Below are 72,089 nucleotides of genomic sequence, written 5' to 3' on the forward strand. Positions count from 1 at the left end.
CCTCGAATTAAAAATGAAAAATAAGCCCAACTGATTTTCAACCCAATTTTGCACTCTCTTTTATTATTATTTTATTTTATTTTTTATTTTAAAACAAAACCTAAGTAAATCAAATTAAAATTAAATAAACACTTAATACAATTATTTGCACACACATATTAAAATATTTAAAACAGGTAAAATCAAACAAAACAAAAATCACGGACGAAGACGCATATTTATGATTTTCTATTTAACAACCGGATTGCGGTTCAAATTACGCATGACACGTACATTTTGTATTTTATTTTAATAAAATGGGCAAAAATCATAAATAATTAACAAAACGCCACGTAAAATCCGAAAATTGTACAGCATGACCATTTGTTATTATTTTTCATTTCTTTTTTGGAGCGATTGTCGCGTAAGACAAAAATCAATTGCTCACAACAATAACTCAGTATAATTACACCAATGGGGTTTGGGGAGGATAGTGTGTACGCAGACCTTACCCTTACCCTGGGGTAGAGAGGCTATTTCTGATAGACCCTCGACATCCCTCCCTCCAAGAACTCCTCACCTTACTCTTGGGGTGACTCGAACTCACAATATAAAGATAGAATTATTATACCGGAAATAGACTTGCAAAAGCTAAAGTCTTGGAGGAACTGTTGGTATGACACAAGGTTACCAGAACCAAAGGCGCATATAACAATATCCTATACTTTCATATCAATTATCAAAAAGATCCAAAATTGAAACTGCTATTGTGAAACACTACATTCATGTGCTCCAATAATCTGCTCAAGTATTGGAAGAGATTCCAGGAGGCAGCTGTTGCTGCTAGTAAGGAAGAAAGAAATCATAGCCTTCGATGAGATTTGAAACCGAGACCTCATGGTTCTCACCTACTTTATTGACCATTAGGCCACACCCTTGAGTGACAATTTATCAAGCGATTCTCTTGCTTAACAATTGTTATATGAAATGGTAATGTATACCATAAACTTTGTATTAGAATATTTTATGCTTCTTTGAGTCACTCCCACCTTGAAACTTATCAAGTGATTCTCTTTCTTAACAATACATATATGAAATGGGTAATGACTAATGTGTACCATAAACGTTTTTTTTTTTAGAATAATAAGAGTTTGTACTTCATTGAGTCATTCCCTAGCTACTTGAAATTTATCAAGTGATTCTCGTAACTTAAATGCAAATCCGACCAATTCTAAACTTAAAATAAGGAGTAAATGTATCACATGAACTACTTCTCTTATATGAGCAAGTGATGTTAGTAAGACACCACAAGAACCAACATTATAATTTCTAGATAAATAAGGAACCAAAAGCATAATTATCCAAGGTTGATATGCAGTTCAAGATACAAATATAGGATACTCCACAATAGTCACTAAAACAGGCAAGGTAGCAATGAAGAGTGAGGGGGGGGGGGGCGGTCATCTCAACCAGGGGCGGAGCTAGAGTGTTGCTAGCGGGTTCGACCGAACCCAGTAGCTTTGGTTCAAACCTTGTATTTGTCTTAAAAAATCCATTGAATATGTATAAATTATTAATTTAGAACCCAATAACTTAAAACGATTAGAATTCTAAACCCATAGGCTTGAAATCCTAGCTCTGCCTCTGATCTCAACCATGTAGCATTGGCGTGACTTGTTTTTCTGAACATCGTTCGTATATTATTTCCAGTTCAGGAGATGCCCGAGGAAATTGCATCAACTTCATCGAGTAGCACTGGCGTGGCTTGTTATTATCTGATTAGTATAGAGTTTGATCGACTAACTTAATTAAGAGTGCACAATGTGTATGCATTTGATTAAAGCAAAGTTGAATCGACAATATAGAGTTTCTAAGAAACTTCAACTTCTATCACTAATACTTGCAAAGTCTCTATACCTTTGGAGCAACGAATTCATTAAAGTTGAGGTGTTGTAAATACTTTTGGAATTTAGACAAGCTACCTAATTTATTCTTCAATTTATTATACTTTGTTTACTAACCGTTGTATTATTTTAATATTTCTTCTCTTAATTTTTTTCAATTAAAAAAGCAGGTAAATGCCAATTATTTCGAGAATAGTGGATCAAGAAGAAGAATAAGAGACTTAAATTTTATTTTTGGGATATTCTAGGTCATCAGGGTTAATTTTTAAAATTTGCTGATAAATTTGGCTGAATAATAAAATGGAGGTTAGATGTAGACAATATTCGGAGGCATAGAGTTAAAGTTGGACCTTTAAAAAAAAATCATTCTGCAGCGAACTCCTCAAATATTCATATTGATTAAAGGTATCAAATTGTATATTTTCCTTCTTTTTTTAAAAAGAAAAAGAAAAAGAAAAAACATCTCGCGGCTTATCTCTCCCTGCCTCTTTTGATAACTTGCCCCCAGCCCCTTCCTTTCTTATGGTAAATTGAGATTATTGTAACTAGATATGTACTTTTAACGACTAGTAAGGCTGCCTACATATTACTCTCCTTATACCTTGTTGGTGAAATTTACTTGCCTTGTTGTTGTTGTTGTATTTGTCGCATCTCCTTTTTGCCCGCGCCGCCCGCAAAGGGACGCGGAAGGGAGTTTTTTCCAATTAAAGGACAATCGAAACGAGATTTATTTATTTATTTTAGAGTCGCCACTTGGGAGATTTATGGTGTCCCAAGTCACCGGTTTTAATCCCGAATCGAGGAAAAGAATGACTCTGTATTACAGTCCGCAAACCAGAAATCCGGATAAGAAATTCTGTTAATCCGGGAGAAGGTGTTAGGCATTCCCGAGTTCCGTGGTTCTAGCACGGTCGCTCAACTGTCATATTCGGCTTGATTATCTGATTTAATACATGTTGAACCTATGTGCGAATTTTAACTTTTAACCGCTTTTATCATTATTATTATTTTTATCGAGAATTGCAATATCATGAAAATACATCTCGAACCACGTCACATCAATGCACCCGTGGTTGTTGGCACATTTCAACTCTGTTGAGATTTGGATTTGGGTCACATAAATGTGCACCCGAGTTTAAGAAGATAACATTATTAAATACGCTTCTAAAGCGACTAGCGTATCATTATTTTGGGTAGGGCCGTGAAATTTGCTAAATGACCCGTCTCGGAATCTAAGTATTTAATACATACATTTATCGAGGGCCCCGCCATTTATGTGTTCATCCAGCGAGGCTCATCTCATTTATTTTAAAAGGACAATCCTAAAGTGACTACATTTTTATTAAGTTTGTCTCTAAAAGAAAATCTCCAAATTAATTACATGTTTAAAAAAAAGGACGTGACTTATTAGTTATTAGACTAAGACAAAATGCAAATGAAAAATTGTAATCGAGCTTGTACAAAGGGAGGTTATTTCGTTCCTTATTCTATTAGTTAATAACACTAAAGTTGAGATTATGAATAGAACACGAGATTGACACCCGGTAATATCAAAACAAACCAACTATTCTTTGATTAATTTAAACTAACATTATTAGATGACTTGAACTATTGGAATTGACTATGTGTAATACAAAGCCATTTTTTACTCTTTTTACGACTTGTCGAAGCAATGTGTCAATGCTTAAAAAAACCGACATTAAGCTAACATCAATCACTAACATTCGAGAATATTAGTTACTAACATTATTCACATGTTTGTAGAAATAGATTCAACAGTCCAGTTTATGCATTCCGCAGGCATTTGCATGATATTAATGAATGAGATATCCTAATATACAAATCAGTAGAAAAGCTAGATCAAACTTAAAGCTTCAAATCTTCATGTATATTCATGCTTATGTTTTCGGCTTACAAATGACCAAGGTTACAGCTGTGTACCAGATTCGAGGCCCGGGAAAATTTGAAGAGAACCAAGCAAGCTCGATAGAAAAACCCCAAAAGTTTGTAAAAGACTAAAAAGCAACAACCCACATCACCACAAACAGACTCAACCATGAGTGTATTAAACCCGGAACTAAACTCGTTTCTCACTTTGTTTTTGCTTTCTCTTTTTAAACCCTCTGACACTCTCTTAAAATTTTCAGGATGTCTTCCTCTCTCTTAATGTTCAGAAAAATCCTCTTTTTTTTTCAATATTTTCGGAATCCCCTCCTTTTCTCAATCCAGCCTCTTTTATTTGTGTCCAGCTCCTCTATTTATAGTCAAACTCTTCTTATTTAAATTAAATAACACTATCTTCCACCCATCCCCCTTTTTAATCCCACTACCTAATGTTTTGTCCCCAACTACATTAAACAAATATATTAGTTCTCACTAACACATATCTTTTCTTTATTTAATTCCATTATTCTCCACTACCGCATGCTTTGTCCCCCACTATATTAAACAATGTATTAATTCCCCACCATTATGTCTTGTCCCCCTACTACGTATTATTTTAATATTATTGAATACTTAGTGGACAGAACACTCCTATTAAATAATTGTTCAAATTTTCAATTCCAAGAATACCCCTCTGAAATTACTGAAATTATCATTTTACCCCTGAAAATACTGCAATTGCCCATTCTACCCCCATCAGCTATAACCAATTCACCTAATCAATCCTAACCAAAATATAGCAGCTATAATCAATTCCTAATCAAATTTCATCAACAAATAATCAACTTCTGCATAATAAACTTGCCCAATTAAATAACATTCATGAATTACTAACAGAGTCAGATTCATATCAACAAACTTAACAGGACAAACAAGTAGATTTAAATCACTAAACTCAACATCAGTTGAACTCAAACTAAATCGAACAACATCATAACAAAGATGAATGATTCAAACTAAATCAAAAACTAAAGACCAACACATAAACACTCACATTAAATCACTTGATGAAAAACTAACAAACTTCAAACAAACAATGAACCCGAATTAAATCTAACACATTCCTATATTAAAACTAAACAAGAACAATGAATAAAAACAAACTGAAGAAATAATCAAGAAATGATAAACAACGAACAAGAAAAGAATCAAACATATACTGATTTCAAATTTGAGAATATCAAACAAAATACGGGCAGAAATGAAACTTAAACCAACTAACCGTAAATGAACAACGACGAACTCGAACGGCAATGGAAAAACTCGAACCAAAACTGCCAACAACCTAACGGATCTTGACTTCAACGACAACCCACCTTCTCTTTTAACCTCGACGAACTCAGAACGACAAATGACGACCTCGACGGATGGAACCTGAAGAACAACGAGATAGTAGGTTGTTTGGACACCCCACTGTGTGTGTGTGTGTGTGTGTTGTGGTGGTTCATCGTTCATGGCTGGAGATCGCAGACTAGGCAGCAGTCATGGTGGTCGTGGGGCTGCCGGACGTGAGGGGGGTTTGACTTGGGTGGTCGACTGAAGAAGGAAGCAGCTGTGGTTGTTTGGACGTGAAGCAGATGCAAAATGGAAGCCATGGGACGTGAGGCGTTTGGGTTTGCTGGAGGTCGACGAGACAGTGGCTATGACGAAGAAGAAGAAGCAGCAGCGATGGTGGTTTGGACATGAAGCAGATGCTCGACGAGCAGAAACGCAGCAGCATTGCTGCTCGTTATCGGCGGACGCTAGAGATGGTCGTAACTCGACTGACGGAAAAGAAGAAACAGCAGCCATGGCTGCGTGTGTGTGTTGACGGAGACGAAAGCGAGCAGCTATGGGAGCTAGAGTCTCGAGTGTGGTCGACGACAAGGCTGGTGGTGGTGAGGAGACTGCTACAGGTGGTCGGCGATGAGGAGGCAGCCATGGCTGCTAGGGCTTGTAGGGGTTTGGTTTTAGAGAAGAAGAAGAGGGAGGGGGCGGGTAGGTTCTTTAGGTTTTTGGGTTTGTTTTTTTGTGAAATGAAAGATAGGGAGATAGGGGTGTTGGGTCTTTTGGGTTATGGATTGGGTCGACCCGGTTTGAAATGGGCCGGGTCGTAGGGGAAGGTTGGGTATCTTTGGGCCTGTGATTTAAAATTGAAGAAAAGGCCCAATCCGATCTCTTCTATTTTTGTTCTTTTCTATTTATTCAATTTCCTAAATAATAAAGCTAAAATGCTAAGATTAAATTACAAAAAACCACAAAATTATCTAAAAATATTAATTAACTCCTAATAACAATTATCGCACATTTAAATAGCAATTAACGATAAAATCACATAATTTGGCCGTTAAATGCTAAAAATGCACCATACATTATTTTTTATGATTTTTTCATTTTGTAAAACAAAATTCAGTTAAATATTAAATGCAAACGCAACATATTTTTATATTTTTATTAATTTAAACAAATAAACATGCACAAACAAAAATACAAATAATTATCTAAAAATGCCATAAAATTCAAAAATTGCACACAAAAGAAAATTGTTTTATTTTGAATTTTTTGGGAGTAATTCTCATACAGGGCAAAAATCACGTGCTCACAGTATTATATGTACTTTTACGAGTTAACTATACGTTTCAATGAATTGAAATTGTGATATTATATATACTATACTCATTCTTTATATAGAGGGTTCCTTGCGCCGATGCTCTATCAGAAACAGTCTCTCTAAAAGGTTGAATTTACATAGACCCCACTGTGTGATTACACTGGGTTTCTTCTTCTTCTTCTTCTTCTTCTTCTTCTTCTTCTTCTTCTTCTTCTTCTTCTTCTTGTATTCTTTACATTCAGGTGTAAAAAAAAACTCTTTAGCACTAGCTAATTAAAGTTATATTGCTAGATTTGCTTACTAACAAGTTATATAAACTATATATATATATATATATATATATATATATATATATATATATATATATATATATATATATATATATATATATATACTGCATGCACTTAATTTTAATGGGATTGTCATAGTTTTAAAACATTGATAAAGGTATTTGACGTTTTATGTGGTCCAAAGTTCTCGTAGTTGCAATTATTGGGCTATGTTATACGGACTCTCCAAAACAGTTGTCGTACTTGTGTCGGATTCTTCAAAAATGAACTACGTATTTTTGAAGGATGTGATATGCACCCATCGACATTTTCGGAGAGTCCGAGCAACATAGATTGTTGGATCTTTTTTGAAGCTTAACATCTTCATGGCCTTGGCAGAATAGTTTGTATATATAATACTGATAAATGTTTGGTTGTCCAACCCAAGTTAAACTGAGAATTGGTCCAACACTTATTCTAGCTATATGCATAGCAAGAGCTTTGCTCTGACATACATTGAATCTATGTTGCCCATGTTGAATTTGGCAAATCCCACATCGGTAGTTTAGCCATTTGGTAGGGAATTTTTCCCTATAAAAGGAGGCCTAATGTTTAGGATTTAGACACACCTCTTATTTGTCTTCTTATCTTCTTAAGACATTTGTATCTTCTCTCTTTAGTATTATTTCACTTGTATTTTTGGAGTGGAATAAAATATTGATTGTGTCCGAGAAAGTAGGCAAATTTGGCCAAACCTCGTAAATTCTGGTGTTCTTTTATTGTTGTCTTATTATCTTATTTATCATTTGGTGGCTGTCATAATTTTTGGTATAGTAGTTGTGATTCATTCACACTATATACATTTGGCTTCCGCAATAATTGGTATCAGAGCTAAGGTACTGTCTAAGTATGCTCTGTGGTTGCAACATAGTCTGATCTTCCACATCAGAAAAGATTTATCTTGGTACTGTGTCAAGGTTCTATCTTAGTATGCTCTGTGGTTGCAGCTTAGTCTGATCTTCCACACCAGAAAGAAAATAATCTTGATTTGTGTCGTCAGCTATTAAATAATATTCCTGTCAAAATGGGAAGCAATAAACAAGAAGAATCTACATCAAGTGTCAATAATACGTCATCGTTGGCATCCTCGCTTATGATAAGAATTGTGTCAAATGCGAAATTGCGGTAGAAATTTTTGACGGATCAGAACATTTTGGGATGTGACAAGGCGAGATTCTAGATGTCCTTTTTCAACAAGGGCTGGATCTTGCCATTGAAGAAAAGAAACTAGATGTTATTAGAGAAGAAGATTGGAAAATTATCAACCGTGTTGCTTGAGGTACCATTCGATCCTACCTAGCTAGAGAGCAAAAATATCCATACACAAAGGAAACTTCTGCAAGTAAATTATGGAAAGCACTGGAGGATAAAATTTTGAATAGTCAAAATAAATTGTACATGAAAAAAAGACTGTTTCGCTTCACCTATGTTCCTGGTACCACGATGAATGAACATATCACCAGTTTCAATAAGTTGGTCACAGATTTGCAAAATATGGATGCAACTTTTGATGATGGTGACTTGGCCTTGATGTTGTTGGGGTCACTTCCTGATGAGTACGAGCACCTTGAAACTACTCTACTCCATGGGAATGACGAAATTTCTCTCAGAGAAGTTTGTTCGGCTTTGTACAGCTATGAACAAAGAAAGGGAGAAAAACAAAAGGGCGGAGAAGGAGAAGCACTGGTTGTGAGGGGTCGTCCTCAAAATCAAATGAGGACAAAGAAGGGAAGATCCAAGTCAAGATCTAGACCCAGCAAAGATGAATGTGCCTTTTGTCGAGAAAAGGGACATTGGAAGAAAGACTGTCTGAAGTTGAAGAATAAGGCCAAACATAACAATGGAAAGGCCATTATGGATTCAAATGTAGCTGATTGTGATGATTCAGACTTCTCATTAGTTACAACAGAACCATCAACATCATCAGACATATGGTTGATGGACTCGACTTGTAGCTATCATATGTGTCCCAACAGGGACTGGTTCGTGGATTTTCAAGAAGGAGAATATGGAGTCATCCACACAGCGGATAACAACTCTCTTACCTCATATGGCATTGGTTCAATACGATTAAGGAACCATGATGGAATGATCATAACATTAGTAGATGTTCGATATGTACCGGATTTGAAGAAGAATCTCATCTCTGTGGGAGCCCTAGAATCAAAAAGGGTTCAAAATCATTGTAGAAAATGGAGTGATGAGAGTATGCTCTGGTGCACTAGTGGTAATGAAGGCCAATCGGAAGAATAATAACATGTACCGTTATCGCGGTAGCATAGTTATTGGGACAGCGACAATAACATCCAGTGACGAAAAAGAGGCAGAAGCAACCAGGCTATGGCACATGCGCTTGGGACATGCTGGAGGAAAATCCTTAAAAACTCTATCAGATTAAGGATTGTTAAAAGGAGTAAAGGCTTTCAACTTAGAGTTTTGCGAGCATTGTGTCAAAGGAAAATAGACAAGGGTTAAATTTGGTACAACGATCCATAATACTAAAGGCATTTTGGATTATGTACACTCTGATGTTTAGGGTCCTTCCAAAACACCTTCATTGGGTGGGAAGCACTATTTTGTAACCTTTGTTGATAACTTTTATTCCCGAAGAGTGTGGGTGTATACAATGAAGAGCAAAGATTAAGTATTGGGAATTTTTCTCAAATGGAAGACGATGGTGGAGAATCAAACAGGCAGGAGGATCAAGTGTATTCGCATGGACAATGGAGGTGAATACAAAAATGATCATTTCAATAAGGTCTTTGAAAAATATGGCATCGTCCGACACTTCACTGTCAGACATACACAACAACAGAATGGAGTGGCAGAACGTATGAACCGGACCTTGCTGGAGAAGGTACGGTGTATGTTGTCCAATGCTGGCTCGGGCAAATTTTTTTGGCCTGAGGCAGTTACATATGCATGCCACCTCATTAATCGTCTACCATCTGCTGCTATTGATGGCAAGACACCATTTGAAAAATGGTATGGAAAGCCTGTTGTAGATTATAACTCTTTGCACGTATTTGGTTCAACTGCATATTATCATGTGACAAGTCAAAATTGGATCCAAGGGCAAAGAAGGCTATTTTTATGGGGATTACTTCTAGAGTCAAAGGATATCGCTTATGGTGTCCTATGACAAAGAAAGTAATATTCAGCAGGGATGTTACCTTTGATGAATCTGCTATGATAAATAAGGTAACAGAAGATACCAAACAAAATGATGGTGCTTCTAAGCAGGTGGAGTTTGAGGGAAAATTTATTTTTCCTATACAAGAAGCAGAGGAGGAAACAAATGAAGATTATCCTCTGGAAGAAGAGCCAGTAGAGAGGGAGATTCCAACTCAGGAACCTCAACAACAACTTGAATCAATTGCAAATAGCAGGCCAAAAAGGACAATAACAAAACCCGTTCGTCTTATAGAGACGGTTGCTTGTGCCGCCTCAATTGTAGCTGATGATGTTCCTACCACTTATAAAGACTCAGTCCAAAGTTCAGAAGAAGATAAGTGGAGGATTTCCATGAATGATGAAATACAGTCCCTTCATCAGAATCATACATGGAGATTGGCTAATCTCCCGAAGGAAAAGAAAGCAATTGGGTGCAAATGAGTATTTGCAAAGAAAGAAGGATTTCCTAACCAAGAAGATGTTCGCTACAAAGCAAGATTGGTAGCCAAAAGATATGCTCAAAAGGAGGGAATTGATTACAATGAAGTGTTTTCTCCAGTTGTAAAACATTCCTCCATTAGAATTATGTTGGCTTTGGTAGCACAGTTGGATTTAGAACTAGTTCAGATGGATGTAAAAACTGTGTTGTTACATGGAAACTTGGAGGAGGAAATCTACATGACTCAGCCAGAAGGATTCAAAGTTGCTAGAAAAGAAAATATGATGTGCAAACTTGAAAAATCATTGTACAGATTGAAACAATCTTCTAGACAATGGTACAAGCGATTTGACGAGTTTATGTTGCGGCAAGGGTACAAGAGAAGCAAATATGATCATTGTGTGTATTTGCACAAGCTTAAAGATGGTTCCTTTGTATATCTTCTCCTATATGTTGATGATATGTTGATAGCTTCCAAGAATTTGGAAGAAATTGATAAGTTGAAGATTCAACTGAAGAAGGAGTTCGAGATGAAGGATCTGGGTGAGGCAAAGAAAATTCTTGGCATGGAGATAATAAGAGATAGACGTTCAAAGAAACTCTGTTTATCTCAGAAAGAATATTTGAAAAGAGTACTACAATGTTTTGGCATAGATGAAAAGACTAAGCCAGTTAGTACTCCACTTGCTCCCCATTTTAAGCTAAGTACTACTATATCGCCAAAAGATGAAGCTGAACGAGAGTATATGTCAAAGGTACCATACGCAAATGTTGTTGGTAGCTTGATGTATGCAATGGTCTGTACGAGATCTGACATTTCACAAGTTGTTGGAGTTATTAGCAGATATATGCATAATCCAGGAAAGGAGCATTGGCAAGCTATGAAGTGGATTCTACGGTATATTCATAATACTGTAGATGTTGGGTTAGTTTTTGAGCAGGAATGCAATCAGTCTGTAATTGGATATTGTGACTCGGATTTTGCGGGTGATCTGGACAAACGAAGATCAACTACTGGTTATGTGTTTACTTTTGCAAAGGCACCGGTTAGTTGGAAGTCTACTTTGCAGTCAACAGTTGCTTTGCCTACAATAGAGGCAGAGTACATGGCTATTACAGAGGCTGTGAAAGAGGCAATTTGGCTTCAAGGGTTGCTAAAAGAGCTTGGTGTTGAACAAAAAAGTATCACAATTTTTTGTGATAGTCAAAGTGCTATTCAATTAGCGAAGAACCAAGTTTATCATGCAAGGACGAAACACATTGATGTTCGATATCATTTCATATGAGAAATCATAGAAGAAGGTGGAGTCATGGTGAAGAAAATTCATACTACAGAGAATCCTGCTGATATGCTAATAAAAGTGGTGACTGCGGTCAAGTTTCAACATTGTTTGGATTTGATCAACATTGTTGAACACTGAAGATTTAAGATGAAGACACAACCAAAATTTGTTATTGAGAGAAAATTGAAGATGTGGAATTTTGCCAAGGTGGAGATTTGTTGAATTTGGCAAATCCCACATCGGTGGTTTAGCCATTTGGTAGGGAATTTTTCCCTATAAAAGGAGACCTAATGTTTAGGATTTAGACACACCTCTCATTTGCCTTCTTATCTTCTTAAGACATTTGTATCTTCTCTCTTTAGTATTATTTCACTTGTATTTTTGGAGTGGAATAAAATATTGGTTGTGTCCGAGGAAGTAGGCAAAATTGGCCGAACCTCGTAAATTTTGGTGTTCTTTTATTGTTGTCTTATTATCTTATTTATCATTTGGTGGCTATCATAATTTTTGGTACAGTAGTTGTGACTCATTCACACTATATACATTTGGCTTCCGCAACAGCTCAGACTCTCCAAAAATATTATCGTATGCGTGTCGGATCCTCTAAAAATAGTATATTTTTTGAGGATCCGATACGGGTACGACATCCCGATCCCGTGCAACATCGCATTGAATACCCATGGTTTTATTGTGATAGACATGAGGTGACATGGGTTTCGATTGATGTCAAGCGTCTTAAAGTATGACACTACTTTCTTGACTATAATCTAGAATTACGTTATATGCAGCATGTTTTAAGTTCCCATTCAAATTATCAGAAGTCAGAACGGCGATGACGGATATCCGACAGAGACTTACAGTTGGAGGGGACAAACTCAATTGGCTTACAGATCTTCCTATTAATGTCATACACCAGATTCAGGATCACATGTCTATTGAGGATGCTGCAAAAATGAGTGTTTTGCATAGAGCATTGAGATATGTTTGGGCCTCAAACCCGAAACTCGTGTTTGATGCACAGTTTTGCACAAAGAGAACACCATCAGACATCATTAGTACAATTCTGTTCCAACACCATGGAGCCATTAAGACGTACGTTCCTCATGGATATATCGATCATACATTCTTAATTCCCAACACTTAGTTGTCGATGGATGGATGCTATTTTTGTCAAGGAATGGTCTCGTGAATCTCACTCTTCAGAATCAAAACAATGGCAATGCTCCTTATAAATTGCCTTCATATGTGTATGGTGTGAGACTAGAACGTTTTTGTTATGATACAATCATGTGAGAGTCACGTGGGTAGTTAGTTAGTTGAGAAGGTTGTTAGTTGTTGTATGTAAATTAGGGTAGTTAGTTAGTTGAGAAGGTTGTTAGTTGTTGTATGTATTAAGGGTACTTTAGTCTTTTCTTCTTGTATATATATATATCGGCGGCTGTATATGAGAGTGCAGAGCTTAGACTTGCACATTCGCTCATTTCTTTTCAATAACAGAAACCGTTTCTAGAACTTTCCTCCAATAACGAGCTCGAGGAATTCTTACAATTTGACAGTTTTGTCCTGTCAAACTGCATTTTCAGGCCACCATGCGGTTTTAGGGGTTTCCACATGCTCAAATGGATTCAACTTAAGCGAGTTGCCTTCGAATTAGACGTTGCAAATTCTTCCCTCTGGATGCCAAACCTTGAGATACTGCATTTTGAGCAGTGCAGTGATCTTCGTTTCTTCAATACATATTCCCCAATTTTTTTTTATTTATATAGCTGGGGCACTGTCACCCTTAAATTGGGTCCTTTCATGGACTGCCAGAAACTGAAAATATTTGCAATTGAATCACAACAAGTTTCACTGAACAGACAAGATAAAGCAATAAAATTGACAAATCTCCTCAGCAACTGGCCTAACCTCACTTATCTTTTCTTGGGCATATGCTTTCTCAAGGTAAGTAGCAAAAACGGATATATTTGCATATATTTGTAATGTTTTACCTTATCCTGATGTAGTTTTTGGTTGTGTAGTCTTTTGCTTCTGGTACTGGAGCAGAGAGTCTTCCCACGCGCCTCACCAGATTGAGATGTCTCTAGTTATCTGATTATGATTTTGGCAGTGAAGATCAAACATGTGCCCTTCTATGTAGTGGCGCGGAGTCAGAATTTTCGTTAAGGGGTGTCAAAATATATAAAAGTAAACATATCAGGAAATTAAGGCGAGTCAATACATAGTATATATACATATAATTTATTTTTTTATCTACCTACTGTAACGACCCGACCGGTCGTTTTAATAATTAACGCCTTGATCCCCTATTAACTGTTTTCCCCGTGTTTGTTTATGCTATTTTGATTTCCCGGGATGTTTGGTTTTGAGTTTCGAAGAGTTTTGGGACACTTAGTCCCTAAAGGAGAGCTTAAGTTTTAGAATTTGGATCCTACTCGTACCAGTGTGAAGAAAGCCTCAGAATGGAATTCCGTCGGTTCCGTTAGCTCTGTTGGGTGATTTTGGGCTTAGGGGCGTGTTCGGATTGTGTTTTGGAGGTCCGTAGCTTATTTAGGCTTGAAATGTCGAAAGTTGAATTTTCGAAGTTTCCGATTCGATAGTGCGATTTTGATATCGGGTTCGGAATGAAATTTTGAAAGTTGGAGTAGCTTTGTGGTGTTGAATGTGACATGCTTGCAAAATTTCAGGTCATTCGGACAAGGTTTGATTGACTTTTTGATCGAAAGTGTAATTTGAGAGTTTTTGGAGTTCTTAGGCTTGAATCCGATATTAAATTGGTGTTTTGATATTTGTTTTAAGCGTTCCGAAAGTTGGAACAAGTTTGAATGATGTTTTAGGATTGGTTGACATGTTTGGTTGAGGTCACGGGGTCTCGGGTATGTTTCGGATGCTCAACGGGTCATTTTTGGGACTTAAAAATTGCAGAAAAATTGCAATATGTCAATTCTGGTTTCCTTCTTCGCGTTCGCGAGTGGAGTCTCGCGTTCGAGAAGAAGAGCTGGGGCTGGTGGAGGTTTAACGCTTCGCGTTCGCGAAGTTGTTCCCGCGTTCGCGTGGCTGTGAGGTCTTATACCTACGCGTCCACAAAGATGGTCCCGCGTTCGAGTAGGAGGGGGAAGATGGTCACCGCGTTCGCGACAGGTACATCGCGTTCGCGATGAAGGAAAACTGGACCAAGCGAAGTTGTGCTTCGCGAACATGAGGATCCTTCCGCATTCGCGAAGAAGGATTTATCTGGGTAGAATATAAAATTTCAAAGTCGAGGGTTTAGCCATTTTTATCAAAACTAGAGCTTGGGAGCTCGGATTTGAGCGAGATTTCGAGGGATTTTCAGAGATTTCGATTGGGTAATGATTCCTAACTCATTTTCACTTATAACCCATTAATTTAAATGTGAATTCATCATCTAATTTCGGATTTGGGGTGAGAAATTAGGGGAAAATTTGGAAAAGTTCTTAGACTTAATTTTTGAGTTTTGATTGGGGATTTGACATTGGATTTGGATAATTTTGATATTGTTAGACTCGTAAGTGAATGAGAGTTCATAATCCGTAACTTTTACCCGATTCCGAGGCGTGAGCCCGGGGGCATTTTGGTCATTTTACCTAATTTCGCGTATTAGCTTAGAATTTATTTGTGGAATTAGTTACTTGAAGTTATATTTACATTATGCAATTGAATTGAATAGATTTGAGCCATTTAGAGTCGAGTACTCGTGGCAAGAACGTGGTTTCAGGTTGATTGAGTCGGTTCGAGGTAAGTGGCTTGCCTAACCTTGTGTGGGAGAACCTCCCTTAGGATTTGGTATTGTTGATATTTGAAATGCCTTGTACGTGAGGTGACGAGTGCATATTTGTGCTAATTATTGAAAATCCTATTTTCATTAAGTACCTTTAATTGTGTTTCCTTTCCTGTTTATACTACTTGCATTTTAAACATGTTGTTAGCTTAGGGAAGCATGCCTAATTGACTTTATTATTTTACTTGCTCAAACTGCCTTATTTAGATTATGTGTAGCATGCTAGGCTAGAAATACCTGTTTTACCTTGGTATGAAATTGAGTTTAATTGAGTATTCTTCGTGTTGCTGCTGTGTATTTACTTTGGGACTACGGGACGATATCCCGGGAGATCCCCTGCACATATATTGATTTGGACTGTGGTGCGGGATACCGAGAGATCCCCAACACGTATATTGAGGATACTAGGAGATCCTTGGGATACCAAGAGATCCCCAGCATATATATTGAGGATACTAAGAGATCCTCGGGATACTGAGAGATCCCCAACACACATATTGATGATACTAAGAGATCCTCGGGATATTGAGAGATCCCAGGTTGTTATCTCTCTGCTGAGCGCTGTCACACCTCCTTTTTCCGCCCTCGCGAGGGTACAAGGAGTTTTTTCCAATTAAAGGACAATCGAAACGGGATTTGTTTATTTATTTCAGAGTCGCCACTTGGGAGATTTAGGGTGTCCCAAGTCACCAATTTAATCCCGAATCGAGGAAGAGAATTAATCTGTATTACAGTCTGCGAACCAGAAATCCGGATAAGGAATTCTGTTAACCCGGGAAAAGGTGTTAGGCATTCCCGAGTTCCATGGTTCTAGCACGGTCGCTCAACTGTTATATTCGGCTTGATTATCTGATATAATACATATTATAAACTTATGTGCAAATTTTATCCCTTAGCCGTTTTTATTATTATATTTCAAAAGAATGTGAACATCGTTTAAAAAAACATGTCTTTGGATTGCGTCACATGAAATGCACCCGCAATCCAGAACACATTTTTATTCAATGTTTTGGGATTTGGATTTGGGTCGCATGAAATGCACACCCGAGTTTAAGAAGGTAAGATTATTAAAATGCGCGCCTAAAGCAATTAGCGTATTATTATTTCTGGGTAAGGCCGTGGAATTTTGCTAAACGGCTCATCCCGAAGTCTAAGTAATTTTAATTAAACATTTATCGAGGGCCCCGTAATTTGTGCGTTTTATTGGGCGAGGCTCATCTCATTTATTTTAAAAGGATAATCCTAGAGTGCCTACATTTTTTCTATTAAAATTGTCTCTATAAAATGAAAGAGAAAAAGTCTTAATTTATTTACATGCTTGAGTTGTTATAGTTGGGTTTCGAATATGATTCATAAATTCTGAAAATGATGCAAGCAGGGCAGTCCGTTGCCAATGCGGGCCCAGGCCCAACGTGTATGGCATAAAACTAGAGCTGGGTCGTCTTATTCACATGTTACTACCTAGTTACATTATACTAGGCATGTTCTCAGTTTGTCAAATTAAAAAAAAACTTAGCAATCTAATTTTAATCCTAAATCATTTACATGCTGAATTAACCAATATTATTTAACTAAACAATATTCCTACAAATTCCGAAATGGTCTATTCGTTTAATTTTTAACTAGACGGAGTTACTACACCATTTATTTATTTTTAGGCAATATATATAGATAGTTCATCCGTTAAGCTATCGTCAGATGTTCCACTGTATATATTAAATAGCTACATGATTCTGATTTTTGTAAGCTAAATAATTTATATATACAAATAAAATTCAGAATATAATTAAAATAAATTTAGAACTTCAACTCTTCATTTTCGTATTTATGCTTCCTATTTCAGTTTACAATAATCAGCGTGTCAGTTGTGTACCTGATATTGGAAGCAAAAGAAAAGGGAGATCAGCAGAAATTCAGTGGCATACAACAACAGCAACCCCAGCAACCAGTAACAACCAACAACGAGAAACTTAGTGACAGATTTTAAAATCAAGACAAAAATCCAGAAACACCAACAACAATCAACGGACAGAAGCAAAGGGAATCTTTTCAGATTTTGAAAGACTAGTTAGTGTTTAACCCTTAATTTCTGAATCCGTATATCAGAATATTTGGATTGTATATCAGGTGTATACTATTCTTCTTTTGAATTTCCAGAATGTTTTTCTTTTTATTTTCTGAAGTCTTAATATTTTCGGAATTTTTTTTCTCTCTTAAAATTTATTGTCTTTCTTCTGTATTCTGTCCCCCCTCTAAAATCTGATCAAGTTTCCTCATTTTATTTCCCATCCCAAACCCTTTAATCAATTAATAAAACAACCACTTTCTCCTACCAAACCCACTACTAGTTAAAAAATACAATTATTATTTATTTAAACAAACTTTTCTTGAGCCCCGCAATCCTACTATGTCTTGTCCCCCATGCCTACATTATTTTAATATTATTAACAAATTATTTAATTTTAATGGACAGAGCACTCAAAATAAACAATTGTTCAGAATTTTAATTCCAAAAATACCCCTTTGACCTTACTGAAATTACCAATTTACCCCTGAACGTACTGCAAATTACCAAACTACCCCCATCAGCTATAACCAATTCACCTAATCAATTCCAACCAAAATACAGCAAATACAACCAATTTCTAAACAATTTTCAACAACAAATTCAAACTAAATGATGAACAACAAAGAAACAAAAAATTATTTTGATTGAACAATATTTTTTAACAACAAACAAACCTACTTTCAGATTCAACAACAACAACAACAAACAAGTATATTCAGATTTCTAAATTCAATAATCATTTGAACTTAAAATTAAATCTAACAACATTACAACCAACAATTTCTATATTAAAACTAAACAAGATCATGAAACAAACTGAAGAAATAATCAAAAATGATAAACAACAAAGAAGAAGATCAAACTTATACTAATTTCGGATTCAAGAACAATCAAACAAAGTATGGACATAAATGAAAAGATTCAACAACAATAACAAGCAAGTTTTATTCAAATTCGAATTAAACTCGAATTAGGCTTAAACAAAATAAATAAACATATTCAAATCACTAAACTTCAAATAATCAATTGATCTTTTAAAATTAATTCCAACAAAATTATAACAAAGATACATTGATTTAAAAAAAAATAAAAACCAAAACATAACTTCACATTAAATCACTGAATTAAAAACGAACTTCAAATAAAAATGAACACGAATTAAATCTATATTAAACAACAAACAACGAATTCAAGCGATTTAAACTAAATCTAACAATATTAAAATTAAACTAACAATTCCTTTTTACAAAAATAAATAAAATTAACATGAAATAAACTGAAAAACAATTAATTAAATTTCCATTTGAATCTAAAAATTAAATCAACAAAACACATGAACAAACTAAAAAATTAATTCAACGATAAAACATGAACAAAACAAGAATCGAACATTTATCGATTTTAGATCCGAGAATATCAAAACAAAAATACGGGCAAAATGAAACTCAAACCTACTAACCGGATCGAAGCGACGACGAAGAAGATAGTTTGGCGTCGTTTGAAGAGGACACAACGACAATGATGAAAACAAGAACGCAGCAGCAACGACGAAGCTGGAAGAAGCAGAAGATGAAGTTGTGGTCGTTCATGGCTGGTTTGATGGCGATGAAGAAAATGAAGATTGAAACAATGGGGTTATGGGTGATGATGGTCGTGACGATGACGGAGCTGGAGGTCGACTGGGCAGTGTCGACGATGAGTCGTTCGACTGAAGGAGACGACGACGAAGTATCAGAAGGAGCAGCAAACGCAGCAGTAGCGTAGCAACATCATTGACGGGCAGCAGCAGACGCAGCAGTGGCGGAGCAGCAGCAGCAGACGCAGCAGCGGCGGAGCAGCAGCAGCAGGCAACAGTGATGGATGTCGTTGGTTGTTTGGATGATTTCGACGTGAGTATGGCTGGTTGCTGCTGGGTTGTCGTGAGGACGATGAAGCCACGAGAGGAGGGGGCAGCCATGGCAGCTGTAGTTATCGTGGTCGATAAGTTGAGTCGAGGAAGAAGAAGACGCAGCGAGGGGTGGCTGTTTGGATGTGCAGGAGCAGGAGTTCATGCTGTGCATGTGTGTGTGTGTTGAAGGAGAAGAGGTGGGGGAGAAGGGAAGCCATGGTTGGAGCTCGGAGGTTTTGAGAAGATGAAGAGAAAGAGAGGGGGTGGGTAGTGTAGGTTTAGTTTTAGGGTTTTTTGGAGTGGAAAATGAAAAATGGGAAGATGGGGATGGGTTTTTGGGGTTATGGACCGGGTTGACCCGGTTTGAAATGGACCGGGTCTTAGGGAAGGTTGGGTATTTTTTTGGGCCTGTGGCTTGAATTTGAAGAAGAGCCCAATTCCGATTCTCTTTATATTTTTTGCTCTATTTTCTTCTACTTTCTAATTAATAAAACTAAAATTCTAAATTAAGTTATAAACTAAATTAAATTATCAAAAATACTAAATAATTCCAAATAACTATTATCGCATATTTAAATAGCAATTAACGATAAAATCGCACAATTTAGATGTTAAATGCTAAAATGCAACGTACATTATTATTTTTTTTTTTATGATTTTCTCATTTTTGTAAAACAAACTTAAATAAATACTAAACGAAAATGTGACATATTTTATTTTTTTATATTTAATCTAACAAATAAACATGCATAGAAAAAATGCAAATAATTACACAGAAATGCCACGAAGAACACAAAAATTGCACACAAAAGAAAATTATTTTATTTTGAATTTTTGGGAGTAATTCTCTCATAGGGCAAAATCACGTGCTTACAAGCGGTATTCCTTTTGTGATTATTTTGTCTTCGTTATAGTTGTTGTTATTCTTATTATCCTGTGTTACTTCTAATTATTAGCATTTAATTATAGTGTCGTATTCTATACTGCTTTATCTCGTTTTTCAGCTATAATTAGTAGGGCCCTGACCTTCCTCATCACTACTCGACCAAGGTTAGGCTTGGTACTTACTTAGTACCGCTGTGGTGTACTCATGCCCTTTCTGCGCATGTTTTTCATGTGCAGATCCGGGTACTTCGACTCAGTCCCACTACCTTTGAGGCGAGGCGATCCTCCAGAGACTTCAAGGTATATCTGTCGCGTTCGCAGACCGAGGAGTCCCTTTTCATTCTCTCTTATAATTTTAGCCCTTCTATATTTATCTTGATTTAGACATTCTGGAGTTAGAGTACAATGTAGTATTCAGAGTTTGTGATTTCATGAGATTCCGGGTTTTGGGAATTGTTCAGTTTTTGAGATCTTGTATTGGTATATGCCGAGTGGCATCTTAAATACTTCTATATTTGTTTATCTTCAGTTTTATTAGTTTTTCTGTATTTTGGTTCGTTTTCCGCAATTGTTAGGCTCACCTAGTCGTAGAGACTAGGTGTCGTCACGACAGTTCATAGAGGGAGAACATGGGTCGTGACAAGTTGGTATCAGAGCTCTAGGTTCATAGGAGTCATGAATCATAAGCCGATTTATTAGAGTCTCGCAGATCGGTACGGAGACGTATGTACTTATCTACGAGATGCTATGTAACTGTTAGGTAAATTTCCACTTCATTTGATTTCCTTGTCGTGCGAGATTTTTGATATCACAATTCTAAACTTTTGTCTTCTATTCTCTCACAGATGGTGAGGACACGTGCTACCAGAGATGATCAGGCACCCGCTCCTCCTACTGGAGCCGTCAGAGGCCGGGTCCAGGGTAGAGGCCGAGGACACGCACGTGGTGCAGCCAGAGCACCCGTGCGAGCTGCCACCGAGGGGCCACCAGCAGTTTCAATAGGAGTCCAGACACCTGATACACCTACTGCTGCTACTACTCCTGCTCTCCAGGAGACTCTTGCACAGTTCATGAGCATGTACACCACTCTGGCTCAGGCAGGGTTGCTTCCCCTTGCTGCAGCCACATCTCAGACCAAAGGAGGAGTACAGACTCCCGCCGGCAGCACCCCTGAGCAGCGAGTGCATGTTGATCAGGTCCCAAAGATTATTCATGTACAGCCTGCAGCCCCAGATTAGCCCGAGGACAGGGCAACGACTTCCGAGGATGAGCAACTGAGGCTTGAGAGGTTCAAAAAGTACAAGCCTCCTATATTCAGTGGTCTAGCATCAGATGATGCTCTAGGATTTCTAGATGAGTGCTACCGTATCTTCCGTACCATGGGTATATCAGGATCGAGTGGGGTTTCTTTCACTACCTTCCAGCTTCGAGGAGCCGCCTATTAGTAGTGGCATACCTATGAGTTAGACAACCTGGATGAGGCAGCTTCCCTGACTTGGACTCAGTTTTCAGATATGTTCTTGAGAGAGTATGTTCCTCAGAGCCTCAAGGATGCATGGTGCGCAAAGTTTGAGCATTTGCGCTAGGGTACTATGACTGTCTCGGAGTATGCTGTTTGTTACACTAGCTTGGATAGACATGCCCCAGCCTTGGTTTCTGCTGTTGGCAGCCCAACTGATGACTCATCATGGAAACACACAAATTCTTACATTACACAGCTCGTACATTGAACCAGCAATAACTCAATTACGTAACACAAATAAGAAAAATCAAAGTGGAAGAATTTTCTAACAAGTGTAACATGTGCAACAACAAAAATATAGTTTTCATAAAATTGTTCCATAGAGAAAAAAGCAGAACCCGAAATAAACACTAGGAAATGGTATCTCATATAACATCCGCTGCGGCGTGTAGCCCGCTCCCAAATACTCATCAAGCCAAGATGCTCGGGTCCACTGATCATATGAATACTGATATCAAGCACAACATTTTTGCTCAAGTATAACTGTGGGAACAATGAATATAAGTAATAAAATAGGAGAGAAGCAAGCACATATAAGGTGCAATGAGCAAATCAACATCACGAGGGCTATCTCACCTGTATCTCCATAAGGCCTGAACAGAATTATAACATGCGGGGGAAATAATCATACAACCTCACTGCCTAACACAACATAGAAGAGTAGCACATAACATAGACTAGGGGCGCAAATAGTATTCACTCTGCCTGATAACATAACCATGATGACAATCCACAGGAGCACACAAACTCGACCTAATAAATATTACATATTCTCGCTGACCTTCCAAATAGGCCCAAACCAAATCCGGATCCTTCCCAAGTAGGTAAATATTCTTCGAAAAATCAACAGCAACCTATCGATAATACATGCCATTAATTACCCCATTCTCAACATTTCTTCACAATCCACTAACAAGAAATAGCCCACATACGGGGACACCTAGTCCCAAAACCTCAGGAATACTAAAGATTCCATACCCTGACTCAACTATGCAGATCAAATGGCTGATACATCACTCACCTTCCATCATCCTGTCTAAGCACCCATATAAGATTCCGACCGCGCAACAAAACATGAACCTCAAAAGCCTCAGAACCGAGTAATCACCATGCTACCAGCCATGCACTGCAAACCAAAACTTAAGGCTCTTTCCAAAAATGCACACTCTTCACATATGGTGGCTAACAATGCCACCCTCTATTAATTCCAATCACTGATCCAGGAGAAACCGCAATTTACCGCATATTCCTTACGCTCATAGAAGACAGCCAACTCAAGCCGTTGACAAAACCACCGAGAACCCCTCCGAGATCTGCCCGCACGCAGTTAAGACATCAGGACCGTACCTCCCCAACTCGACCAAGTCACACCAACAGCCCAATCCCAAAGTGCTGCCTCAAATGCCAGAAGAAAATTCCTATTTCAAGGACCAATCACTTTATCGCTATGCTGACCCAACACCACAGAGCTGACTCATTTCTTCGGATAGTCGATATGCAATAATCCCAATCAAAGTCCCAAATACAGATAATCCCAACACGAACCACGTAGTCAGAAGCTCATAAACCACTGCATTTCCTCTGAAGCACCCCGTCATGCCGCAACCACGGCACCTACGCTGAATAGACATTCTATGAATCTGAAGTTGTTCCTCCGACTTACCTTGATGCTGAAATGTAGATCCATTATTGGCGTAGAAATATTGCAAGCTCCAATATCATCTCATGCAAAATCTCGATCCTTGGACAAATGCAAAATCCGGGAATTCACCAATATTACATATATACATGCCTCCAGCCCAAACTGATATAAGTCTGACTCTGCAATTTGAATGCCGCTATTGGACTCCTCCACTTGGCACAAAGCCATGGGAAACAACGTTTGATAATCCACAAAACTACTCTTCACAGCTCGTACAACACAAATCACACAGTACTCCAATACCGCCAACTACTCCCAATCAATACCCACCTCGTGGCTTTGCCAAAAACTATGACGACTAGTCAACCAATTAAACCTTCCCAGCTCGCACTCATCAACCAGATGTCGGAAACCGTTGTGCCTCCATACGAACAACAGAATTGTCTCTCAATACCTCTAGGTCTTCAGTTTGAACAACATGTTGAGACAATGTCTGAGCATCCCTGACTCCTTCGTAGTCCGTTGGTAGCATCACGAACCACCGACGTATGGCGAACGCTAAGAGCATAATATTATACACGAGTGGATGTAAAGGAACATAAGTTATATACTTCGAGCTGAATCAATATCGCACGATAAGGAATGAAACAAAAAGGAATTTCCTAACAGTTTTGTAGCCTCTCGAAGATAAGTACAGACGTCTCTGTACCGATCCGCAAGACTCTACTAAACCTGCTTGTGACTCATAGCAGCCATGAACCTGGAGCTCTGATACCAACTTATCACGATCCAAAAATCCTTCCGAATGAGTCATGATAGCACCTAGTCTCTAAACTATGTAAGCCTAACATAAACTGAAATAACATTGATGCTTACTAACTTTAAAGTAACCAACTCTGAATAAATCAAAATTTCCAAAACCGGTGGTACAAGTCACAAGCCTATCTAAGAGTAATTTCACAAAATAATACATCACTGCCCCGAAACAACGGAGCAAATAGAAGTAAATACAAATGAAGGTGACTTCGAGACCTGCGAACGTTGTAGCAGGTTTACCTTTAGTCTCCACCGCGATAACCCGCACAACTACTATCAATCCACCTGGATCTGTACACAAAAATATACAGAAGTGTAGTATGAGCACACCACAGTGGTGCCCAGTAAGTATCAAGATTAACCTCGGTGGGGTAGTGACGAGGAAGAGTCAAGACACCTACTGGTCAAATGAAATGAACAAGATATGATAATAAAACATCAAGATAAAGATAACGAAGCAATATCAACTGCGGAGAGAAAATCCAAGTACAAACAGTATAAACAATAAGGGAGAACACGAATAGCAACGAACGAAAACCAAATAAACCAAGCAATTCAAAACTGACGTAATAAAGATGGAGACAAGTAAGAATGTATCCAATTAAAGAAAACAATGTCAACTCAATCAATCACATCATGTTTAATACATCATCCCGATCATTTCAATCCTCGATTTCTCATATCATAATCTCAACTTTCGAACTTTCAGCACATATGGCACCTCGTGCCCACATATTTTCCATCTCACTCTTAACAACAAAATTCACATGATATACAATACAAAATGTCCTTACAAATGCACTTAAGATGTTCAAGAAGTCATATTTACATAATATAAATTAAATTTCAATTTCTAAATAAGTTTGAAAAATCGGCGAAAAAAGATGAAGTTATTTTTAGAAATCATTCGAGTAAGAAACCTCTATGGGGCCGATTATGATTTTTATCACTTTCACTATATATATATATATATATATATATATATATATATATATATATATATATATATATATATATATATATTTCATTAAACCTCTATGGGGAAGGTTAGAAAGATATTTTTCAAAGGATATTTCTGAGGATGAAAGTTTAACGAAGTGATTTGATTTGTATCCTGTCTTTGGAGACATGCGGTATCCTCTGTGGTGCCATGATGTGGTATATGTGATTTCTTACTGCTCAGACTTTATTTACTTTTATTACTTACTGGGTTGGAGTACTCATATTACTCCATGCACCTTGTGTGCAGATTCAGGTATTTCTGAGCTTGGTGGCAGTTTCATCGGAGTTAGCAAGATAGTTGCCTGGCGATCGCGGCTCTGTTTTCTCCCTCTTTATTCTTTCTTATATATAAATTGTGACTTTTTCCCGACCATATTGGTCTTGATGCGGTTAGACAGTTGTAATAAATGCTCATGACTAGTGACACTCCAATGTCAGGCTTGTATGTCATTTTCGCACTGTTCATTCAGACTTATATTATGAAATATTTGTGTAATTAAAGGCTTAAAAATGACTCTTAATGATTAAAGGGTTAAAAAGGGTGTTGTGTCGGCTGGCCTTGTATTCACAAAAGACGTCATCACGATCAGGTCTGGGTTTTGGGTCGTGACACACAAGTTCAAATTCCAAGTGTAACCATCTAGTATTTTTTTATTAATACCCTTAGTAGAAATTTCTCACTCCTCCGCTGTTAACATAACTTGGGAGCCAATCAGAAGAAGCAGCCAGCTTTTTCTGGATCTTGTTTTTGATTTTTTGGATTCTATGAGACTAGAGATGTAGGTTAGCCTAGTGCACAAACTATTCTTCATTCTAACCAGGTTCGAGACCCGTGACCTATAAGTCAACACAGAGACAATTTTACCGTTGCTCAAAGGCTCCCTTCAAATATGAAACTAGAGATGTAAGTTGACAAAATGTAGTTACAGTATGGCACTTTTTGCAGTACCTTGTTACTAGTTTAAGGAAATTTATGTTTATAAAAGAAAATTAAAACTTAGAGATGCAGCGAACAAGGCAGTGGAATGATAAACCAGACTATATGCCACTGCTTGCTGTTATGTTCAGCTTGTGGATTCAAATTCCACCCACTCGTAACTACCAAACAACCAAAGAGTAGCAGATAGTTGCCCACAAAATATATTGTGACATTACTGAAGTAGGAAGATGAAAATCTAATTCTATTACTGAAATGATAACATGATAGTAAAAAAATTGAAAGCTAAGAGCTGATATTAAGGTTTTCAAGCATCTTTGAAGAAGTCTTCACATGAAGTGCCGAAGAGATAACCTTTTCCAGAAGAAACTCAAAAGAGGAAAGATAAGTCCTCGAAAGCTGCTGTTACGAGCACTATTTTGGATGAATAGTCCAATCTTTAACCGGAATCAAACTTTCAGCATACTGATAAGCACAAACATGATTAAAACGTAAAGTATCACCTATTTCACCAGGCAACTCGCGGACTACTTTAGCAGTTTTAAGCACTAAGTTGTAGGCGACCACCTTTCCGGGAATAGTTAGCAGAAGGACTGAATCTTCTTCACTCTCTCCTCGAATCACAGACAAAATGGAAAATGCATATTGTGCGCCATATGATGTCTGCTTAACTATCTCAGGAAATGCTGAAATTAACCGAGCAAGATGAACACGATACTTTACTGACCACTTCCAGGTATCTTTGTCTAACTCAAGCACATTAAATTTCTTAGCATATAGGCTTTGAACCTGAATAAGATGCAAATGGCCACCCCATTCCCCAAAATACCTAATCTTTTCGCTACAATATCCCTGAGGTCTTGGTGGCATATTTTTCACAACGACTTCCTCTGATTTAGCATCAAAGTAAACGGAGGAGTATTCACCAATCCAGTGAATTCCACCATTCCAAAAGACTCCACTATCAAAGCGCATACCATAAGGTGGAGAGAAACGACAACAAGATCTCCATGACTTATTACCTGGCACATACACACTCACTTCATAATCTGAAGTGCCAAAAAAGTGACCCTTAAAAGTAGTACCCAAATGCTTAATACACAAAGCTTTGTAATAGGATGGTTCTGAAGGATCAAATATCAAACTATATCCATAAACCACTTCATAATACATGACATAGGGGTCGGCAATTTATGATACTCATTCTTTGCAGGATTGTAAACGATACCAAGTTTGAGTTCAGATACTTCACTTTTGGTGGAGATCACACACATCAACAAGCCATTGCAAGACTGTGTAACCTTGATCCCATCTCCTATTTGCAGCCACTTCAAGGAATTGAAGAGGAGTTAGGCTAGTTACATTATCTGTGAGTGGAAGGGATTCAACTTTTTGGAGATTGGTTAGGCAATTGTAAAAGTAGATCCCAGATGGGGTTGGAGCACTAGAAAACGCAAGAGTACGACAATGACTAACCCTAAATTGCATACTGCTAATGATTGAGAACCAAAGTTTGCATACTAGACTGAACTTGATGAGAGATCTTGCAGGCAAACGGAGTAGAATCTCAGATAAAAGGTCAGCATTTCCAGAGATGACATCCACCGCTGCAGTAACAACAAGTCTTTTGTCTATGTGGCTCTCCTCCATTGTCAGTCTAGGAACAAAACAATGAATCAGTTTTCAAACTCGAACAGACCTGATAGATACAGGCATGGCAAACAACTAGCAAATATGATATGCTATTCTAGACTGAATAAGACTTGAATTTAAAATTTACTTGCAGCCTAAAGCTGTAGCTCAAACGATCATCACCTATAATACTAATACGCAGTACGAACCTGAACAAGCCAAATGTTGGGAAGCGTATCAAGCTAATAGAAAGAAAAAAATATTTAAGAGAGAAAAGCAATAAATTGCACAAGACAAGACAAAGACAAGATTTACGTGGTTCGACAATTTTTGTCTACTCCACGGCCATACAAAGAATAGCTCTTTATTAATTGAAGAGAGAAAGAAGAAATTTTGGGATGATCTACAAATGAAAATGTAGACCCCTATTTATAGGCATTTGAATACCCTGCCGAGATAAGCGCTTACATCATAAGAATGCCGATGTAAGTGCTTACATCATAAGAATGCCGATGTAAGCGCTTACATCACAAGAATGTCGATGTAAGCGCTTACATCATATTTTCATCTCTTTTTGATTTTTCTTTCTTTTGTTTTGTCTACTTTCACATACAACAATAGGTTTGGTCCTATCAATCTCCTCCTCAAACCTATGTTACATCAAGAAGAAAATAATAAAAAGATTTGCTATTCTCTGGTGGCGCCTTCACGCTATCAGTCTTGAAGGCCAACTGAGGCAGTGCACAGCCTCAGTTTGTCAACACCGACAACTTTGGTCAACATGTCTGACGGGTTCTTTGATCCTGGTATCTTCTGTAGGGAAAAAGTTCCTTCATTTATCAACTCTCGGATATGATGATACCTCAACTGGATATGCTTCGATCTTGCATGAAACACTGGATTCTTGGCAAGATGAATTGCACTCTGACCATCGCTGAAAAGCTCACAATTGTCCTGCTCTTTACCTAGCTCTTTAAGAAAATTCTTGAGCCAAATCATCTCTTTTCCAGCTTCTGAGATTGCCATGTACTCTGCTTCAGTGGTAGATAGAGCAACACTTTTCTAAAGTTTGGACATCCAACTAACAGCAGTACCACCCAAGGTGAACACGTAGCCCTTGGTACTTTTTCGACTATCCAGATCGCCGCCTAAATTTGCATCAGCAAAACCTTGTAAGATAATATTGCTCTTTTTAAAACAAAGTGTCATACCTGAGGTGCCTTTGAGATATCGCAATATCCATTTTACACCTTCCCAATGCTCCTTTCCTGGATCTGACATGTATCTACTGACAACTCCAACAGCATGGGCTATGTCAGGTCTAGTGCAAACCATAGCATACATCAAACTTCCTACTGCTGAAGCATACGGAACTTTGGATATGTATTTCCTTTCTTCGTCTGTCTTAAGTGATTGGTCCTTTGACAGATTTAGATAGCTTCCGAGTGGAGTGCTTCTGGTCTTTGCATCATGAAGACTGAACCTGCTTAGTACCTTCTGTATGTACTTTTCTTGAGACAATTTTAAGGTTCCTTCCGACCTGTTTCTGCTAATCCTCATCCCAAGCATTTGCTTAGCTGGTCCTAAGTCTTTAATTTCAAACTCCCCTGCCAGTTGTTGTTTCACCAAATTGATCTCATTTATGCTAGATCCTGCAACCAGCATATCATCAACGTACAACAATAAAATAATATAGGATTCATCAAGATTTTTTATATAACAACAATGGTCCATCTCACATCGTATGAAACCATTTTTATGCATGAATCCATCAAATTTCTTGTTCCATTGTCGGGGAGCTTATTTCAAACCATACAAACTCTTCTTCAACTTACACACAAGGTTTTCTTTACCAAAAACTTGAAAACCTTCAGGTTGCTTCATGTAGATGTCTTCTTCAAGGTCACCATGCAAGAAAGCAGTTTTAACATCTAGCTGCTCCAAATGCAAATTTTCTGCAGCTACTGTTGGTAGCACCAACCTGATAGTAGTTAATTTGACTACAAGAGAGAAGATCTCGGTGTAGTCAATTCCTTCCTTCTGCTGAAAGCCTTTTACTACTAATCGTGCTTTGTATCTCTTCTTACCATCATGCTCTTCCTTGACTCTGTACACCCACTTGTTCTGCAATGCCTTCTTTCCTTTTGGTAACTCCGTAAGTATCCATGTTTTATTCTTTTGAAGAGAATTCATCTCTTCTTTCATGGCTAGCTTCCACTTATCAGAGTCTATCACCTACATTGCTTCAACAAAATGATCTGGTTCTCCAGCATCAGTAAGAAGTAAATAGTGAAGAGAGAGAGAGTTAACCTATCTGGAGCATTAGTGACTCTTTTAGATCTCCTCAATGTAGGTTCATGAGAAACAGAAACCGAATTTGATTCAGGTCCTGATTCCAGACTTGGTTCTGCATTTGATTCTATCTTTGGTTCCGGTTCTGATCCGGGTTCGGCTTCTAGTTCTTCTTCAAATTCGGCTTTTGGTTCTTCATCTTCAATTTCAGAATCAGTTGTAATCCCTCTAGCCATTTCATTTTCTGAGATTTCTTCTAACTCAACTGTTTCAGACATTGTCTGTTTGCTGGTGCTGGTTGGTTCTACTTCAAGCTTGTCCTTGTACATCACATTTTCATTAAATGTGACATTCCTGTGTCTTAGAATCTTTCTATTCTGATCATCCCAAAACCGATAACCAAAATTATCATCACCATAGCCAATAAAGAAACATTTCTTTGCTTTAGGATCAAGCTTATCTCTATAATTAGAGTTTACATGCACATAAGCAACACAACCAAAAAATTTCAGATGTGAGAGAGTTACCTTCTTTCCTGTCCATACCTCTTCGGGAATTTCAAAATTCAGCGGTACAGAGGGTCCCCTATTTATGAGGTAAGTTGTCGTGTTAACAGCCTCAGCCCAAAAATACTTCGGCAATCCAGAATGTATTCTCATACTTTTGGCTCGTTCATTCAGGGTTCTGTTCATCCTCTCAGCAACACCATTTTGTTCCGGTATTCCAGGAACTGTCTTGATCATTCTGATCCCATTCTCCAAGCAAAATGCTTTGAACTCTTGGCTATCATACTCTCCACCATTGTCAGACTTAAGATATTTTAACTTTAGAGTTGTCTGATTTTCAGCTTCAGCTTTCCATCTTTTAAAGGTAATAAACACATCAGATTTATTTTTTCAGAAAATAAACCCATACCTTTCTTGTGGAGTCATCAATGAAGGTGACATAATAGCGTGAGCCTCCTAGAGAAGTTACAGGAGCTAGTCCCCACACATCTGTATGCACTAGTTCCAGCTTCTCTTTCTTTGGCATCCTTCCCACCTTTGAGAAACTAACTCTCTTTTGTTTCCCGTAAATGCAATCTTCGCACAGACCTAATTCAACATGTTTTAGGTTTGGCAACTTTTCTTTGGATGCCAAAAACTTCATTCCCTTCTCACTCATATGTCCGAGCCTCCGGTGCCACAATGTTGTATCACGACCATGATCAACTGTTGCTATAGTATCTCTTTCTATTGCAGTTGCATACAGTGTTCCCCTTTTGAAGCCTCGTGCCATAACCAAATTCCCTTTGGTTATCTTCCACGATCCGTTGCCGAATGTTGTTGTATATCCTTTATCGTCAATCTGACCCATAGATATCAGATTTTTCTTGAGGCCAGGAACATGTCGTACATTTTGCAATTTCCATAGCGTGCCTTGTGAAGTCTTTATATGAACTTCACCTTTTCCGGCAATGTCGAGAGGTTCGCCGTCTGCTAGATAAACTTTCCCAAATTTTCCAGCAATATAATTATGCAATAATTCTTTGCATGATGTAGAGTGAAAGGATGCACCTGAGTCCAAAATCCAAGATTCGACTGGACTGTCTGCACAACAAATTAGTGCATCACCGACTTGTTCAGCAATTACATTTGCTGAATTTTCTTCCTTCTTCTTCTTTGGTTCTCTACATTGACTACTGTAGTGACCCTTTTTATCGCAATTCCAACAAGTAATGTCCTTGCGATTTTTGGATTATCCTCTTCTCCTTGACTTTGATCTGCCACGACCATAACTCTGTCCTCTTTGGTTAATTCTCCCTCTGCTATCGGTACTAAAAGTAGATCCTGGGGAATCACTTGATTCTCTTCGACGAATATATTCGTTTAGAACCAAGTCTCTAATATCATTCAATTTGAGTTTGGTACTTCCTGATGAACTGCTAACTGCAGTTACTGTTGCAGACCAACTCTCCGGTAGAGATGATAGTAGAATCAACGCCCTGATTTCATCATCAATTGTTATATTAACAGAACTCAACTGAGTTAATATTGTATTAAACTCATTGATATGTTCCGTGACTGATCCACCTTCTGTCATTTTTAAGTTGAACAATCGACGCATCAAATAGACTTTATTTGAAGTAGATGATTTCTCATACATATTTGATAACGCCTTCATCAGGCCTGTAATGGTCTTCTCGTTAATGATGTTAAACGCCACATTTCGTGTTAGCGTCAAACAAATCACACCAAGAGCTTGGCGATCTAATAGATCCCAATCCGTTTTGGACATAGTCTCCGGTTTCACCTCGGTCAGAGGTAAGTGTAATTTTTTCTGGTACAAATAGTCCTCTATTTGCATTTTCCAGAATCCAAAATCTTTGTCATTGAACTTGTCAATCTTAACCTTCCCTTCTTCCGATGTCATTTTTCACAAAAACAATTTATGTGAATAGTTCTTGTGAATAGTAACGATGATCAATAATGCCGCACTATTCTTGTGAATAGTACCTGCACCAATACTGTACTTTTCTACCAGAATTACACTGTCTATGCTCTGATGCCAGTTGTTGGGAAGCGTATCAAGCTAATAGAAAGAAAAGAATATTTAAGAGAGAAAAGCAATAAATTGCACAAGACAAGACAAGACAAGATTTACATGGTTCGACAATTTTTGCCTACTCAACGGCCACACAAAGAATAACTCTTTATTAATTGAAGAGAGAAAGAAGAAGTTTTGTGATGATCTACAAATGAAAATGTAAACCCTTATTTATAGGCATTTGAATACTCTGCCGAGGTAAGCGCTTACATCATAAAAATGTCGAGGTAAGCGCTTACATCACAAGAATGTCGATGTAAGCGCTTACATCACAAGAATGTCGATGTAAGCGCTTACATCATATTTTCATCTCTTTTTTATTTTTCTTTCTTTTGTTTTGTCTACTTTCACATACAACAATAGGTTTGGTCCTATCAAAATTAGAGCATATTTTGCAGATGCTAGCAATCACGCATTTTGGATGTGTCTGGTATCTCAAACAATAGCATTTGCTTACCTTGGATTGTTGAAATCATTTTCTTCTTCCACCAAAAGGGGAAATATGACCTAATTCACTTCTGAGTTACTTATAGGCAAAAGTCAATTTCATTTACAAGCATCTCAACTTCTCTTGCTTTAGCCAACATTTCCACAACATTGTTAATCTTTAAGATAAATAAAAAAATCATAAAGACCCTATGATCAGTACTCTATCACAAGGGCAGAAGTAAGGATAACACCAAAAATACAAGAATACAACAATAAAAACATATATATATATATATATATATATATATATATATATATATATATATCGGTCTATACAGATAGGACCCCTTAAATAATTTATTTGGGCTCCCTAAAAAAAATATATGGAGACCTTGTAGCTTTGGTTGAGTGTATGGCTAAACTCTCTCTATGAGTTTGGAGACCTCGGACGAAAATTGCCAGCTGCATCTTTAATGTTTTTGTTTCACTTTATTGATTCCAGCCATAATTTATACTTCATAATCAATTGGTTTACTTTTTAGAATTCAATTTTAGTTTGATACTTAGAAGTCAACTTATTTTTTTTATTCGTTTTCAAGCCTCTCCCTTAAAACAAAAAGGGCCAACGTGTAGCCCCTCTCTCCACTAGTTGAAAAATATGAACTCTTCTCCTTCCTTCCAACGATCACTTTTGACAAAGCAGCAACATATGTCAACTTTGACAACAGCGACTAGGAGTTTGTATTTTGATGATAAGTTATCATAATCGTTAAGTTTGCAAGAAATTGCACGTTGAACTTTGTCACTACTAATTGGCATATATAAAGATATTAGTGCACACGTCCTACTCAAATTATGGGTCCACCTCTACTCTATCATGCCTTGTACAATTAACATATGTCACCTATTTTTGTACTTAAACAACAACGGCAACTAGGCTTCGGATCCAAACAAGTTGGATCAGTCTTACAGATCTTCATTGACCACATTACTCCATTTAAATAAAATATTTTTCAGGGAATACATAAATTCTTGGAAAATTATATCACCTACACCTTTATGTCAAATAATGAAGGAACATTTTTTTTTATATAGAAAGACATCCTTTTTGGTGCCTTTGATGAAGCAAATAAGGGAAAATAGGATAAACCTAGAAAGATTTAACACTATAATGTTACACAGTACAAGGAAAATAAATTTTTTAAAAAAACATTCTTACCGTTTGAGAAGAAACAGAAAAAGGCCAGCAAATGCAACAAGAATTCTCCAAATTCAATCCATTGATAACAACAAGAATTGGGGATTCTATGCTTGTAGTGGTAGTTTTTTTGCTTTTTTTACCGAATAAAAGGGAAACCAACGGCGAAATGGGAATATGGGGCCGTGAAAGAGTAAATATGTGGAAAATAAATTAAGGGTTTATGTTTACTTTCAATTAAAATTTCTTGACTTGAGTTTTACGAAAAAGGCGCGAAAATTTTCACTCTTCGCGGTCATTATAAATACATATTTTTATTTATATATAGAAAATACACTACAATAAAAAGAAACAAATAATGCATAACTTGTGTAGTATTTTCTTTTCTAAAGTTCTTGTCCTCCTCTAGATAAATGAACAATAAGTTGCATTGTTCGTGTAGGCTATACCAATTTTTATACTTTAAAAAAAAACAATGTCAAATACTGATATGTTATTTTAATTATTATTGCAAATCATTATTTTATGAAGTTCATTAACTATTATATATGTGTGTTTAGTTGAATTTGAATTACTTTATAGAGCTCTTAAGTTATATGTACAGTACTACTAATGTAAAATGTATGCACAATCATACCACTTACAAGATACTTACTAATTGCTTGTAATAACTTTACTTAAATAACCTAAAAAATGTTAAATAACGTGTTATTTCCTCCGTCCCAAATTATCTTATGGTGTTTGCCTGGGCACGAAATTAAGAAAGAAATAAAAATAATTATAACTTATGATATAAAATAAGATATAAATATTTGTATGGCTACACATCATCTTATAAGGGTAGTATAAGCATTTTAAAAATTAAATTGTTAGTATTAATTATAAAAAAGTATTAGTTTTTTGTGTTTACAAATGCTATGACTTATTTTCGATCATAAATTTTAAAATTCCTTACTCTCCATCCAAATTTATGTGACACTCTTCTATTTTTAGTAGTACCAACTAACTTTAAAATATTTATTTTACTCTTAATGAGGTGCTGAATATTGTGGTCCGTTTGATAAATATTGCAGAGAACAAAGAATTCGTCACCAAAAAACTTCACTCAAAACACCTCAATTGAATGATTTGGTAGAGAGGATGAACATAACTCGAGTAGAGAGAGTTAGATACTTGCTTTCAGAGATTAAATTTCCAAGTACTTTTTGGGCGAAAACACTTAATGTTGTTGCTTATATTATTAATTTGTCTCTTATTATTGCCTTGGATAATGATGTTCCAAATAAGGTTTGGTTTGCCAAAGATATTTCTTATGATTACTTGAGAGTTTTTGGATTGTAAACTTTATGTGCATGTTCCTAAAGATGAAATCAAATAAAGACGGGGAAACATCAAAGGTTATGGTAGAGTAGTAAGTACTCATCCATTTTGACTAAAGATCGCAAGTTCAAGCACTGATTATGGAGTTGCTTTTAGTAAGGAATATTTTACTTCATAAAGTGAAACTATCCGGCGTGAATTAAAGTTAGTCGTGCCCAAAGTAGGGCAAGGGAGAGCCAAAAAAAAAAATGGCAAAAGATTGGTAAATCCTCTTTGTTTAAAAGAAAAAAAAATCCTCTTTGTTTACTCACTCTCTTTTACTAGATGATAAAAGACTTGTTCGTGGAAAGGCGAATGTAGACAACTTTTTCTTCTTGTTAGAGAGGCTGCATTTTTACAGAATTCCTTGTACAAAATAAAACTTATATAAGCACACATTCCTGGTCATAATTAACACGAGATGCATGAATTTCATCAAAAAATTAAGAAGAACAAATACAAAAAATGCAAGAAAATTAACATTAAATATCTTTTTTTTTCAAGAGTATTAACAATGGAACCCCACAACAGCATGTTAGTTGTCTTTAATCCACATGCACCGTTTCTTTCGTCAACTCAACAATAATTTTGATTTTTTTTTCCGTTTTTGGTTTGTTTTAAGACTGAAATCCAGCCTCCAATCTTGTCAGAAACATAGGATTCTTATCCTGTATTTATCCAATGTTCGCATGTTAATAGTATAAATCTACTAGTATATAGTACTTTTTTGAAGTGGTAGGTCATAAAAAAGGCAACAAACAGCAAAATATTTCTAAAATTGTAGACTTATTACTTATTTGTTTAACTTACCAGTTACTACTAGCTCTTCTATTATTTACTTTATAACTACGAAATCAGCGAAGTATACCTGAAGATCATTTTTATTTAACTATGTGATCAACTCGTCTAATTGTTACGAGATTACACCACTTTTATTTATCTGATTAGATCATTTTTTTTAATTGGACAAACATGTGAATTCTTTTTGATGACGGGTGCCAATGATGAGATTTTAATTCCTGATAACATATTAATCTATGTGACAAGATGTTATTAGTTAACGTCTAGAAAGTCTCCATCCAATAATTTTCTGTGTGCGTCGTCACATCTTTTAGAGATTGTAATTCTATGAGGAAGAAAAATAGATAAAAATAAATGAAGTACTTAACTTTTCTTTTTAATAATTATTCAACTATTGAGTTCAATTTTATTATTATTATTTTCTTAACCCTTTACTTATTCTTCGTTTACTGTCCAAAGTATCGGCTGTTACAAAGTTTTTTGGCATATTCACTGATCACTCGAGAAAATTATATGAATAGAGTTTAAGTTATATACATAATTAATTAGCGAAAAGAATATAATTCTTCACACTTTTTACAGGATCACCTAAAAAATATTTACTCGTAACATAAATTGACTATAACTTATTAGTATTACTAAGAAAACCAAAATTGTGAAACCAAAATATAAATCTACATATTCATATTTTGGTAAGATCATAGGCTCCCACCTCCCGTTTTTTGGTCTTTTTGTGGGGTGTTTTGACTTCTATTCATCAAAATGATGCGCAAATATTTATAGGACTTTTTACTTTCTTCTTCACTACTGTTTTGGTTTCAAATAATTATTGTTTTAATAAATTGAGTTTGTTTAAAATGATATTTCAAAAAGTAAGAATTATCACACACCAAAAGAGGTGTTTAAATCAAGCCAATAAATCTAAAACATTATATTTTATAAGTATATTATAATTGGCTGAAATATATTTTACTATGATTTTTTTATTCTTAAACACATTTTGATGAGTCTTGGATTGTTTAGTTATGTGTAAACACTCGGCACAAGTGTTTAAATACATATTATAGCCTTCGTTATACTTTGCAAACATAAATTCCCCTACTGTTGATAAAGTTGTTAAAAATACCGTCCAACCGTTAAACCACTTCCACCACAGAATGTGTCACGGGGGCGTTTTCAGTCAGGTCAAACACACTCCTGCATGGCAGTCAAGTTACGCACTTGACACAACCTTCCCAACACTTAGCCAAAAAAATTCAACAAGTTTCTACTTAGAATTATTTTAGGTAGCAAATATAACGAGAACACAATCAAATACGGAAAAATCCTAACATTTGTATTAATTCGAAAACTTACAAAAGAAACCCTTACTTGACTATGATCTCAAGTCGATTAGAGCTCCACTTTGACAAAGAACACAAGTTGTTCTTTAGCCAATACTAAGACCTGCCCAATGCCTAGTCTTAGTCCCTTTTGAAACACTTAGAAACTCTCATGTTTCACTCATGTTTCCCTCTTGAATTTCACACGAAATTCCCCACACACATCTCACTAAGTTGAAAGGCACCTATTTATAGCACGCAGGCAGCCTTTGGCACGTGACAACACATTGACACTTGTTGCCTACAACTTTTGCCACTTGGTGGGCTAATGCTAAAATTATTCGTATCTTGTAGTTGACATCCTCAACTATATAGGCCATGATCTAAACGAAATGATAGTGGATACAAGCATAAAGCAGTCATGGGTACAAGTAGTTACAAAAAGGTAACCACCAATTACTTTGGCATGTGGACAGTATGTGATATTTGACTTGGTCATTTGTTGCACACCCAAGGCTTGCATCCTTGGCCCTTTGACATTGCTCCGCACCAATGCCTTGCTTGCAACCTTCCATCCATGATTTTTCGGCACACGCAACGCCACTATCGCCCCCATACGCCTTGGACGAGTTTCTGCCTTGTCCATGTCAACCCTTGTTTCACCTGTGTCATTGCTTGTATTTTGCTTCACACGACCTTGTCTTAGCTGTTAAAATTCTTTGCTATCATTCTACATTGCTTTGTTATAGCTTAGCCCGCACTTGACATTGCCACAACCCAAAGTGTCAGTACCACTAGCTCTGGCGCGCATGCCCTGCCATGCCGCCCCAACTTTCCCACACTGCCTTGTCAAACCTTTGCCAAGCATGTCTTGCCTTCCCTAGGACCTTAGCCAATACGCCAATGCAAATGTTATACTCCATGATTAGTAAGTAGTACTTTTTACAGTAATATGCCACGTGCTTTTCTACACGATCTTTTGTTTGTTGTGCGTGATTTAACTTTTTCAGAATATTTGTTTTCTTCTTTTACCAATTTCAGTTGTCCATCAAACTGAAAGGCCAAAGTAGTGACAATTATTAGAACTCATTTGATGTAATAAAACTTTATAAGGAGAAAGTCTAGAAAGTCTCCATCCAAATAGTTTTCTGTGCGCGTCGTCACGTCTTTTAGAGATTGTAATTCTATGAGGAGAAAAACAAATAAAATTAAATGAAGGACTTGAACTTTTCTTTTTAATAAATATTCAACTGTTGAGTTCAATTTTATTATTATTAATTTCTCAACCCTTTACTTATTCTTCGTTTACTATCCAAAATATCGGCTTTTAAAAAGTATTTTGGCAAATTCACTGATCACTCGAAAAAATTAATATGAGTAGGGTTTAAGTTATATACATAATTAATTAGCGTAAAGAATATAATTCTTCACACTTTTTGCAGGATCACCTAAAGAATATTTACTGGTAACACAAATTGAATATAACTTATTAGTATTACTAAGAAAACCAAAATTGTGAAACCAAAATATAAATTTACATATTCATATTTTTGGTAAGATCATAGGCTCCCACCTCCCTTTTTTTGATCTTTTTGTGGGGTGTTTTGACTTCTATTCATCAAAATGATGCGCAAATATTTATAGGACTCTTTACTTTATTCATCATTACAGTTTTGGTTTCAAATAATTATTGTTTGATAAACTGAGTTTGTTTAAAATGACATTTTAAGAAGTAAGAATTATTACATACCAAGAAGGAGGTTTAAATCAAGCCAATAAATCTAACATATTATATCTTATAAGTATATTATAGTTGCCTGAAATATATTTTATTATGATTTTTTTATTCTTAAACACATTTTGATGAGTCTTGGATTGTTTAGTTATGTGTAAACACTCGGCGCAAGTTTTTAAATACATATCATAGCCTTCGTTATACTTTGCAAACATAAATCCCCCTACTGTTAAATAAAGTTGTGAAAAATACCCTCCAACCGTTAAACCCCTTCCACCACAGAATGTGTCAAGGGGCATTTTTAGTCAGCGTCACTCCCGCATGGCAGTCAAGTTACGCAATTCATAGAGCCTTCCCAACACTTAGCCAATTTTCAACATGTTTGTACTTAGAATTATTTCAGGCAGCAAATATAACGAGAACACAATCAAATAAGGGAAAATTCCAACCTTTGTATTAATTCGAAAACATAGAAAGGAAACCCTTACTTGACTAATCTCAAGTAGATCAGAGCCCCACTTTGAAAAAGAAGACAAGTCGTTCTTTAGCCAATACTAAGATCTGCCCAATACCTAGCCTCAGTACCTTTTGAAATACTTAGAAACTCTCGCATTTCACTCTTGTTTCCCCCTTGAATTTCACACGAAATTCCTCACACATATCTCACTAAGTTGAAAGGCACCTATTTATAGCATGCAGGCAGCCTTTGACACTTGACAACACATTGACACTTGTTGCTTACAGCTTTTGCCACTTGGCGGGCTCTTGTAGTTGACATCCTTAACTATATAGGCCATGATCTACATGAAATGATAGTGGATACAAGCATAAAACAGTAATGGGTACAAGTAGTTACAAAAAGGTAACCGCCAACTACTTTGGCATGTGGACTGCATGTGATCTTTGACTTGGTCATTTGTTGCACGCCCAAGGATGGCATCCTTGGCCCTTTGACATTGCTTCGCACCAATGCCTTGCTTGCAACCTGCCATCCATTATTTTTCGGCACACGCAACGCCATTATCGCCACCACACGCCTTGGCCGAGTTTCTGCCTTGTCCATGTCAACCCTTGTTTCACCCGTGCCATTTCTTGTATTTTGCTTCACATAGCCTTGTCTTAGCTATTAAAATCCTTTGCTATCATTCTGCACTGCTTTGCTATAGCTTAGCCCGCACTTGACACTGCCACAACCCAAAGTGCTAGTACCACTTGCTCTGCCGCGCATGCCATGCCATGCCATGCCGCTCCAACTTTCCCACACTGCCTTGTCAAACCTTTGCCAAGCATGTCTTGCTTGCCCCAAGACCTTGGCCAATACGCAAATGCAAATGTTATACTCCATGAAAAGTAAGTGTATTTTTTACAGTAATATGCCACGCGCTTTCCTGCACAATCTTTTATTTCTTGTGCAGGATTTAACTTTTTCAGAATATTCGTTTTCTTCTTTTACCAATTTCTGCTATCCATCAAATTGAAAGGTCAAAGTAGTGACAATTATTAGAACTCGTCTGATGTAATAAAACTTTATAAGGAGAAAGTCTATAAAGTCTCCATCCAAATAGTTTTCTCTGCGCGTTGTCACGTCTTTTAGAGATTGTAATTCTATGAGGAGAAACATAGATAGAAATAAATGAAGAACTTGAATTTTTCTTTTTAATAATTATTCAACTGTTGAGTTCAGTTTTATTATTATTATTTTCTCAACCCTTTACTTATTCTTCGTTTACTGTCCAAAGTATCGACTTTTAGAAAGTATTTTGGCATGTTCACTGATTACTCGAGAAAATTACTATGAATAGAGTTTAAGTTATATACAAAATTAATTAGCTTAAAGAATATAGTTCTTCACACTTTTTGCAGGATCACCTAAAGAATATTTACTTGTAACACAAATTGAATATAACTTATTTGTATTACGAAGAAAACCAAAATTGTGAAACCAAAATATAAATTTACATATTCATATTTTTGGTAAGATCATAGGCTCCCACCTCCCTTTTTTTGGTCTTTTTGTTGAGTGTTTTGACTTCTATTCATCAAAATGATGCGCAAATACTTATAGGACTTTTTACTTTCTTCTTCAATACTGTTTTGATTTCAAATAATTATTGCTTTGATAAACTGAGTTTGTTTAAAATGATATTTTAAAAAGAAAGAATTATTACATACCAAAAAGGGTGTTTAAATCAAGACAATAAATCTAAAACATTATATCTTATAAGTATATTATAGTTGGCTGAAATACATTATACAATGATTTTTTATTCTTAAACACATTTTGATGTGTCTTGGATTGTTTAGTTATGTGTAAACACTCGGTACAAGTGTTTAAATGCATATCATAGTCTTCGTTATACTTTGCAAACATAAATTCCCCTTCTGCTAACAAAGTTGTTACGCACTTGACTCAGCCTTCCCAATACTTAGCCAAATTTTCAGCTAGTTTGTACTTAGAATTATTTTAGGCAGTGAATATATCAAGAACACAATCAAATACGGGAAAATTTCAACCGTTGTATTAATTCGAAAACTTACAAACGAAACCCTTACTTGACTATGATCTCAAGTCGATCAGAGCCCCACTTTGACAAAGAACACAAGTCGTTCTTAGCCAATACTAAGACATGCCCAATGCTTAGCCTTAGTCCTTTTTTAAACACTTAGAAACTCTCACGCTTCACTCTTGTTTCCCTCTTGAATTTCACACGAAATTCCCCATACACATCTCACTAAGTTGAAAGTCACATATTTAAAGCACGCAGGCAGCCTTTGGCACTTGATAGCACATTGACACTTTTTGCCTACAACTTTTTCCACTTAGCGGGCTAATGCTAAATCTGTTCCTATCTTGTTATTGGCATCCTCAACTATATAGGCCATGATCTACACGAAATGGTAGTGGATACAAGCATAAAGTAGTCATGGGTACAAGTAGTTACAAAAAGGTAACCGCCAATTACTTTGGCATGTGCACTGCATGTGATCTTTGACTTGGTCATTTGTTGTACGCCCAAGGCTGGCATCCTTGGCCCTTTGATATTGCTCCGCACCAATGCCTTGCCCGTAACCTGCCGTCCATGATTTTTCGGCACACGCAACGCCACTATCACCCCCAAACGCCTTGGCCGAGTTTCTGCCTTGTCCATGTCAACCCTTATTTCACCTGTGCCATTGCTTGTATTTTGCTTCACATAGCCTTGTTTTAGCTATTGAAATTCGTTACTATCATTCTGCACTGCTTGGCTATAGCTTAGCCCGCATTTGACATTACGACAACCCAAAGTGCCAGTACCACTGGCTCTGGCGCGCATGCCATGCCATGTCGCCCCAACTTTCCCACACTGCCTTGTCAAACCTTTGCCAAGCATGTCTTGCCCGCCCCAAGACCTTGGCCAATACGTCAATGCAAATGTTATACTCCCTGATTAGTAAGTAGTATTTTTTACAGTAATATGCCACGCACTTTTCTGCACGATCTTTTATTTCTTGTGCAGGATTTAACTTTTTCAGAATATTTGTTTTCTTCTTTTACCAATTTCTGCTATCCATCAAACTGAAAGGTCAAAGTAGTGACAATTATTAGAACTCGTCTGATGTAATAAAACTTTATAAGGAGAAAGTCTATAAGGAGTAAATGTATCACATGAATTACCTCTCTTAGCATAAAAATCATGAGCAAAGGAGCATACTCAATTAATTGATGATGATGTTAGTAGGAAACCAGATGAACCAAAATCTTTCTGGATAGTTAAGGAACGAAAAGCATAATTATCCAAGGTGAATATGCAAAAGATACAAAATACAATATCCTCTACGATAGTAAATAAAACAACCAGAAGGCAAGAATCAAGACGATGATGAAGAGTTGAGAAAGGAGTTCCGGCCATCTCAACAACGTAGCACTAGAATAGTTTCTTTCTTTGACCATGGTTCGAATACAATTTCCGATTTAGGAGATGCCCGAGGGAACCGCAACAACTCCTTTGAGATCTTCAAGGATTGGCTTTCATTAATACTTGAATCTACCAAAAGGATGGCCTTACGGAGTAAAGGGGCAAAGCCAAGTATGAACCTTACAAAGCGCAATTCAGTTCTTGAACCATAGAATCTGCTTATACGCAATGTTTGAAGATTATTGAGTCCTGGTTCCGCGCAGTCTGGTTCTTCAAAATAATTTACATCAACTTCCATATCACCTATGTTCCCCTGGCTGGACTAAAAGTAGTTTAAAAGTGAAGTAATGTTTTCAGCTCTTTACTCATAAAATGATTAAAAACTCATGAATTTAGCTACTTACAAGAAATTGAAGTATCTTCAAATTGGGACAACTTCTAAGAATCCTTAGAAGGGCAAATATTTGATCTTCATCATCAAAATTATAATGAGCAAAATAGAGAGATCTCAAATTGGTGAGGCGCGTGGGAAGACTCTCTGCTCTAGTATCAGAAGCCAAAACCTAGACAGCAAAAAAACACAAAAGAATAAGGTTAAACAGTACATATATGTGCATTATTCTGAGCTGTGCAGATAAAATCAATTTTTGCAACTAACCTTGAGGAAGTATCTGCCCAAAATAAGATGACTAACATTATGCCAACAGCTGAGAAAATCGGTCAAATTCATCGCTTTATCTTGTCTGTTTTGTGATACTTCTTCTTGGGATGTAAATCCAAGTGTTCTCAGCATCCCACATTCCATGAAAGAACTCAATTTAAGGGTACCACAGCTATGCAAAAATAATATTGAAAGTTCTGGGGCATGTATATTGAAGAAATGAAGACCACTGCAATACACAAAACACAGAATCTTAAGGTTTGGCATCCAAAGGGAAGAATGTGCAACGTCTAATTCAAAGGCAACTCGCATAAGGTGAATCCATTTGAGCATGTGGAAACCCCTAAAACTGCATGGCGGCCTGAAAATGCAGTTCAACAGGCCCAAACGTTCTAGTCCCACACCATACACATATGAAGGCAATTTATAAGGAGCATTGACATTGTTTTGATTCTGAAGAGTGAGATTCACGAGACCATTCCTTGACAAAAATAGCATCCATCGATCGACAACTGAGTGCTGAGAAGAAGGTATTATCGATATATCCAGGAAGAAGGTCTTAATGGCTCCATGGTGTTGGAACAGAATTGTACTAATGATTTCTATTGTGTCTGATGGTGTTCTCTTTGTGCAAAACCGTGCACCAAACACGAGTTTCGGGTTTGAAGCCCAAACATATCTCCATGCTCTAGACAAAACACTCATTTTTGAGGCATCCTCAATGGACATATGATCCTGAATCTGGTGTATAACATTAATAGGAAGATCCGTAAGCCTATCGAGTTTGTCCCCTCCAACTGCAAGTCTCTTACAGCTATCTGTCATCGCCATTCTGACTTCTGGTCATTTGAACAAAACAGAGGGAACTTAAACATAAATGAGAACATGTTTCAACATGCTGCATACATTAATCCAACGTAGCTCTACATTATAGTCAAGAAAGTAATGTCATACTTTAAGATGCTTGACATCAATCGAAACTCAGGTCAACTCATGTCTATCACAATAAAATCATGGGGAATGAATATATGTTAGAACAAAGCTCTTGCTATGCAGATAGATAGCATAAGTTGGTCGTCATCCAAACATTTATCAATATTATACACAGTGGCGTAGACACATACAATAAATGGTGGTCAGTTGAACATCGAAAAATTATACTGAGTATATAAATCAAAAATTATTTTTTATACATGTATAGTAAATCTTGAATGCCCTTAGCGTAATTCCCGGCTTCGCCATGGATATATACAAACTATTCTACCACGTATGCCATGAAGAAGTTAAGCTTCAAAAAAGATCCAACAATTGCAACTAGGAGAACTTTGGACCATATACAACTTTAAAACATCTTTATCAATGTTATTGAACTATGACAATCCCATTAAAATTAAAAATATTGAATGTAGTATACATATATTTATAGTTTATATAGCTTGTTAGTAAGCAATTCTGGCAACATAACTTTAATTAGCTAGTACTAAAGAGTTTTTTTACACCTGAATATAAAGAATACTACTACTACTACTACAACAAACCGAGTGTAATCCCACGAGTGGGGGTCTGAGGAGGGTAGTGTATACGCACAGGGGCGAATGCAGCAAGCGAGTGCTTTGAACCCAGTACTTTTGATGCGGATCATAAATTTATTTGTAAAAATCTATCACAATTACAAAAAATAGTAGATATGAAACCATAACTTTAAATATACTATGAGTTCAATGCTAAAAACATTAAAGGTTGAACCCATAGTATTTAAATCTTAGATCCGCCTCGTACCATGAAAAGGTGGAGGGGTTGTTTCCGATAGAACATCGGCACAAGGAAGCCTGGATATAAAGAATGAGTATAGTATATATACCATCACAATTTCAGTTCATTGAAACGTATAATTAACTTGTAAAAGTACATATAATACAACAACAACAAGTAGTCCACTAAATTTCCATTAGTGAGGTCTGAGGAGAGTAAAATATACGCAGCCTTACCCCTGTCCTGGAAGAGTAGAGAGATTGTTTCCGGTGGTAAAAGTATATATCCAGTTACAATAATCACAATTTACCTTAAGAAAGGAAGGGGTTTGGGGCTAATTATCAAAAGAGATTTTTTTTCTTTTTTCTTTTTTAAAATAAAAAAGAATGAAGAAGGAAAACATACAATTTGATACCTTTAAAGAGGGATGTCAATATGAATATTTGAGGAATTCGCTGCAGATTGATTTTTGAGAATGTTCGATGTTTGGGGTTTTGTACCAGAGGAAAGTCGACGAGTAAAAAAGGTTTTATAGATCAGATATGAAAACCAACGACCAGTTTCCCATTTTGATTGGGAATTGGATTTGGATTTCCTGACATGCGCGGGAGCTTTTTTTATTTTTTATTTTTTTTATTTGTGTTAACTCTGTTCTAACTTTTAAGATAACTTAAAAATCAACCGCAATTATTCGATCATAATTGAGTGAGATTAATAACTTAAAAATAAGGTAGGTTAATTATTTGATATAACACATTAAAAATGGGAAATTACCAGCTATGTCTATTTATAAGTAGCTCATTACAAAAATTGGCCAATTGATAAAATATTACTAATATTAGCCAATTAACTACTATTTGTAGCAAAAAAAAAAATCAAATTTTTGCTTTGTTTTGAGTGGGTGTTATTAGAATAGATTGGGCACAACTTAAGGAGCTTGAATCTCAATTTTTGGATGATTTGGTGAAGTTTTGAGGTGGTTTGAATTGAAAATTCGAAGTAAAAGCTGAACAAATGATATGTGTATCACACTGTGTATCATTTGTGTATCACATATGTATCATATTTGTATCAATTGTGTATCACATGTATATTCATGTATACCTGTGTGTGAGATACATGCGTGATACATGTTTGATACATATGTCGCAGAAGACTTTTTTGAACTCGATTTAATTACGAATTTTGATACAAAACCAGTCCAAATCACCTCCAATCTTCCTCAAATTTTGTATATAGACTTATCTATATATTTTCAATGAATTTCAACTATACCCACTGAAAAAGTTCCTTTTTTGTTTAGATTTTTGGAATATTGTATAGATTTTTGTATTTCATCACTTTATTTGCTACCTCGTCCATGAAATTTCCTTTCCGTCTTGTACTAATGTTGCTAATCACGCTTAAAATATGGAAGGTGATTTTTTCATGTGATTCTTTGATAGAAAGAACCCTATTATTTGGTTTTTCAATTTTTGTTGGCTAGTTTTGGTAAGTTTATGACTAATGGTTAAAGGTTGGTAAGTTGAGATTTATTTGGGACATTTATGTAAGTTTCCCATTAAAAACGCTTATTATGTAGTAATATTTTTTGATATTGTCCATAAGTTAATTTTTTCACTTCCAAGGGATTCCTAATCCTTTACTTGTCGAGTTTTTGTTTTATGAAAATTGGGGTTGTGTCACTTCAAACTTCTAGGGAATTTTTTGAAATTATATTGATTATTATGACGGTAAATACTTGACTGACAAGTTTGAGTTCTTTCTATTTTGTACTCTTTAATATATGTATCATTTTTCTGTTTGCATTACTCCTTTCATTTTTTTAAAAAAAATTGCAGCCTGACTTTTTTTTAACCCCTCTACTGATTAGCATTATACAAAGATGTGCAGATAGCAGAATGCTATGTCAACCCTGATTGGTCTGTTCACTGATAGCTAGAGAACCACACAATAGATGTAAATCGCACTAGGCAATGCCGGTACGACGAGCTCTGACTTAAGAGGCTGCTGGTGAGGGAATTAGGGAAATCGATCCCAGGTCTCTCATATGGGAAACCACTCACCCAACCAACTCAGTCAACTCCTGTGGGCAATATAACTCTAATAAGTTAGCACTAAAGAGATATTTTTCACCTGAATCTAAAGAATTGTATACACTCACAATTTCGATCCATTAGTTCAAGTAACAAAATAAAGGATCCTGTACACTAGTCATTCAAACATATAGAACAGAAGGCAAGATGACGATGAAGAGCAAGAAAGGGGTTCCAGCCAGGGACGGAGCTAGAACACTATTACAGGTTCGACCGAATTCACTAGCTTTTGTCCCAAACCATGTATTTGTTTTAAGAAACTCATCGAATATGTACAACTTATTAATTTAGAATCCAATAACTTAAACAGACCAGATTCCTGAACCCATAAACTTCAAATCTTGGTTCCACCTCTGATTCCGGCCATCTCAACAACATGGCATTGAAGACCTGCCTTGTTCTTTTGAGCACGGTCGGAATACAATTTTCGATCTAGGAGATGCCCGAGGGAACTGCATCAACTCCTCTGAGATCTTCAAGTATTGTCTTTCATTAACATTTGTATCTACCAAAAGGATAGCTTTCCGGAGTAAAGGAGTAGAGCCAAGAATGAACCTTACAAACCGCACTTCAATTCTTGAACCATGGAAATTTTTTATTAGCAACATTTGAAGGTTATTGAGTCGTCCTTGTGCCCTATCGTCTTGTTCTTCAATAAGATTTACATCCATTTCCATGTCGCATTTATTCCTCTGGCCCGACTAAAAAGCAGTTTAAAAGTAAAATCAGTAACGTTTGCAGCTCTTTACTCGAAAAGTGCCTTACAACTCATGAATTCAGCTACTTACCAGAATTTGAAGTATTTCTAAATTGGGAGAACTTCTAAGAATGCTTAGAAGCGGAGATATTTGATCTTCACGGTCAAAATCACAATCAGATAAATAGAGACATCGCAATCTGGTGAGGCGCGTGGGAAGACTCTCTGCTCCAGTACCAGAAGCAAAAAACTAGACAACAAACAATCACAAAAGAATTAGGTTAAACATTAAAAATATTTGCAAACATATCCTTTTTTTCGCAACTTAATTACCTTGAGGAAGTATCTGCCCAAAATAAGATGACTAAGGTTTGGCCAGCTGCTGAGAAGATTTGTCAATTTCATTGTTTTATCTTGTCTGTTTAATGAAACTTCGTCGTGTGATTCAATTGCAACTATCTTCAGCTTCGTGCATTCCATAAAAGGACTCAATTTTAGGGTGTCATTGCCACAACCATAGAAACATAAACAAAAAAGGTTTGGGGCATATATATTCAAGAAACCAAAACCACTACATTGCGTAAAACGCAATCTCTCAAGGTTTGGCATCCACAGGGAAGAAGTTGCAGCGACTAATTCAAAAGCAACTCGCTTTAGTAAAAGTGTTTTGAGTTTGTGGAAACCCCTGAAACTGCAAGCCGGCCTGAAAATGCAGTTCGACAGGACCAAACGTTCTAGTCCTACACTGTACAGATAGGAAGGCAATTCATAAGGTGCATTGACATTGTTTTGATTCCGAAGAGTGAGATCCACGAGACCGTTTGTTGACAAAAATAGCATCCATTGATCGATAACTGAGTGCTGAGAAGAATGTATAACTGAAATATCTACGAGGAATATCTTAATGGCTCCATGATGCTGCAACAGAATTGTACTAATGATGTCTATTGTGTTTGACGCCATTCTCTTTGTGCAAAACGGTGTATCAAATACGAGCTTCGGGTTTGAAGCCCAAGCATATTTCCACGTACTAGACAAAATACTCATTTTTGCAGCATCTTCGATAGACATGTGATCCTGGATCTGGTGCATGACATTAATAGGAAGATCCGATAGTCTATCGATTTTGTCCCTTCCAACTGCAAGTCTGTTGCAGCTATCTGTCATTGTGATTACAAATTCTGGCAATTTGAACAAAATATGTAAGCACTTAAATATATCTGAGAACATATTAACAACATGCTGTATATCTAAATCAACGATTAATTGTACTCAAGAAAGTAATTTCATACTTTAAAATGCTTTGAAGCCAATCCAGACCATGTCAAAGTAGCTGTTAGACCAATTCTCATTTTACCTTTTGTTGGAACCACAAACTTTTTTCACTAGACTCATCCAAATATATAATCTAATCTACCAATTATCAATTATGCCATTAAGATGTTACACATATTAAGTTTGAGAAACAATAGATCCAAGCTATGTAGCTCCGACGAGACTGTTTGAAAATGCGATGGGTGCGTGTCAGATACTCCAAAAGTAGTGCATTCTTGGAGGATCCGATACGGGTGTCGCAACTGTTTTGGAGAGTCCACACATCATAGGATCCAAGTACTGCAGCTAGAATTTTGTACTACACAAAATGTTAAAGGAAAGGGTAATGTATAACTCACCCCAAAAGCTAGTTCATGAGGTGAGGATTGACCATATAAGGAAACCATCCTATTCCTAAATATGGTGATGTGGGACTCAACACATAGCACGTTGACATCTAGAGCGTAGACAATATATGATAGGTGTCCAACATTGGATAAACAATGAATTGGAATGAGCCTGACTCCGATAGTATGATAAAAAAAATTAGATCCCGGGCCTAACTCAATTTTTTTTTGTTGCTAAATCAGAGAACATTTATTAAAACAGGAAACTAAGTAGAGTTATTACAACATGAAACTGATCTTAACGATTCAGTCCCTAAATAGTAAATGCGAAATATTAAGGAAGCAAATAAAGATGGTTGGTCCCAAAATAGGTGAAAGATTGTCCAAAACCATGTAAAAAACATCTTTTCCTAAAGAGCCGATGTGGGACTCAACAAAAATTACATAATACAATCAAATAAACGTAATTTACCATTAGAAAGAGAAAGTTTTGGGCTAATTATCAAAAGAGAGATAGAGAGAGAGAGAGATTTTAAAAAAAAAGGAAAACGTACAATTTGATACCTTTAAAGAGGGGATGTAAATATGAATATTTGAGGAATTTGCTGCATAATGATTCTGGAGAATCGTTTGACGTTCGCTGAAACTCCAAAATTAAAGCTGAGTACTTCCATAAGTTCTGTTAACAAGCCAAAATCAACTTAATTAAAAGCTAGAATTTGAGTTTGACCAATTGTCTCTTACATACTTCTAAATTAATTCCCAATAGTATATACTTCAAAAAGATCCTAAACAGTATTCCCTTGTCCTTTTTGTCCTGGAAAATGCATGAATCATGCATGTGTGTCTTTAATTTTCTATTTTTTTTTGGTCCAGGTGTCATTAATTTTCTGTATTACATATATTTATACATTTCTCTTGTTTCGTAATGGCCGGTAGTTGTTTACTGTTAACTAGACATTATTTTAATTGGGGAATTCACTTAAATTGCTTAAATTCATATTATTGCTAATAAAACCGGCCATCGGTGCAAATCTTGGTTATAGTAGTAAATATTCAAATCAGAACTTTGAAGGCCGAAGAATGTGAATGTCACTTATACATGAGTTAGTCGATCCTAAGGGTCAGGGGAACCCTTTATATTATACATTTATTATATATATATATATATATATATATATTAAATTTAGAAGTCAATTATTAACACTTAAAATCGTTATTTTGAATTCAGAACTCATAAAATTGAAAAATCTAGAAAATCTGTCAAAACAAAATGTTTAATTTTAATTTGGTCAACTGCTAAGATTAGCTTTACACTTATAAAAGAATTGCAATTATTTTATATTCGATAGTCTAACATGATCCAATTTAAGGGTGTCAGTGTCACAATCATAAAGTCTTAAATATAAAAGTTTTGGGGCATTATTTATTTAAGACACAAGACCACTGCACCACATGAAATCTTATTATTTCCATTATTTTATTCAAGAATTAGAGTTTTCTACTTTAGACTCAAGATAACTTGGACAAAATCGGCAAAAATTCATATTAGTTCCATTTGGTCATCTTTGAATAAAGTATAGTAGCAGCGTTAGAAAAAAAAAATTAAAACCAAGCGTAGTTGTTAGGTGTTCTTTACAAAGTAGGTTTATGTATAAGTCTATAACGAATAATTACGAAAAATAATTGAACCAAACCTATATGTATAGAATAAATATTATTTTGTATAAGATTTAAACCCATAAGTATTTTGGACCTCGAAAAGTATCAACCGAGGAAGCTTCTCTCTACCGGTATTTTCTCCCTTTTAAATGAAGGAATTCGAGGAAAGTAGAATGTTTACAACTTCGAACTTGCAATAAGTTCAATAATAGTGTTTGATTTTGATGACAAAAATAGCACGGGCTACCCAGTTTTCGGACTGATTACTCAAAAAGCTAGCATTTGCAAAATCATTGAAAAATAGTCATTATTTTACTGCAACACGGAAAGTTCCAGCATAATATACTGGAGATCGGTGCACCAGTGTATGAACTTCCAGTATATTATGCTGGAACTCCAACACGCGGAAAGTTTCAGTATATTATGCTGGACCGGTATAGTACCCTGGAACTCCCGTATATTATACTAGAGTATTTTTCCGGATTTTGAACAGTGTTTTCGTTCAAATTTATCTTTACATGAAAAGTGATTAAATTTCAATTACTTTTAAAACTGTGACTATTTTTGAATTACCACTTGTAAATCTGGCTATTTTTGAATTTCTCCCTAATTTATACATAAGAACTAAGAACATATTACTAATTTGGTTTAACTGGTTCTTGGTCATATTATTATAACTTTCAGATTTTCAGTTTGTCATTATATATATTTTCAATTGTATGAAAAAAAAACTCTAATGAAACGATGAAAATGAAGTTAATTGGCATGGTTAACATCTATCGCACAATTAATCAAAGGGATAATATATTAATTAGCTAAAGGGGGGGGGGGGGGGGTTACACTTTGGGAGTTACTGGGGCACCTTATGGCCCCCATAGTTGCAATGTTTTATATAATTGTACTTATGTTACATCCCCAAAAGATCTAGGCAGTTCAGTTCCTAAAATGTCTGTCCATTATACATCTTTGACAAACACCGAAGGAACTGCTAGAGACAAAGATTTGTTCAAAAAAATTTCTTTTGCACCATTAATTATTTCAATTCTTCTTTTCTTGATCCAATCTAAATTAAGTTTTTTAGTTATCTAACATTCTATATTTGTTATAGCTAATATATCAACAATAACTAAACATTTTATATGATGTATATCATAACGCCATATCAAATACATATCACACCATCGAAAAATCAGAAAAATTTACTTTTAGAACAACCTATATACTAAATGCTTAGTTTGTGTTCCTTTTATTGTACCTAATAAACATATGTATATGCTAAATGGTTCTTAGTTATTTAGTTCCAGTTAGCCATATTTTTGTTCTTCGTTTAAGCCATGACCTTCCCCCTCTTCCTCGAAGATTATCTCAACATCTTGGGCAAACTCCATTTGTTCTTCTTTTAATCATCTTCACCCTATACCTCCAATAAATCTTCATCCAAGTGATTCTCCTCAGCAACTAATAAATCATTATTTACCATTATTTCATCATGTGCAATTAAACCATTCAAGAAATCATCTTCATCATGTCATACCAATCAATTAAATCATTCAAGAAATCATCTGCATCATTATTGTTAATCACGCTAATACCACTCACTAAACCATTCAAAATACCATCTTCATTCGCATAATTAGCATCATTATTTACCATCAAGTCCTCTGCAATATGATACCAGGGTATCGGCCTCAACTTCCAAAATATTCAACAATTGTTAAGTGAGCAATAAATACAGAAAAATGATTAAATAAGTAATAGCCTAACCTAAGCATAGATATAGTAATTAAATAGGCAATAAATCACAAAGAAACAAGTTCCACTCGCATGATTTAACTCAACTACAACGCATAAGTACTCGTCACCTCACATATACGTTGTACCCACACATTTAATCACGTAGCAAATACACAAACAAGTCATATTCCCTCCAGTCAAGGTTAACCACGACACTTACCTTGCTTCGCAACTCAAACAATCACTCGACCATGGCTTTTCCATTCAAACAAGCCTCTGAACCAGCCAAATCTAGAAATTTATTGACCAACAATTCAAATTAAACTTTAGAAGCTACTCACAATTCGAAAGAGGTTCAATTTAAATTATTTTCGAAAAAGTCAATGAAAGTCAACTTTTCGGGACCGCACCACTTAATCCGATAAGATTCACAAAATTCAAACACTCGTTCCGATACGAGTTCAACTATACCAAAATTAACAAATTCCAATATCGAATCACCCTTCCACTCTTCATTTTACAATTTTGAAATATTTTACAATTTTTCTGATTTCTACTAATTTAACGATGAAAATAATTATAGAATCATGAAATACAATCAAATCCGGATTAGAATCACTTACCCCAACGATTTCCTTGAAGAACCCTCGAAACATCGCCACTCTCGGACTAGTTTTCAAGAAAAATGAAGAAAAGAAGCTGAAATGTGTCTTTAAGCTGACCAGGCAAGTCGCCTCTTTAAAATGAGACATGTTTCAGCTTATTTCCGTGCAGGTCGCATTCTAAAAGTGACCTACTTCAGAAGTTTTCCAGGCAGAAATTGCAGTGAAAACTACAGTACCAGTTTTAAGTAAATCAATTATAACTTTATGTACAAATGTCCAAATGATGAATGGTTTGACTTTCTGGATACTAGACTCAAAGGACTACAACTTTTATTTTTAGATCATCTCTAAATTCCTTATAGATTAAAAGATATAAGCTTCCGAATCTAGACTAACAAGCTTGCACATTCGAGGTTATGCGGCCCAAAGTGCTGAATTGCTCAAACTTATTCAAAACTCGCCCGAACCTCTCGGGACCTCAACCAAACATACATATAAGTCCTAAAATATGATACGAACTCGCTCACGTGATCAAAACACCAAAATAACACCTAGAATTTAGAATTGAATGTCAAAACGCATGGATTTTCAAAGAAATTTCAAGAACTTCAAAATTTTCAATCAAGTGTCTGAATCCTATCAAATCAACTCCGAATCGCGCCAAATTTTGCAGACAAGTTTCAAATAGAGAAATGGACTTGTACAAACTTTCAAAACTAAATTCTGGGCCCGTTAACCACAAAGTCAAACTCGGGTCAAACTTTAGAAATTCAAGCTTTATAAAATCAAAACTTTTAATTTTTCAAAAACTAATGGAAAACGTACCTACGCACCTCAGGATAACTTCAAATTTTGTACACAAGTCATAAATATTGTTACGAAGCTGCTCGAACTCTCGAAATCCAAATCGGGACCCGGTATTAATAAAATACAATTATGGCCAAATTTAGGAATTCTTTAAACCTTTAAATTTCTAGTTTTCGACAAATGGCGTTAAATCAAGCTAGGGACTTCCGAATTTAATTTCGGGCATATGCTAAAGTTCCAAATCATGACACGGACCCATAGGGACCGTCAAAATATTGATTCGGATCCATTTACACAAAACATTGACCGAACTCAACTCAAATGAGTTTTTAAGGCATGATTTCATATTTTCATCAATTTTCTTATAAAAACCTTCCGGAAAAAGATACGAACTACGTACGCAAATTGAGGAAAGCTGAATGGAGCTATTCGAGATCTCGAAACACAGAAATGAAGGTTAAAATTAAAGATGACCTATCGGGTCATCACACCTTCCTCTTGTTGAATACCTTTTGCAGTAAAAAGAAATTTCCAATCGTATACCTTTTTCCCCTTACACAAGGAATTAAAATTGAAAATCTATTTCAAACTCACATGAGGTACAGAGCAATACCTGCAACTTCAAAGAAATAGGAGAATTCTTTAAAATCTACCATGAGTATGAAATGAGGCTGGAATTAAAAAGCAGCTTCTGTAGTTTAGCATGCAATTTCACATTCTAGGAAGAAAGGTTCAAAAATTTCACGTAATGAGTAAAATGTTGCATACAAATCTCATTTAAGCATGCCTTAAAAGAAAATAACTAAAGTTATAACTAAATTTTGTATAAGCAGAAATACATAATATATAATGCATACTTTACATTTACAGTGATTTAAGATATGGCAGCAACTTCCAAATGCCCATTACTAAAATATCCTCCATTGGGCCGGAACAAAGGATTTGTTAGCCAATCTGTATTATTGTAATAAATAATAAAATAGTAAACTTTCTGAAATAGAAATAGAAACAGAAAGTTAGTAGCAACAGAATGTCGAAATAATATTTGAAAAAATAATTTCGGAATAAATCAAGCCCACTGAATGCACAATGTATTCTTAAAGAAATTATTTCCTTCAAGTACCCGAGGTGCTGGAGTATTATCCCCCTAGGATAAACCGTTTCAACTCACCAACGTATTAGTACCAAAAACTCTGATGAATTGCGAACCACTTAATGGCTGTAAATCACACTGGAATAGATTTGTGCAGAAGAAGAAGAAGTCTTGAAGTTCAGAAAATTTGTAAGGAAAAATCTAAGGAATCAAACGAATTTATAGCCAATGGAAGTACTGTTTCTGAAAGCTTACAACTCTTCAGAACAGTCATTTAAAAACAGGAGGAAAATTTAAATAAAATTCCGGGAAGAAAATGAATCGGGTCGCGTACGGATCCAGTTCGGGTTGGATATTTGGCTAATTTAATTAATATTTTATTAAATAATTAAAGAAATTTTGTCCAAAAAGCTTAATCAATCAATCGTTGACCAAATCCGAAGCGGAAGCCGAGCCGAGCGACTACAACGGCGCAAGGTTTGCCTTCTTCTTAACTCTTTAAGAGCTAGAAGAAGAGTATATATATATATATACTCATCAAAAGCCTTTTCTTCCTCCAATATGGGACAATGTTTCTTTGTCAATGTCACGACCCATTTTCTGAACAAGACGGGACCGACACTTGATCACTAAACATGACCGAACGAACCATCTATTATAACTCCAAACTTTACATGCAACAAGGCAATACTCTAACCAAATACTTTTGATTAATTTAAACATTTAAATAAATCAACTCCAAAACTTTATTCATAGTAACCAATGAAATACTGCTAAGTTATTATAAAAAACATCTGAATCTTAACCCAACAACTATGTCTATGAAGCCTCTACTGATAAACTAACGCACTGCTCAGGACATGAGATTTCCTGGCCAGTAAGTAACCAAGAAATAACTAAATAAAGATGACTCTAAGGAATACTCTGCGAACGAAAGTGGAGCTCACCAATAGCACTGAAAGAGAAGGAAGTCCTAACTCGTAGCCTGCTCGCCTGCAAATCCGGTTCCTACGTTGTACTACAGACCAACGTATGTTCCCAAAAGAGAACGTCAATACCATCCATTGTACTCAGTGAGTCTCAACAATAGGGGCGAAACTTTAATAACATATACATTATGAGCAAAGGTTCTAAATGCATGTAAAACATAAAGCTTATAAGAATAATTCTAAATAATTGCATAATGACAGTTTTTGAATATTCTAAAAGAAATTCTTTTCTTTTTCTTTCTTATAAACAAAAATACTTCACTTTATACTTTGGGAGTTCCAACTATCCTGACTTAATTTTGTCTCAGTCACCGTGTGATCGGCACGGGTTCGATCCCAACCTGATCTAATAGGCCCAATCCATGAGGTGCCACTCGCTTCATGGTTCTCAGCGCTCATGTATCATACCTTAGTATGGCTAAGTAAATTCTCAGCAACGAGACCCTCGGCTCGTGTGCTCCCTACTTTGGCACAAGTAGTTTCAGGAAGTCAACGCCTTGGTAAGGACCATCGGCCTGTACGATGACCCCTTCTCATAATAAAGGATACTCCCAAAAATCTTTTCTTTCTAAAACTTCTTCTTGTGACTTTTCAAGTCTAAATCTTTTCTTTATAGAACATCATGTACATGCTCATGCTGGTATCCTTAAATGTAAAACATGGCATAAGAATAAAATAAACATGTAAAAGTATTTCTAAAGATTTTTTCTTCTTCATAAATTTTCAACATGAAAATAACATATAAGAATAACACAAAAATCTGAAAATTTAAGCACATATATCATAATAAATCATCTAAACTTTTGCTAGAACAATTCTAAGTTAATAGGTACTCACTCGCTCCAATTAAGTAAATATAAACTGTTTTAAGCAATTCATCAAACACCTTGTATGTGTGCTTTTGTGAGTTAAACCACTTTAGTAAAGAGTTATATCAACTCACCTCGAAACTTCTCGAGCCAATACATAGACCCCAGTCTAATTGATATCAGTCAAACAATCGATTCTACAACAACCAATGCAGATTAATCAATTTTAAAGTTTCACACCTAAACATGAAATTTATTGTTGATATAGAGGAAGAAGAAGATTAACTATTCTATTCTTACCTACTACTACTTTAGGATAATTGAGAATAGGAAATTCTATGTACCTGAATTCAAGAATTAGTGATATCTGAAGAACCCTATAATTTTTCGTTAAATTTCTGCTGCCTCTCGTAATACCGTGCGCCTGTTTCTCTGTTTTCTGATCTCTAAGGCATACACCCTTTTCTTTGTTCCCTTCAAACCTTTTAGCTTGGGTCACGTGACTCTCTTTTGCTTAATTATTTCTCTCTTTTTTTTTCTTTGTCTGTACAAGGCTTTTTAAGCCTTTGTTTACAACAGTCCTTTTATGGGCTTTAGGTAATTATTTTTTTGACTTAACTAATAATTAATGTTACTCACTTTTTAATAATTAATAATATTAAAATTATTACTAATTCCCTAATTGTATATCCAATTCTTTATAAGTAGAGAAGTAACTCAAAATCAATCACAAGGGTTTAAATTCGTAATAAAAGTATAATTTGAGATAAAAAAATTAACAATTAAATTTTATATTTAGCGTGTCTTGAAATTTTTATATATTTGAGGAGTGTTACAGTCAAGAAGAGAAACTCAAATATTTCATTTTTCCTACATTTCTCATTCACCTTCTTTTAAGCAAAACCAAGCTTAAAAAACTCAACAATCTCCCACATGAATGGGGAATGACTATAAAACAAAGGAATGCATGGACGCGTGTGTGATTTACATGCAAGAATTAATTGCATCTGGATAAGTATGTTTCCCTTTGAACTTTCCATAGTGAACTTATATCGGATATACTCGGTCAATTGGTAGATTTGGTATCTTTGAACAGTCAAGCTTTGTTGTATTCCTAGACAACATAAGTCACACAATCAACCCTTAACCATGTACGGTTCTCACGGTTGTGTTCGTTTCAGCCATGAACACCGCCTGGTTTCATGAGTGCTTAGAGAATGAGCCTTTACTTTCATTCCCCTTGAAGCGGTTTATACTTCACACTCACATAAGTGATTTCTAAATGTGTAATCTTATAGACATACTATCTGGTAATATCCTGCCAGACCTAGCAAATCCTTAGAAAGCTTTAAGCTTTATTGACTCATCAAAAAGCCTTAATGCTTTACCTCGATTTCTGAATATTGTCTTCATCACGAGAATGGGTTGAGTTATTTGACAATATTGAATCGTCATTCATAATTTTGTTTGATATCTTTGAACCTAGCTCTTGGGATATCCAGTCTGCTAGGTAGAGTTACTGCCATAATGACTTGTCCTAGACCTTAACCTCATTCCTTTTGATGATCTTTCAACTTCCTCTCTAGATAGGACTTTTGTAAGTGGATCTGACATGTTATCTCTTGACTTTACGTAGTCAATCGTGATAACACCACTAGAGAGTAGTTGTCTAATGATATTGTATCTCCATCGTATATGATGAGATTTTTCGTTGTACATAACTCTCCTTGCAATGCCTATTGCCGCTTGACTATCACAATGTATATATATAGGTGCCAAAAGTTTGGGCCAAAATGGAATATCTTCCAAGAAATTCCGGAGCCATTCAGTTTCTTCACCGACCTTATCTAAAGCTTTGAATTCAGATTCCATTGTAGAACGGGCGATGCACGTTTGTTTGGATGATTTACAAGACACTGCTCCACCCCCAATTGTGAAAGCATATCCACTCGTGGATTTAACTTCAGATGATCCAGTGATCCAATTTGCATCATTATATCCCTCGATCACGGAGGGATATTTGTTATAATGCAAAGCATAATTTGGGGTATGTTTCAGATACCCCAAAACTCGTTTCATTGCCATCCAATGCATTTGATTGGGATTACTTGTAAACCGACTCAGTTTGCTAACAGAACATGCTATATCTGGTCGCATACAATTCATGATATACATCAAACTTCCCAATACTCTTGCATAGTCTAGTTGTGAGTCACTTTCACCTTCATTCTTTTGAAGTGCATAACTCAGGTCAATTGGAGTCTTGGTAATCTTGAAATCCAAATACTTGAACTTGTCAAGTATTTTTTCAATGTAGTGAGACTGTGATAATACTAGACATTGTGGAGTCTTGTGAATGCTGATTCCTAAGATCATGTCACCAGCTCCTAAGTCTTTCATGTCGAATTTCCTAGTCAATATATGCTTAGTAGCATTTATATCTGTCATATTTTTTGCTCATTGTCAACATGTCAGCAACATATAAACAAACAATGACTTCATGATCTGGAGTGTTTTTAATGTAAACGCATTTGTCACACTCGTTGATTTTAAACCCACTTGCCAATATTGTTTGATCAAATTTGGCATGCCATTGTTTGGGTGCTTGTTTAATTCCATAAAAGCGACTTAACTAGTTTTCACACTTTCTTTTCTTTACCGGGAGCCACAAAACCCTCAGGTTGTTCCATGTAAATCTCTTCCTCCAATTCTCCATTTAAGAAAGTTGTTTTAACATCCATTTGATGAATTTCAAGATCATACATGGCTGCCAGTTCCACTAACACCCTAATAGATGTTATCCTCGTTACTGGTGAGTAAGTGTCAAAGTAATCAAGGCCTTATTTTTGTCTATAACCTTTGACAACAAGTCTTGCCTTATATTGTCAATAGTGCCATCAACTTTCATTTTCTATTTAAAGATCCATTTCGAACCTAAAGACTTATTTCCCGGAGGAAGATCAACGAATTTTTATGTATGGTTATCCAAAATTGATTGAATCTCACTATTGACTGCCTTTTTCCAAAATGCTGAAGATGACATAGCTACTTTAAAAGTTTGAGGCTCATTTTCAAGCAAGAATGTCACAAAATCTGGTCCAAATCAAGTAGATATTCTTTGACGTTCGCTATGCCTTGGATCTTCTTCACGTGGAGTATTTTCCTTTGGTTCTTCCCGTGGTCATTTAGGTATTTCACTTAACGACTCGCATTCAGTTTTATACGGATAAATGCTTTCAAAGAATTCAGCATTATCTGATTTAATTACTGTATTAACATGAATTTCGGGATTATCATATTTATGAACCAAAAATCAACATGCTTTACTATTTGTAGCATATCCAATGAAAATGCAATCCATAGTTATTGGTCCGATTTTTACCCTTTTGGGTAAAAAGGTACTTGTACCTTTGTTAAACACCCTCACACTTTGAAATATTTCAAGTTGTGTTTTCTTCCTTTCCATTTTTCATATGAAATAGATTGAGTTTTGTTATGGGGTACTCTGTTGAGTATTCGGTTAGATGTAAGGATAGCTTCCCCCCACAAATTCTGCGGTAATCCGGAACTTATTAATAAAGAGTTTATCATTTTCTTTAATGTCCGGTTTTTCCTTTCCGCAATTCTACTGGATTGAGGTGTGTAGGGTGTAGTAGTTTGATGGATAATTCCATATTTCGAATATATTTCTGCAAACGGAGATTCATATTCTCCACCCCTATCACTTCTGATCATTTTAATTTTTTTATTCAATTGATTTTTCACTTCATTCTTGTATTGCTTAAATGCTTCAATTGCTTCATTCTTACTATTAAACAAATAAACATAACAATATCGAGTGCAATCATCAATAAAAGTTATAAAATAATTTTTCCCACCTCGAGATGGTGTCGACTTCATATCAAAAAATTCAGTATGAATTAAGTTTAAAGGATTTGAATTCCTTTCAACAGACTTATAAGGATATTTTACAAACTTAGATTCAACACATATTTGACATTTTAATTTATTACACTCGAATTTAGGCAATACTTCTAAATTAATTAACTTCCGCATGGTTTTGTAATTGACATGTCCTAAACGAATATGCCATAAATCATTTGACTCCAATAAATAAGAAGAAGCTAAAATTTTATTCATACTGTCAGTAACCATTATATTGAGTTTGAAAAGGCCCTCTGTGAGGTAGCCCTTTCCAACATACATTTTATTCTTGCTTACAATAATTTTATCAAATACAAATACACATTTGAATCCATTTTTAAAAAGTAAAGAAGTAGAAACTAAATTCTTCCTAATAGTAGGAACATAAAGAACGTTATTGAGCGTTAACACCTTGCCGGAAGTCATCTTCAGGAATATCTTCCCATAACCTTCAATCTTGGTTGTTGCAGTATTTCCCATGGAAAGCTCTTCTTCGGGAACAGCCGTAGAGTAAGTCGCAAATGCTTATTTGACAACACAAACATGTCAAGTGGCTCCAGAGTCAATCCACTACTCCTTCGGATTTCCAACTAGGTTTCATTCCAAAAGCATTGCACACAGATCATCAATGTCATCATTCTTCTCCACTATGTTGGCTTATCCCTCTTTCTTATCCTTTTTCGGGAGACGACAATCAGGGGCTTTGTGACCAGTTTTTCCACAATTGTAGCAGTTTCTCTTGAATTTCTTTTTGTTCTGTTCCTTAGTCTGTCCAGAAGACCTCTTCATCTTCTTACTTTTTGGAGCAGTCTCCTCAACGATATTAGCTACCATGATCGTTGAATTTCCACGAGACTTCTTCTCGGCTGTTTTGTTGTCTTCCTTAATCTTGAGATGAATCACAAGATCTTCCAAGTTCATTTCTTTGTGCTTGTGCTTAAGATAATTTTTGAAATCTCTCCACGAAGGAGGCAATTTTTCAATCATTGCAGCCACTTGAAATGCTTCATTCACGACCATACCTTCAGCAATAAGGTCGTGAAAAATAAGTTGAAATTCTTGAACTTGAGTTCCAACGGTTTTGCTGTCTCTCATTTTATTGTCTAGAAACTTGGCAACCACAAACTTCTTCAAGCATGCATTTTTCAGTCTTGCAAAGAAAATATACATGTTTCCATGCCTCAACAATCATAAATTTCTCATTGTCCAGCATGTCCGCGACAGGCACTGGAGGTTCTTCACTGGTGAATTTCTGCATACCAAGTGTAGTAAGCCAGAAGAACACTCTTTGCTGCCATCCTTTGAAGTTAGCTCCAGAAAATTTTTCCGGTTTCTCGGTCGGTGGAACAACAGTTCGGCTTGATGAGGCTATCGTCGTTGTCGCAACAGTCGCAGAAGGATTTCCATTATCAATAGCTATTTCTCACTGTCAACAACAAAAGAGTTAAATTAATGGCAAAAAATATAACAGTTTACAGTATTGTAATTAATGATAAACAGTACGTTTAATAAATAAAAACCAAAGTTTTTATATATTGTTTCACAGAAAATGATGAAGTTTTGATTTTCTTCAAATTGTTTCTGAATTTTAATACTCCGATGAAGTTTTTATATCTTCAAATCAGAATAAAAAAAATTCAGAAGGAGTAGAAAACCACACAGGCTTTAATATCTAAAAAACAGAATACAGATTACGAATAAATTAATTTCCTTAAGATTGTTAGTCAATCTGTATTACTGTAATAAATAATAAAACAGTAAAATTTCTGAAATAGAAACAAAAACAGAAAGTTAGTAGCAACAGAATGTCAAAATAATATCTGAAAAATTAATTTCGGAATAAATCGAGCCCAATAAATGCACAGTGTGTGCTTAAGAAAATTATTCCCCTCAAGTACCTGAGATACTGGAATATTATTCTCCTAGGATAGAACGATTTAACTCAGGGAAATTTAAATAAAATTCTAGGAAGAAAATGAATCGGGTCGCACACGGATCCGGTTCGGGTTGGATATTTCGCTAATTTAATTAATATTTTATTAAATAATTAAAAATAAATTGTCCAAAAAGATTAATCAATCAATCGTTGACCAAATCCGAAGCCGAGTCGAGCGACGACGACGGCGCAAGACTTGCCTTCTTCTTAACTCTTTAAGAGCTAGTAGAAGAGTAAATATATATATATATATATATATATATATATATATATATATATATATATCCCCTATCAAAAGCCTTTTTTCCTCCAATATGGGACAATGTCCCTTTGTCAAGAAGAGAAATTCAAATATTTCATTTTCCCTCCATTTCTCATTCACCATCTTTTAAGCTAAACCAAGCTTAAAAAACCCAACAGGATTGGACCTTGCTTAAACGTCATTTGCCTGGAGAGACAAAGAAAGAACAAAAAAATATTAGAGGAAATGGAAATTTGACTTAAGGAATCAATAGCATAATCCATTTAATTAATTTCTTATCTCTCTTTCTCTTTTTCTTTCGTTTTTGTATTGTATTTGTTCAAAGCTTCTTTTCCATGCACAATTCAGAGTGACTTTGTTGTTACAAATGAAAGAAAAGTGATTTTAGGAGATAATTTGGATAGTTGAGTGACCATTTGAGTAATAGACTCCTTTTTCTCTTGAATTTGTTCATTGTTTAAACGTTCCTTTCGGTGTTAGATCAGAAAGGTGACCATATCTAGTTCCGAGGTTGGGCTAACCTAACTTGATGACACGCTTATACAGCTTTGCGACGTGAAATGCTGCATAAAGCGTCTTTCTTGCTCGTCATTCTGGATCCCTGACTCGTCTCATTCTGAGCCTTTGGCTTGTTTGACATTGGGTCAAATCTGTCGTCTAGGCATTGTCCCTTTTTTTGATTTACTTCGGTTACAACTCGATAGTGAGTTTTGAGCGTTTCTGTCCAATCACTACATAGACACAATACAATGTCTCACTCTTAGAGGTGGCCCTTGAGTTAAGTTGCTTTTGGTTTAATATGGTATCGATAGCAATAGCAGTTTTTCCAGTTTGTCGGTCCCCGATTATAAACCATTAAACTTGTCCATACTTTTCACTTTAACACTCTATCTTAAGTCCGTTCCATTTGAACACTCCAACCAGCCCTCTACTGTGTCATTTAGACACAATATGCTGACATAGCAAGGTAAGTATTTCTCATATTTTTCAAGCGCGTGAAATCATCCGGAAAAATAAACTCCGCTCGAAAAATGTATAGCTTCTGCCCGGAAAATTTTCCAATCATCTTCTTAGCCCAAATTTTATTTGTTCACACCATTACTACCATATCCTCCTGTAGATCTGGACACACCACCATCACATTTTTATTTGGCCGCCATCTAAACTTGCTTCTGTTAGTAGCAATGGTAGCTACCGACATTCTTTCTTTGTATCACCTCTCTTCCAATCTCCAATCCAAGCTCCCTGTTGCTCCTCCTTTTCCTGACCACCTTCTTCACCAGCTTCAAACCATACGCGCCACCATTAACCACCTTGTGCGCCTCCATCCTCCTGCTCTTCCAGCTGCTGTTGCCAAGAGATTTGCACTCACCATCACTTTTGACCTCCTTCTTTACACCCACATATCACCTATTGCTTCTTCTTGAAGACCAGCCTGATTTGCTTCATCAGTACATGCATTATACACTCTTTAGTCTTTGCCCCTCATATTCTTCACCAGAAATAACAAGTTTGGCGACCCTTATGCATTGGTGCCTTCTTCTCCTCGTTTTTTCTTTTTAGTTTTGTCTACATCTTATAGATCTAAAAACATATGGTGAAACTCCATCATTTTTTGTAATGTACTCAATTGAGAAATGAAATTTGAAAAAGGAACTAAGCTTTATTGATCAACAATTCAATGGTTACAATCTGTACTTCACTGATATACATGAGCTCAGAAAGACATAGAAATGGAGGATAGAGAAAAGAGGAAGAAGAAGAAGTAGAGAGAGAAAGTAGTTAGGATTTTGTTATTGCCAAAAAAAGATATGCACTTTTCTCCTACTCTGTTATTTAACTAACTAATCTAACTACTAATTGGACTAATTGAATAAAGACCTCAAAGGCCCAATACTCTTCCTTCTGAAAGCCCAATATGTGAATCCCAACAAGACTCAACCCAATTCCTATTATTGTTGTACCTTATTTCCTTGTTTGTATCGTCACTTTCCTTTTCTTGTCTGAACATTACAATACCTTCCCCTTCGAAAGAGACCTTGTCCTCAAGGTCGTTGTTGAGCAATAAACGCCGGAAAATGGCTTTTGATGTAGCCCCAGTCCTCCCAAGTCGCATCTTCTTTGCGCAAATTTGCCCACTGAACCAAAATTTTAACTACAACAGCATTGTTCTCCTTAACCACACGCCTCTGTAAAATGGCAACTGGCTGAATTAAAATGTGACCCTCATTGTCACAAGCTGGTGGATGTTGTTGAGGACATATGGATGGTCCAATACGTCATTTGAGCTGGGACACATGAAAGACTAGGTGGAGACGCGATTCTGGTGGTAGCTCTAAACGGTAAGCCACTTCACCAATCTTCTACAAAACTTTATAAGGACCAAAGAATCGAGCACAAAGCTTGACATTTCTTCTCACTTCGATAGATGACTGTTGATAAGGCTGTAGTTTGAGGTACACCTGATCCCCTACCTCCAAGATTTATTCAGAACGGAGTCGATCTGCATAAAATTTCATTCGTGACTGTGCCAACACAAGGTTGGCACGCAGTGCTTGTAGCATATGTTGTCGTTGGGTTAGATTCAACCCAGTCGAGCCCTGATGGGTGTGTGGTAAAGCTCCCAATGGTAGTTGAGTTGGGGGTGACCATAAAGGGTTTCAAAGGGAGTGACTTTAAGAGAGTTGTGAAAGTTAGTGTTATACCACCACTCTGCCAGTAGGGTGACTTTAATTAATGATCTTCTATATTGAGCAAAGATTGATTTTATCCTTATGGATCTTAGTTATGATTGAGTATTGTCATTAGTTGAGCTGAGTACAAAATGAGTTAGGATTTGGTTATAGCTGATTCTCCTTTGCCATGATGACTGTTTCGATATTGTTGTTCCCTTGCCGGGAAGTTAGTATATTGCTTTTGTTCCTTTGCTGGGATGATCATGGCCTCAATCTTAGCAGGGTTAGTAGCTACCCTTGGCCTGAGATAATATGCCCCAAATACTCCACTTGACTTTGACCAAAAGCACATTTAGACAACTTAGCATAAAATTGCTCTTTCTGTAGCACATCTAATACTTGCCTGAGATGCATAACATGACTTTCCACTGAAGGACTGTACACCAATATATCATCAAAGAATACCAGCACCAACTTCCTAAGAAAAGGCCTGAATACATGATTCATTAAACTTTGAAAAGTAGCAGGTGCATTAGTTAACCCAAATGGCATAACCTTGAACTCATAATGTCCCAAGTGAGTCCTAAATGCAGTCTTGTATATGTCAGATTCCTTCATTCTAATCTGGTGATAACCAGGCCTCAAGTCAATCTTTAAATAAATGCATGAACCATTTAATTCATCCATGAGATCATCTACTAGAGGTATAGGAAATTTGTCCTTCACAGTTATTTTGTTTAATTCTCTGTAATCTATACAAAACCCCCAACTACCATCCTTTTTTTTTAACCAATAACACTGGTGAAGAGAAGGGAGAATGACTAGGTTGAATGGTACCATTATTAAGCATGTCAGTCACTTATTTCTCTATCTCATTCTTTTGAAAATGGTTATACATGTAGAGTCTAATGCTGACTGGAGTTGCATCTGATTTGAGAGGGATGAAATGATCATGACTCCTCTGTGGTGGCAGAGACTCTAGCTCAGCAAAAACTCCTGGAAATCCAGTCAGCAACCTTCTAATTTGTTCAGGTATGCTTCTTTCTTCTGTAGTAGGCTGAGCAGTAATTATGAAGAGATGAGACCATAATAGTTGGCCTTTCTTGAGTAGTTGCTTCACTCCTGCAGCCGACATACTCTGTAAGCTACCCTCTTCAGAAAAACCCTTCAGTTCTACTTTCTTTCTCTTCACACTGACCTACAATCTATATCCAATAAAATCAAACAATATAGGATTATGCTTTCTCATCCAATCCACTCATAATACCATATCACATCCCCCAATGTCTAACATTCTCAGCTTGTGCTCAAATTCAATGCCTTGCATTTTCCATTTGAACTGAGGACAAGAGTGATAACTCATCAAGTTACTCCCATTTGCAGTTGTAACTCTCATTGGAGCATCTACTTGAATTACACACCCCAATTGTTTTGCAGTTTCACTTGCTACAAAACTATGGGTGCTACCACTACATGCCAATATCACCATGATTTGCTTACCATACACTCCTTTCAATTTGATAGTAGTGAGTGAATGGGTGATGACTTGTAAATAGGAGCGGGTGGTATGCCTACCACGAGACATGATGAATGGGAACGGGTGGTACGCCTACCATAAGATATGATGAAATGGGAGCGGGTGGTACGCCTACCACAAGGTATGATGAAATAGGAGCTGGTGGTACGCCTACCACAAGACATGATGAAATGGGAGCGGGTGCTACACCTACCATGAGATATAATGAAATGGGAGCGGGTGGTACGCCTACCACAAAATATAATGAAATGGGAGCGGGTGGTACACCTACCACAAGATATGAGAAATGGGACCGGATTGCACGCCTGTAACAAGATGAAACTGAAAGTGAAAGTTGCCTTATTTCTCTTTATTCGTGTTAGAAGTTAAATTATAGTTTCCTTATTATTCTTTGATAATCTGTTGTATTTGCTACCCCCGAAGCATGTTCCCCTTCCCCTAGCTTTGATTGCTTATTACCTGTTTTGGGAAGTTCATGTAACCTATACACCTCCTTCATGAATAGTTCTGTCACTTCCTGTGCTGAAAATGGATGTTTTAAGGCTAAGAAATGTCCATACTTAGACAGTCTATCCACCACCACTAGCACATCAGTCTTTCCTGTAGAGAAAGACAAGCCTTCTACAAAATCCATAGATATATCCTGCCACACCTGTTCTGGGATAGGAAGGGATTGTAATAACCTTGAGGTGTGCACATTTTCAAACTTGATCCTCTGACAAATGTCATATTCACTCACCCATTTAAAAATCTTTGACTTCATGTTAGGCCAATAGAAAATTAGTTGTATCCTCCTATAAGTACCTTGCTGCCCAGAATGACCACCAAGAGGTGATTGATGCATTGCTTCTAAAATCTTACTCCTTAGATTGGTTCCTCTTCCCACATAGATTTTGTTCTTATACCTGATGACCTCTTGTTTTAATGAATAATCTAAATTACTGCCTGAAGAGACAGCTAGTTCACCCAACAATGCTAAAGAAATAGGATCCTCTTCATAACTGAGGCTGATCTCTTGTAACCAAGTAGGTTGAACAGCAAGGATCAGTGAATGATTACCTGGCAAGATTTGAAGATTTAAAGGCTTGGGTCTTGATTAAACACCCCACTATCCCGAAGAATTCTTCCTTGGATTCTTTATTGAAGGACTCAAGGATGAAATCAGGCACACAGTCAAGATGTTTGATCCTTTTTCCTTGAGTCAAGCAGTGGAAAAAGCTAGGCATAAAGAAAAGCTGTTAGAAGCAGTAGCTAAGAAGGGTAAAGTAAACATTACTAGGCAGTCAGTACAGTACAACACTAATAATAGTCAAGCAGGAGTGAGAACATCTGGGTTCCAACAGAAGGAGAGGGGATCTACCTCTTACAATGTGGGCAACAAATTGTTTGAGGCAAGAAGAGCAAGAGGTGAATGTTATAAGTGTGGGGAGAAGTATTTCCCTGGTCATCAATGTAAGAATAAGCAGCTAAATGTATTGTCTGGGTCTACTGAACAAGAGGAGGTAGAAATGAATGCTGATGAAGAGGGGATAGTGGAGGAGCAAAATCAGGAGACAATAATTGATGAGGCCATAAGTCTCAATGCCTTATCTAGTACAGTCACATCTACTACTATCAAATTGAAACATCTACTACTATCAAATTGAAAGGAGTGTATGGTAAGCAAATCATGGTGATATTGGCAGATAGTGGTAGCACACATATTTTTTTAGCAAGTGAAACTGCAAAACAATTGGGGTGTGTAATTCAAGTAGATGCTCCAATGAGAGTTACAACTGCAAATGGGAGTAACTTGATGAGTTATCACTCTTGTCCTCAGTTCAAATGGAAAATGCAAGGCATTGAATTTGAGCACAAGCTGAGAATGTTAGACATTGGGGGATGTGATATGGTATTAAGAGTGGATTGGATGATAAAGCATAATCCTATATTGTTTGATTTTATTGGATATAAATTGCAGGTCAGTGTGAAGGGAAAGAGAGTAGAACTGAAGGGTTTTTCTAAAGAGGGTAACTTACAGAGTATGTCAGCTGCAGGAGTGAAACAGCTACTCAAAAAAGGCCAACTGTTATGGTCTCATCTCTTCATAATTACTGCTCAGCCTACTACAGAAGAAATAAGCATACCTGAACAAATTGGAAGGCTGCTGACTGGATTTCCAGGAGTTTTTGCTGAGCCAAAGTCTCTGCCACCACAGAGGAGTCATGATCATTTCATCCCTCTCAAATCAGATGCAGCTCCAGTCAGCATTAGACCCTACATGTATAACCATTTTCAAAAGAATGAGATAGAGAAATAAGTGACTGACATGCTTAATAATGGTACCATTCAACCTAGTCATTCTCCCTTCTCATCACCAGTGTTATTGGTTAAAAAAAAAGGATGGTAGTTGGGGGTTTTGTATAGATTACAGAGAATTAAACAAAATGACTGTGAAGGACAAATTTCCTATACTCTAGTAGATGATCTCATGGATGAATTAAATGGTTCATGCATTTATTTAAAGATTGACTTGAGGCCTGGTTATCACCATATTAGAATGAAGGAATCTGACATATACAAGACTGCATTTAGGACTCACTTGGGACATTATGAGTTCAAGGTTATGCCATTTGGGCTAACTAATGCACCTGTTACTTTTCAAAGTTTAATGAATCATGTATTCAGGCCTTTCCTTAGGAAGTTTGTGGTGATATTCTTTGATGATATATTGGTGTACAGTCCTTCAGTGGAGAGTCATGTTATGCATCTCAGACAAGTATTAGAGGTGCTACAGAAAGAGCAACTTTATGCTAAGTTGTCTAAATGTGCTTTTGGTCAAAGTCAAGTAGAGTATTTGAGGCATATTATCTCAGGCCAAGGGTAGCTACTGACCCTGCTAAGATTGAGGCCATGATCAATTGGCCTGTTCCCAGATCTGTTAAGGCTCTTAGAGGATTTTTGGGTCTCACTGGTTACTACAGGAGATTTGTCAAGTCTTATGGAATTATCAGCAGACCTCTCACCAATTTACTGAAGAAGAACTCAGTTCAATGGTCTGAGGAAGCTGAAACAGCCTTCAATCAGCTAAAAACAGCCATGTCTTCAGCTCATGTTTTAGCCTTGGCTGACTTTACTAAGCCATTTATTGTTGAAAATGATGCTTGTTCTATAGGGATGAAGGCTGTCTTGATGCAAAGAAGATGCGACTTGGGAAGACTGGGGCTACATCAAAAGCCACTTTCCAGCGTTTATTGCTCAACAACGACCTTGAGGATAAGGTCTCTTTCGAAGGGGAAGGTATTGTAATGTTCAGACAAGAAAAGGAAAGTGATGATACAAATAAGGAAATAGGGTACAACAATAATAGGAATTGGGTTGAGTCTTGCTGGGCTTCACATATTGGGCTTTCAGAAGGAAGAGTATTGGGCCTTTGAGGTCTTTATTCAATTAGTCCAATTAGTAGTTAGATTAGTTAGTTAAATAACAGAGTAGGAGGAAAGTGCGTATCTTTTTTTGGCAATAACAGAATCCTAACTACTTTCTCTCTCTACTTCTTCTCCTTTCTTCTTCTTCTTCTTCTTCTTCTTCTTCTTCTTCTTCTTCCTCTTCTCTCTATCCTCTATTTCTATGTCTTTCTGAGCTCATGTATATTAGTGAAGTACAGATTGTAACCATTGAATTGTTGATCAATAAAGCTTAGTTCCTTTCTGTTCAATTCTTTTGAACTCTCCTAAGAGATTAAGATTGCTATTATCA

The 72,089-nt window shown here is 36.3% G+C and overlaps 2 protein-coding genes, 2 long non-coding RNA genes and 1 pseudogene across 4 annotated transcripts; 1 reads left to right on the forward strand and 4 right to left on the reverse strand.

The window, feature by feature from the left end:
* Positions 1-13,119: 13,119 nt before the first annotated feature.
* On the forward strand, positions 13,120-13,892 carry LOC142166579 (uncharacterized). The gene is made up of 2 exons (XR_012696989.1): positions 13,120-13,586; positions 13,664-13,892. It is a non-coding gene; the product is annotated as an uncharacterized LOC142166579 (long non-coding RNA).
* A 12,499-nt stretch (positions 13,893-26,391) lies between these two features.
* LOC107787965 (F-box protein At5g07610-like) lies at positions 26,392-33,371 on the reverse strand (annotated as a pseudogene).
* Positions 33,372-43,300: 9,929 nt separating this feature from the next.
* On the reverse strand, positions 43,301-45,029 carry LOC107812604 (F-box/FBD/LRR-repeat protein At1g13570-like). Its single transcript, XM_075225942.1, has 2 exons — positions 44,110-45,029; positions 43,301-44,014 (listed from the first exon to the last, which is right to left on the reverse strand). The coding sequence occupies exons 1-2, from the start codon at positions 44,941-44,943 to the stop codon at positions 43,844-43,846; spliced, it is 1,005 nt and encodes a 334-aa protein (XP_075082043.1). The 5' UTR covers positions 44,944-45,029; the 3' UTR covers positions 43,301-43,843.
* Positions 45,030-48,050: 3,021 nt separating this feature from the next.
* On the reverse strand, positions 48,051-51,221 carry LOC107812603 (F-box/FBD/LRR-repeat protein At1g13570-like). Its single transcript, XM_016637748.2, has 4 exons — positions 50,883-51,221; positions 48,991-49,838; positions 48,749-48,907; positions 48,051-48,661 (listed from the first exon to the last, which is right to left on the reverse strand). The coding sequence occupies exons 2-4, from the start codon at positions 49,822-49,824 to the stop codon at positions 48,329-48,331; spliced, it is 1,326 nt and encodes a 441-aa protein (XP_016493234.1). The 5' UTR covers positions 49,825-49,838; positions 50,883-51,221; the 3' UTR covers positions 48,051-48,328.
* Positions 51,222-54,013: 2,792 nt separating this feature from the next.
* On the reverse strand, positions 54,014-58,488 carry LOC142166404 (uncharacterized). Its single transcript, XR_012696819.1, has 3 exons — positions 58,362-58,488; positions 58,152-58,214; positions 54,014-56,080 (listed from the first exon to the last, which is right to left on the reverse strand). It is a non-coding gene; the product is annotated as an uncharacterized LOC142166404 (long non-coding RNA).
* Between the last annotated feature and the right edge of the window lie 13,601 nt (positions 58,489-72,089).

Source organism: Nicotiana tabacum, chromosome 11, assembly GCF_000715075.1.
Source record: "Nicotiana tabacum cultivar K326 chromosome 11, ASM71507v2, whole genome shotgun sequence".
NCBI lineage: Eukaryota > Viridiplantae > Streptophyta > Magnoliopsida > Solanales > Solanaceae > Nicotiana > Nicotiana tabacum.

What these genes read in the sequence shown, in the direction of transcription:
- LOC107812604 (XM_075225942.1), bottom strand. Translation starts at nt 44,943, where the DNA reads ATGGCGATGACAGATAGCTGTAAGAGACTTGCAGTTGGAGGGGACAAA. An exon ending in TGGGCAGATACTTCCTCAAG is followed by an intron (nt 44,015 to 44,109) that starts GTTAGTTGCAAA and finishes TTTGCTGTCTAG; the next exon opens with GTTTTGGCTTCTGATACTAG.
- LOC107812603 (XM_016637748.2), bottom strand. Translation starts at nt 49,824, where the DNA reads ATGACAGATAGCTGCAACAGACTTGCAGTTGGAAGGGACAAAATCGAT. An exon ending in TGGGCAGATACTTCCTCAAG is followed by an intron (nt 48,908 to 48,990) that starts GTAATTAAGTTG and finishes TTTGTTGTCTAG; the next exon opens with TTTTTTGCTTCTGGTACTGG. An exon ending in TAGAAATACTTCAAATTCTG is followed by an intron (nt 48,662 to 48,748) that starts GTAAGTAGCTGA and finishes ACTGCTTTTTAG; the next exon opens with TCGGGCCAGAGGAATAAATG.